Here is a 72089-nt window from a genome sequence, read left to right as displayed (position 1 = left end):
CTTTGGTGAAAGAATGGTAGGATCCATCTAATGGACGCCATAAAGGTTGCGGAATGGGTGGGGCGAATTTCAAAAATTTCCTACCTTCTCCCAACTGGGAACCATATTCCCTGAATTTAGAATACAATATTCAAGGATCTACTTGAACCCTAATCAAACCAGATCTGTACCAAAAGATAAATGGGAGGATTATACCTGATCCGGAGAAGCAGTATCTCCCAAAGTTGGTGTTCACGCCCAAAGAATGCTCCAAGATCTGTCCCTGCTGAAGATGACACAGCTGTGGATGGAACAGAACCAGCAGGGTGCGTCCTACACACTGGATCCTTCACAAGAATCCCCTGGATGTACTAAACACTGAATTCTTTCAGTCTTTCTTGCAAGACTGATGTCAAGAACTGGTTTCTTGACTTTCTTTTCTGCAAAGATCAAATCTTGCAACAATGCAGATGGCGGCGGTAGGAGGAGATTTCCAGAAACGAAAAGGCTGAACTGTTTTCTTTTCTGGAGAGAATGAGATCTAATCTCAATTCGCAGGAACCTTTCTTGCTTACCAGAACCTCTTGGAGCGAAATCTGATTTCCCTCTCTATGGTTCATTCGAAAATCTCCTCTCTTTTCTTCTTGATTAAGAAATCTCCTAATTAGGAGTTATCCCAATCCAAATCAGTATTTGGATAGGGGATAATCTTAATCCCTTTCCCAGATAGAGTTAGCTTACTCCTGATCTTATCAGGAGGTTACCAGATTCAAATCTGATTTGAATTTGGTCTCTAAGAGTGGATAAGGCTAAGAGCCCAATCCTTTTTGCTAACTTCAATCTCAAATTCGCCCCATTGATGGGTGATCATATCAGCCCACTTCGAAATGGGCTTTTTGGCCCATTAAGCATTCAGTGTTTAATTAGTTTCCAATCTGCTGCCCAGTTGGGCTTCTTTGTATGGCGTGGGACCCAAGCATTGATCTACACACCAGCCACATGGGTTCGGCCCAGCCTTTAATACAAGGCCCAGCCAAATTCACTGAAAATCTCAATAAACCCCTTGAGTCCATCGTATGAACCCTATGGGCCCAACACTTACATTAAGTGGTCCCTGGGCCAAGCCATCTTATAAAAACCCAGGGACTGTGGGCAGGTGCAAGATTAGCCCATCAGGTATTATCCTAAATGGTCTTACACTTAACCTCTCATCCCTTAATGATCAAGCACTGCCCGACAAGAGAGGACCTCTCCCTCGGCTGCAAGGAACAGTGCCGCACTCTCCTCTCACATGGATCCCGGGAATTAAAACCATTTGCAAACATTTTGAAACCGTACATATATATGTAAATATATTAATTTTGCAAAAACAAAATTCCAACGATTGAAATCAACTGCCGGCAGTTTGGTTTCCATCAGAGAGAGTGCATTCCCGATCATTACCCTTTGTCCGACAAAGTGGCTGATTCTGTCACTATGACCACCCACTCAGATGAATTCTCAAACTGCCCCAACATACCCAGGTTTTGATCCCCACTAAGGATCTCACTGATTGGCATATCAAAGGCAGCCTGATCCAGCACCTAGTGAAGTGTCATAATCGAGTCTAGGGGTCAGGTGTAACTTTCCAGTTTTGCCCATCTATCTCCAAGGTCCAGGGCAAGACTGGAAATCTGGTCCGGTTCAAGGATTCAAGTAATCCCATGCTGTATGTGCCTCGGGTCTTACCCTGATGGCTGAGACAGGCCATCCCAACACTTGGTGGCACACCAGTATCAGCCTTGGCAGGATAAATCTCCCCAGACTTATCCAACGGCTGTGAACATTTAAAACTAACATGAGTCTCTACAAATGTCCAGTTTTAGGGTTTTACACAGAATTAAACCAAACAACATGAATCAAACATGCACTTTATTTATTTCCACTAAATAACAAAAGTACATCAAAATGATTGAAGCTAAGGGCATACAAAACTGTCTAACAGCTCCCACTTGCACTTAGGTCCAATCTGGTACAAGCCGGAGTCCCATACTTTCCACGTGTTTCTCGAACACCTTCTGTGTCAGTGGCTTGGTCAATGGGTCTGCCACATTATCCGCTGATGCTACCTTTTGAATTAGGACGTCCCCTCTACCAACGATCTCCCGCAGTACATGGTACTTCCTCTCGATGTGCTTTGACTTCGAGTGGGCCCGAGGCTCTTTATCCTGGGCGATCGCTCCATTGTTGTCACACAACAACGGGATGGGTGATGTGCTGGATGGAATCGCTCCCAATTCGTGTATGAATTTCTTCATCCACACGGCTTCCTTGGCAGCTTCACTTGCGGCAATGTACTCGGCCTCGGTTCTAGAGTCTGCAATGGACCCCTGTTTGCTGCTTTTCCAGCAAACAGCACACGATCCTATCGTGAAAACATACCCAGATGTAGACTTTCTATCATCTGGATCCGACTGGAAATCGGCATCGGTATACCCTAGAACTTGCAGTGAACTACCATCGAATACCAGACAAAACTCTTTCGTCCTTCGAAGGTATTTGAGTATGTTCTTCACAGCAGTCCAATGCTCCTGTCCTGGGTTTGCCTGGAATCTGCTTACCACACTCACCGCCTGAGCTATGTCCGGGCGAGTGCACAACATGGCATACATGATGCTCCCCACAGCTGAGGCATAGGGAACGTCTCTCATGCTCTCAATCTCCTCAAAAGTCTTGGGAGACATCTTCTTGGAGAGAGTGACTCCGTGCCTGAAAGGAACGTTTCCTTTCTTGGAGTTTTCCATGCTGTATCTTTTGACAATTTTGTCAATGTAAGCAGCCTGGGATAATCCAATTATCCGCTTCGATCTATCTCTATAGAGTCGAAGACCCAGTATGTATGAAGCTTCTCCAAGATGGAGAACTGCTGTGATAGCCATACCTTGACCGAAGTCAACATTCCTACATCATTCCCAATGAGTAGGATATCGTCCACATACAAGACTAAAAAGGTGATCTTATCCCCACTGGATTTCCTGTAAACACAGGGCTCATCCGGATTCTGCTCAAAGTCAAACGTTTTGACTGCAGAATCAAAACGGATGTTCCAACTCCTAGAAGCCTGCTTAAGTCCATATATGGATCTATTAAGTTTACATACCATGTGTTCCTGACCAGCAGCAATGAAGCCTTGCGGCTGCTGCATGTAGATATCTTCACTAAGATCTCCATTCAGGAACGCTGTTTTGACATCCATTTGCCAAATCTCGTAATCATGGTACGCTGCTACAGCTAGCAGGATCCTAATGGATTTAAGCATGGCCACCGGTGAAAAGGTTTCCTCATAGTCGATGCCTTCTTTCTGAGTATACCCTTTCGCCACCAAACGAGCTTTAAAGGTCTCAATCCTGCCATCGGGGCCCTTCTTCCTCTTGTAGATCCATTTGCAACCAATTGCTTTTACCCCGGAGGGCGGATCCACTAGAGTCCAGACTCCATTGGTCTCCATTGAGTCCATCTCGGCTCTCATGGCCTCCACCCACTTCTGGGAGTCTATGTCTAACATAGCTTCCGCGTAAGACACGGGATCCTCTTCACTAGTCAAGGCTTCCACCAGGTAACTATCCTGGTCATAACCATATCGGACTGGTGGTCTGGATACCCGGGTGGACCTTCTAGGTTGGTCATTACCTGGAACTTGTGGGTCATCTCCCACTGCTCCTGAGCTCTCCTCATCAAGAACTATTTCCTGACGATGGGTGTCCAGGATGTAATCGGATTCTAAGAATCGGGCGTTTCGACTGCAGAACACTTTCTGCTCACTTGGGTCATAGAATAGATAACCCACCGAATCCTTTGGGTAGCCTATAAACAGGCAACGGCTGGTTTTAGATTCCAACTTGTCCGCACTTGTTCTTTTAACGTGTGCAGGACAACCCCAAATCTTTAAGTGTCTCACACTTGGCTTCCTTCTGGTCCAAAGCTCATATGGAGTTTTCGGAACTGATTTGGTTGGAACCCTATTCAGCATGTAGATAGCAGTCTCTAATGCATATCCCCAAAAGGATGTGGGTAATTCTGAGCGTACGAGAAGTGACCGGACCATGTCTAATAAGGTCCTATTTCTCCTCTCTGAAACACCGTTGAGTTGAGGTGTAGCAGGAGGAGCCAGTTGTGACACTATCCCATTGGCCTTTAAGTAGTCCCTGAATTCGTCAGAGAGATACTCGCCACCTCGATCTGATCGAAGGGCCTTAATTTCTCTCCCTAACTGTTTCTCGACTTCCTGTCTGAACTCTTTGAACTTTTCAAATGATTCAGACTTATGTCTCATTAGGTACACGTAACCATATCGTGAAAAATCATCTGTAAAGGTGATGAAGTACACGTGTTGATTCCGTGTCCTAACACTCAGGGGACCACATACATCAGTATGTATTAGGTCAAGTGTGCCTGCACATCTTTCAGGCTTACCGTCAAATGGCCGCTTAGTCATCTTACCTTGGAGGCAAGGTTCACAAGTGGGAAGATTTTCTACGGTTAGAAAATCCAAAGGACCATCCTTTACCAGTCTTGTGATTCGGTCGACACCGATGTGGCCAAGTCGGTAATGCCAGAGGCACGTGAGATTTACTGTATCACGAGTCCTTTTCTTGGGATTTTCGACCGACGTAGTTTCGGTTAAGTTATTTTCCAAAGAAGGATGCAGAACATAGAGACCGTTCTCTAGCTCCCCGCATGCGATGAATTTATTATTCCGTTTAACAGTAATCATATTACTAAAGTAAACAGTATATCCATCAGCACACAATTTTGAAACAGAAATTAAATTCCTTCTCAAGTTCTGTACATAAAGACAATCTTTAAGTACAAGGACTCCTTCTTTAAAAACTAATTCTACGGTTCCTATTGCCGCAGCTGCAACACTTGCAGTTGTTCCCAAGAACAGTGTCACTTCACCTTCACTCAGCCTTCTGCTAACTTTGAACCCCTGCAGTGAGTTACACGCATGAGTTGAAGCCCCGGAGTCAACACACCAGGACACAGAAGTAACTAACATATTAGTTTCTATGACACAAGTTTCGATATTACCTTTCTTAGATTCCAGGTAGGTAGGACAGTTCCTCTTCCAGTGGCCGGTCTGCTTGCAGAAGTGACAGACATCAGATGCCTTGTTCTTCTTCTGCTTCTTGGGTTTGGTAGTCTTCTTCTGGGGCTTCTTTGCCTTTCTCTTTCTCTTGCCCGATTTGTTAGCTTCAGCAAGCATAACCACAGGCTCATCCTTCTTGAGTAAATCCTCGGCCCTCTGCAACATATTGCTGAGTTCCTGGACGCTGACATTCAGCTTATTCATATTGTAGTTCATAGTGAACGCATTGAAGGAAGAGGGCAAAGAATTTAGGATGGCATCCACTTGCGTGCCAAGATCTAGCCCGGATCCAAGAGCTTCAAGTTCGTTGATGTATCCCATCATCCGAAGACAATGGTCATGAACTTTCTGCCCTTTGGTCATCTGCGCGGTCATGAACAATTTCAGGACCTTCTGTCGAGTAGAACGGTTCTGCTCCTCATACATTGTCCTTAGACTGTCCAATATGTCCTTGGCAAGTTCGATCTGATCGAACTGCCTCTGTATTGAGTTGTCTAATGAGGCAATGACAAAGCAGCGGGCTAGGGAGTTCTTATCCTCCCAATCTTGGTAGTCCCTCCTACGGGCCTCAGAAGCCCTATCACCCGGACGTTCCGGGGCAGGATTTTTCACTACCTTGTCTAACTTTTCAGAAGTTAGGACCAGCATAAGATTTCTGTACTAGTCGGCATAGTTTGGGCCCTTAAGCTTGTTATCGTCTAGAAGCTTTGCAAATTGACCGTTTGCCATTTTCTGATAAAACAGCAAAATCATTAGTCCACAACCTTAGTTTGATTCATGTTTACCTACATAGATATGGCTTTTAATCTATGTTCCATTCCCATTTGTTCATCTCTGAGATTTCCCTCCTATCTCAGTGACGGAGACGACGAAATGTCTCTGGAAATGTGGGAAATCACATGGGGTGCGTGAAGCCAACTGTTTCAGCTGCATAACCCCACCACCTTTCTGTGACGGATCATATCCACTCATCAAATGAGTTTCCCTTTGGCCTCTGTCAGACAAGGTTCAGAGCCGTTTTCAGGTAAACCCTTCTGTCAGTGAGTGCACACCCATTATATTCAGGTTACGCCAAGGTACCGTGAGAGAGTTCCCATTTTCTGGTGAAGCCCCTCCCACATCGGTCTATGACGCCCCTATCATCTTATGAAACACTCTAACAGATCCAACAGCAAATGGATAGCCCAATTTTATGGTGCGTTTCCTCATTACTGATGGACCCATCATTGTGCTAATGACGGAAGGCCTTTAGAGAGTCCATCATATGGATCTCCCTATCACTTGCATTCATATTTGCTGGAGGGAACAAAATTACGGCCTAGTTCTAATTTAGGTCAAACCAAAGTGGCTCCCACTGACTTTCATAAAGTCAGATTTCTGGTGGGCCTTCATCGGCTAGGGGTTCCGTACGCATCCCTTTTCAGGGTTGTGGGGCCCACCAGGCAAAGAGGGGGTCATCCAATGACCTTCAGGGACATCATGGCAATGATGTGCATTCAGCCATGGTGTGCGCAAGAGCCACTAACGAGTCATCACGGGCCAAGTACTTATGGCCCATGGTCGCAGCACATCAAACATCCAAACATCACATGTAAAGGAGGAATTGATCCAATCAATTAATTGCTGTAAAGCCCATTCAACGGCCCATTTAAAAACCAAGGTCGCAGCACATCAAACATCCAAACATCACATGTAAAGGAGGAATTGATCCAATCAATTAATTGCTGTAAAGCCCATTCAACGGCCCATTTAAAAACCAAGTCATTAACGATTAATGTCCACTAGGTGTATGGGCTGAATCGCAGATAGCAGTTCGGCCCATACAGCTAATCTCACAATAATGGGCTTTTGCAGTTTTAACCCTTTAAAACTGGACTTTACAGGTGGGCCGAATTAATCCCTGTAATTGAACATCAGATTTGGAACAAAAGTGTGAGACAATTGGACTGAGAACAGCCCCTTTCGAAACCCAGATTCGGTCCAAACAGTTTTGGTCCAATCTAGTCCGAAATGGTCCAAAACTGATTTTCAATTCAAGAATTAATTATTGAATGATCTGAAATTAATAGTTTTGATTTCTAGCAAACACAAAACAATTATGGACTGTTCGCACCACCTGCAAAACAGAGGTTAATCACAAGGGTTGCAGTTTCATAAACTGCAAATCGCAGAAAACGATTTCTCCATCTGCAAATCTCCAGCGCCGCCATCTTCTTCCATCTTCTTTAATCAAGAAAAATAACAGAAATCCTATTTCTATTAATTACATTCTTGATCAAATCCTATACATTCAGTCTAAAAAATAAAAAAAATTATTTACAGACCGAATTGAATGAAATAAATAAATAGAAAAGAAAAAGGGTGCGCAGACCATCTGCGCTAAAACTGCATTGCGATTTCCAGGTTTGAACAGTCCATTAAATCAAAATAAATAAAGAACAATTCCAAATAAATTTTGGATTTAATAGAAATTAATTTCAGATCAATCGCCCTTAACAAGAAACAGTTTCTTGAAAAAAAAAGAAGACAATCTGCGCAATCTTGAAAGAACACCTTCTATCCATCTGCGCAGGGTCAGATCTGATTTTCTTTTGGTTCAAGATTCGAACCTGTGGCTCTGATACCACTGAAAGAATGGTAGGATCCATCTAATGGACGCCATAAAGGTTGCGGAATGGGTGGGGCGAATTTCAAAAATTTCCTACCTTCTCCCAACTGGGAATCATATTCCCTGAATTTAGAATACAATATTCAAGGATCTACTTGAACCCTAATCAAACCAGATCTGTACCAAAAGATAAATGGGAGGATTATACCTGATCCGGAGAAGCAGTATCTCCCAAAGTTGGTGTTCACGCCCAAAGAATGCTCCAAGATCTGTCCCTGCTGAAGATGACACAGCTGTGGATGGAACAGAACCAGCAGGGTGCGTCCTACACACTGGATCCTTCACAAGAATCCCCTGGATGTACTAAACACTGAATTCTTTCAGTCTTTCTTGCAAGACTGATGTCAAGAACTGGTTTCTTGACTTTCTTTTCTGCAAAGATCAAATCTTGCAACAATGCAGATGGCGGCGGTAGGACGAGATTTCCAGAAACGAAAAGGCTGAACTGTTTTCTTTTCTGGAGAGAATGAGATCTAATCTCAATTCGCAGGAACCTTTCTTGCTTACCAGAACCTCTTGGATCGAAATCTGATTTCCCTCTCTATGGTTCATTCGAAAATCTCCTCTCTTTTCTTCTTGATTAAGAAATCTCCTAATTAGGAGTTATCCCAATCCAAATCAGTATTTGGATAGGGGATAATCTTAATCCCTTTCCCAGATAGAGTTAGCTTACTCCTGATCTTATCAGGAGGTTACCAGATTCAAATCTGATTTGAATTTGGTCTCTAAGAGTGGATAAGGCTAAGAGCCCAATCCTTTTTGCTAACTTCAATCTCAAATTCGCCCCATTGATGGGTGATCATATCAGCCCACTTCGAAATGGGCTTTTTGGCCCATTAAGCATTCAGTGTTTAATTAGTTTCCAATCTGCTGCCCAGTTGGGCTTCTTTGTATGGCGTGGGACCCAAGCATTGATCTACACACCAGCCACATGGGTTCGGCCCAGCCTTTAATACAAGGCCCAGCCAAATTCACTGAAAATCTCAATAAACCCCTTGAGTCCATCGTATGAACCCTATGGGCCCAACACTTACATTAAGTGGTCCCTGGGCCAAGCCATCTTATAAAAACCCAGGGACTGTGGGCAGGTGCAAGATTAGCCCATCAGGTATTATCCTAAATGGTCTTACACTTAACCTCTCATCCCTTAATGATCAAGCACTACCCGACAAGAGAGGACCTCTCCCTCGGCTGCAAGGAACAGTGCCGCACTCTCCTCTCACATGGATCCCGGGAATTAAAACCATTTGCAAACATTTTGAAACCGTACATATATATGTAAATATATTAATTTTGCAAAAACAAAATTCCAACGATTGAAATCAACTGCCGGCAGTTTGGTTTCCATCAGAGAGAGTGCATTCCCGATCATTACCCTTTGTCCGACAAAGTGGCTGATTCTGTCACTATGACCACCCACTCAGATGAATTCTCAAACTGCCCCAACATACCCAGGTTTTGATCCCCACTAAGGATCTCACTGATTGGCATATCAAAGGCAGCCTGATCCAGCACCTAGTGAAGTGTCATAATCGAGTCTAGGGGTCAGGTGTAACTTTCCAGTTTTGCCCATCTATCTCCAAGGTCCAGGGCAAGACTGGAAATCTGGTCTGGTTCAAGGATTCAAGTAATCCCATGCTGTATGTGCCTCGGGTCTTACCCTGATGGCTGAGACAGGCCATCCCAACACTTGGTGGCACACCAGTATCAGCCTTGGCAGGATAAATCTCCCCAGACTTATCCAACGGCTGTGAACATTTAAAACTAACATGAGTCTCTACAAATGTCCAGTTTTAGGGTTTTACATAGAATTAAACCAAACAACATGAATCAAACATGCACTTTATTTATTTCCACTAAATAACAAAAGTACATCAAAATGATTGAAGCTAAGGGCATACAAAACTGTCTAACATTTGGAAAAGGAACTGTCCTGCCTACCTGGAATCCAAGAAAGGTAATTTCGAATCTTGTGTTTTAGAAACCAATTTATTGGTAGCTTATGTGTCTTGGTGTATTGACTCTGGGGCTTCAACTCATGCGTGTAACTCACTGCAGGGGTTCAAGGTAAGCAGAAGGCTGAGTGAGGGAGAAGTTACACTCTACTTGGGGACTTTTGCAAGTGTTGTAGCCACGGCCATAGGAACCGTGGAGTTAATTTTTAGAGAATGAACAATTGTACTCAAAGATTGCCTTTATGTACAAAATTTAAGAAGAAATTTGATTTCTGTCTCAAAACTGTGTGTGGATGGTTATTTTGTCTTCTTTAGTAAGATGATTACTATTAAAAGAAACAACAGATTCATCGCATATGGGGAACTAGAGAACGGTCTCTATGTTCTACATCTTTCTCTAGAAACTAACATAACTGAAACTACATCGGCTGAAATCCCCAAGAAAAGAGTACGTGATACAGTTAATCCCACGTGCCTGTGGCATTACCGACTTGGCCATTGATGAGACCAAAAAGAACCCTATTTTTTGAAGAGATGAAAGATCCATCGTATCGACGCCCAAAGATTGCGGAATAAGGAGACGAATTTCAAAAATTTTTCTCTCCCTTCAACTGGGAATCACATTCCCTATTTAGAAAATCATATTTTCAAAGATCATTCTTGAACCATAAACTGAACCCGATCTGAACGAAAAGGAGTGGGAAGGATTATACCTGATCCGGAGAAATAATATCCCCCAATGAAGGCGTTCACACCCAAGGAACGATCCAAAGACTACTCCCACTGAAGATGGTGCAATGCAGGATAGAGCAGAATCAGCAGTGTTCTTCACCAAGAACTCTGTCCTTCGCAGGAATTAGCAGGATGGTACGTGAGCACAGCTTCTTATCAATTCTTTCTCAAAAAACTGATGTCAAGATCGAATATTGACTTCTCCCACAACTAGAGATCGAACTGGTCAAACAGGGCGGCAAGAGAGTATTCGCAGGGTGCAGAATTCTCTCTTTTTGTGATTTCAGCACTGAAGGAAATCTGATTAAGTGTCTTCTAAAGGCTGCCGCCCCCTCCTTCTTTTGTTAACCTAAAAGATCAGCTCCTAATCCAATTAGGAGCTGCTTATCCAAATCATATTTAGATAAGACCTCTCTTTAGGTGATAGGGATAAACCCTTATCTTATCTGCAGATTAGATTAGCTTTCTCCTATTCTCATTAGGAGGTTTCTAGATCTAAATCATATTCAGATCCAGACTCTCTGAGTGGATAGGGTCAAGTCCCTATCCTATCTGCTAATCTATCTCAGAATTCGCCCCATAATTAACTAATTAAATAGCCTAGTTCAAAATGGGCTTTAGGCCCATTAAGCTTATGTGCTCACTTAACCTTCCTAACTGCTGCCCAGTTGGGCTTCCTTGTATGGCGTGGGACCCAAGCATTGATCTACACATCAGCCACATGGGTTCGGCCCAGCCTTTGTTACAAGGCCTGGCCGAATACACTGTTATGGACAGTGCACCCCCTGAAACCCATCAAATGAGTTCTATGGGCCCAACGCATACCCTAAGTGGTCCCTGAGTCAAACCACCTTGTAACACCCAGGGACTGTGGGCAGATGCAAGATTAGCCCATCAGGTATTATCCTCAATGGTCTTACACTCAACCTCTCAGCCCATAATGATCATACACTGTCCGACAAGAGAGGACCTCTCCCTCGGCTGCAAGGAACAGTGTTGCACTCTCTACTTGTATGGATCCCGGGAATTAAAACCTTTTGCAAACCCTTTTAGAAACCAAAATATATATACTTTTATATCTCATTTAAAATATACTTTGCAAAAAAAATCTCACCGATTGAAATCGGCTGCCGACAGTCTTCGTTTCCATCAGTAAGAGTGCATCCCCGATCATTACCTTTGTCCGACAAAGGGGCTGATCCTGTCACTATGATCACCAACTCAGATGAATTCTCAAACTGTCCCAACATACCCAAGTTTTGACCCTATCTAAGGATCTCACTGATTGGTATATCAAAGACAGCCCAATCCGACACCTAGTGCAGTATCATAATCGAGTCTAGGGGTCGGGTGTAACTTCCCAGTTTCGCCCATCAATCTCCAAGGTCCAAGGCAATACTGGAAATCTAGTCCAGTTCAAAGATTCAATTAATCCCACACTGTATGCGCCTAGGATCTCACCCTGGCAGCTGAGACAGGCCACCACAACCGACTTGGTGGCACCATAGTGTCAGCCTTGTCAGAATAGGTCTCCCTAGACCGACCCACTGGCTGTGAACATTCTAAACTAACACAAGTCTCATTAAGTGTCTAGTTTACGGGTATTACATAGAAACATACCAAGGGAACATGAATCAAATATGCACTTTTATTCATTTACAATAAACTCATAAAGTACATCATTCTGATTGAAGTTAAGGGCATACAAAACTGTCTAACAGCTCCCACTTGCACTTAGGTCCAATCTAGTACAAGCCGGAGTCCCATGCTTTCCACGTGTTTCTTAAACACTTTCTGTGATAGTGGCTTCGTGAATGGGTCTGCTACATTTTCCACTAACGCTACCTTCTGAATCAGGATGTCCCCTCTACCAACAATCTCCCGCACTACGTGGTACTTCCTCTCGATGTGCTTCGACTTCGAGTGGGCTCGTGGCTCCTTAGCCTGAGCAATGGCTCCATTGTTGTCACACAACAATGGGATGGGTGATGTGCTGGATGGAACTACTCCCAACTCGTGAATGAACTTCTTCATCCACACGGCTTCTTTGGCAGCCTCACTTGCGGCAATGTACTCGGCCTCGGTCATGGAGTCTGCAGTGGACCCCTATTTGCTGCTTTTCCAGCAAACAACACATGATCCTATCGTGAAAACATATCCAGATATAGACTTTCTATCATCTGGGTCTGACTGGAAATCGACATTTGTATACCCTTGGATCTGTAGTGAGCTACCATCGAATACCAGACAAAACTCTTTTGTCCTTCGAAGGTACTTAAGTATGTTTTTTACAGCAGTCCAATGCTCCTGCCCTGGGTTGGCCTGAAATCTGCTTACTACACTCACTGCCTGAGCTATGTCAGGACGAGTGCACAGCATGGCATACGTGATGCTCCCTACGGCTGAGGCATAGGGAACGTCTTTCATGCCATCAATCTCCTCAGAAGTCTTGGGAGACATCTTCTTGGAGAGAGTGACTCTATGCCTAAAAGGAACATTTCCTTTCTTGGAGTTTTCCATGCTGTATCTTTTGACTATTTTGTCAATGTAAGCAGATTGGGATAATCCTATCATCCGCTTTGATCTATCTCTATAGAGTCGAAGACTCAGTATATAGGAGGCTTTTCCAAGGTCTTTCATGGAGAATTGCTGTGAAAGCCATATTTTCACCGTAGTTAACATTCCTACACCATTTCCAATGAGTAGAATGTCATCTACATACAAAACCAAGAATGTAACCTTATCTCCACTGTACTTCCTGTAAACACAGGGTTCATTCGGATTCTGCTTGAAGTCAAACGATTTGACAGCAGAGACAAAACGAATGTTCCAACTTCTAGAAGCTTGCTTAAGTCCATAAATGGATCTATTAAGTTTACATACCATGTTTTCCTGACCTGCAGCAATGAAGCCTTGTGGCTGCTGCATATAGATATCTTCAGTATGATCTCCATTCAGGAATGCAGTTTTGACATCCATCTACCAAATCTCATAATCATGGTATGCTGCTACAGCTAGCAGGATCCTAATTGATTTAAGCATGGCCACAGGCGAAAAGGTTTCCTCATAATTGATGCCCTCTTTCTGAGTGTACCCTTTCGCCACTAGACGAGCTTTAAAGCTCTCAACCCTACCATCGGGGCCCTTCTTCCTCTTGTAAATCCATTTGCAACCGATTGCTTTTACCCCGGAGGGTGGATCAACTAGAGTCCAGACTCCATTGGTCTCCATTGAGTCCATCTCTGCTCTCATGGCCTTCACCTACTTCTGGGAATCTATGTCCAACATAACTTCCGCGTAAGTCACGGGACCCTCCTCACTAGTCAAGGTTTCCACTAGGTAACTATCCTGGTCATAACCATAACGGACTGGTGGCCTGGATACCCGAGTGGATCTTCTAGGTTGGTCACTATTTGGAACTTGTGGGACATCTCCCACTGCTCCTGAGCTCTCCTCATCAAGAACAACTTCCTGATGATGTGTGTCCAGGATGTAATCGGTTTCCAAGAATTGCGCATTTCAACTACAGAACACTTTCTGCTCACTTGGGTCATAGAATAGGTAACCTACAAAGCCTTTTGGGTAGCCTACAAATAGGCAACGGCTGGTCTTGGATTCCAACTTGTCTGCACTCGTTCTTTTAACGTATGCTGGACAACCCCAAATCTTCAAGTGTCTGACACTTGGTTTCTTTCCGGTCCAAAGTTCATATAGAGTATTCGGAACCAATTTGGTTGGAACCCAATTTAGCACGTAAATCGCAGTCTCTAATGCGTAACCCCAAAAGGATGTGGGTAACTCCGAGTGTATGAGAAGCGATCGGACCATATCCAATAAGGTCCTATTCCTCCTCTCTGAAACACCGTTAAGTTGTGGTGTAGCAGGAGGAGATAACTGTGATACTATCCGATTGTCCTTTAAGTAGTCCCTGAATTCGTCCGAGAGATATTCGCCACCTCGACTTGATCGAAGGGCTTTAATTTCTCTCCCTAACTATTTCTCGACCTCTTGTCTAAACTCTTTGAACTTTTCAAAGGATTCAGACTTGTGTCTCATTAGGTACACGTAACCATATCGTGAAAAATCATCTGTGAAGGTGATGAAATACACGTGTTGATTCTGTGTCCTAACACTCAGGGGGCCACATACATCAGTATGTATTAGGTCAAGTGTGCCTGTACATCTTTCAGGCTTACTGTTAAATGGCCGTTTCGTCATCTTGCCTTGTAGGCAAGGCTCACAGGTGGGAAGATCTTCTACAATTAGAAAATCCAAAGGACCATCCTTTACCAACCTTGTGATTCGGTCAATACCGATGTGGCCAAGTCGATAATGCCACAGACACGTGGGATTAACTGTATCACGGGCTCTCTTCTTGGGAATTTCAGCCGACGTAGTTTCAGTTATGTTAGTTTCTAGAGAAGGATGTAGAACATAGAGACCGTTCTCCAGTTCCCCGTATGCGATGAATCTATTGTTTCTTTTAATAGTAATCGTATTACTAAAGAAGACAGAATAACCATCTGCACACACTTTTGAAACAGAAATCAAATTTCTCCCTAAATTTTGTACATAAAGACAATCTTTCAATACAATCATTCCTTCTCTAAAAAATAACTCCACGGTTCCTATGGCTATGGCTGCAACAGTTGCATTAGTCCCCTAGTAGAGTGTGACTTCTCCTTCACTCAGCCTTTTGCTTACCTTGAACCCCTGCAGTGAGTTACACGCATGAGTTGAAGCCCCGGGGTCAATACACCAGGACGCAGAAGCTACCAATAAATTGGTTTCTATAACACAAGTTTCAAAATTACCTTTCTTGGATTCTAGGTAGGTAGGACAGTTCCTTTTCCAGTGGCCGGTCTTCTTGCAAAAATGATAGGCATCTGATGCCTTGTCCTTCCTCTGTTTCTTGGGTTTGGCTACCTTCTTCTGGGGCTTTCTCTTTGCCTTCCTTTTCTTGCCCGATTTGCTAGTTTCAACAAGCATGGCAATGGGCTCATCCTTTTTAATCAATTCTTCGGCCCTCTACAACATATTGTTGAGTTCCTGCAAGCTGACGTTCAGCTTGTTCATGTTGTAGTTCATGATGAATGGATTAAAGGATGGAGGTAGAGAGTTGAGAATAGCACCGATCTATGTTACCAGATCCAGCCCAGATCCAAGAGCCTCCAGTTCATTGATATAACCCATCATCCGAAGACAATGGTCGTGAACCTATTGGCCCTTGGACATCTGCGCGGTCATGAACTATTTCAAGACCTTCTACCGAGTAGAACGATTCTGCTCTTCGTACATTGTCTTCAGACTGTCCAGTACGTCCTTAGCTAGTTCGATCTGATCGAACTGCCTCTGAATTGGATTGCCCAAAGAGGCAATGATATAGTAGCGGGCAAGGGAGTTTTTCTCCTCCCATTCTTGGTATTCTCTTCTTCGGGCCTCGGAAGCCCTATCTCCCGGACGATCCGGGGCAGGATTCCTGGCTACCTTATCCAACTTTTCAGAGGTTAAGACCAACATAAGGTTCCTGTACCAATCGGCATAGTTTGGGCCCTTCAACTTGTTGTCATCAAGCAATTTTGCAAATGATCTGTTTGCCATTTTCTGATAAAAGAGCAAACATCAGTCCACAACCTAATTTGACTCATGTTCATTTCATAGATATGGATTTTAATCTACGTTCCATTTTCATTCATCTTTGAGATTTCCCTCCTTTCTCAATGACAGAGACTACGGGTTGTCTCTAGAAATGTGGGAAATCACATAGGGTGCATGGAACCAACTGTTTCAGCTGCATAACCCCACCACCTTTCTGTGAAGGATCATATCCACTCATCATATGAGCTTTCCCTTTGGCCTCTGTCAAACAAGGTTCAGAGCCGTTTTCAGGTAAATCTTTCTATCCAGTGAGTGTGTACCCATCATATTCGTGAACGCCAAGTTACCGTGAGAGAGTTCCCATTTTCTGGTGAAGCCCCTCCCACATCGGTCTATGATGCCCCTATCATCTTATGAAACACTTAGACAAGCCCAATAGCAAATGGATAGCCCATTTTCTGGTGCGTTTCCTCATTACTGATGGACCCATCCTCATGCTAATGATGGAAGGCCTTTAGAGAGTTCATCATATGAATCTCCCTATCACATGCACTCATATTAACTGGAGGGAACAGTTAATTATGCCCTAGTTCTAATTTTAGGTCAAAGCAAAGTGGCTCCTACTGACTTTCATAAAGCCAGATTTCGGTGGGCCTAAATCGGCTAGGGTTCGACACGTAACCTCTTCAGGAGGTGTGCGGCCCACCATTGAGGGAGGTCATCCAATGACCAGGAGGGACACCATGGCAATGATGTGCATTCAGCCATGGTGTGCGCAAGAGCCACTATCGAATCTGCATGGGCCAAGCACTTATGGCCCATGTACGTAGCACATCAACATCCATACATCACATGTAGGGATAAATTGATCCAATCAATTAATTATCTGTAAGGCTTAATTGAAGCCCATTTTAAATCCATAATATTAACCATTAATATTATCTAGGTATATGGGTCGAATGGTTCAGCCCATATAGCTTTAAATGTTAAGTGCACTTTTGGCAGTTTTAACAATTTAAAACTGGGCCTTACAGGTTGGGCCGAATTAAATATCCAATTAATTATCAATCCTTAGACCCATTAAACAAAATTAGGGCTGATATTCAGCCTTAATCGAACCCTAGATTCGGTCCAAACAATTTGAACCAATCTTTGTTTAAATGGGTCTAGGGTTTGATCTTTAATTAAATCTATTCAAGAATATAATCTGAAATTAAAAAATGATAAAAGAAAATCAAGAATCAGTCAATCCAGGGTTGTTCATACAATCCATCCTGCAAAACAGAGGTTAGATCACATAATGCAGTTTCACAAACTGCAAATCGCAGATAGCGATTCTCCCATCTACGAAATCTCCTTTTATGTGACGCCATCTTCGATCCAGAATAAAATAGATAGAAATCCTATTTCTATTAACAATTACATCAGATCGAATACCTAATACATTGAGTCTAGAAAATAAAAAAAAAATTATTTACAAACCAAATGTAATGAATAAATCAAGAAACTGCAAATCTTGCAGGTTCCCTGCGCAAACCAAGAATTCGATCTCCTCTTGTACGAACAGCCCATAAATCAAGAAAATCATAAAGAACTATTCTAAACAATAATCAGATTTATATAAAATTAATTTCAGATTATTCGCCCATTAATTTTGGGAACAAATTTCCCAAAACCCATATCTGCGCAAATCGGGTAGAACACCTTCTGCCCATTTGCACAGGTTCAGATCTGAAGCAAACTAGTTCAAGATTTGAACTTGGCTCTGATACCACTGAAGAGATGAGAGATCCATCATATGGACGCCCAAAGATTGCGGAATAAGGGGGCAAATTTCAAAAATTTTTCTCTCCCTTCAGCTGGGAATCGCATTCCCTATTTAGAAAATCATATTTTCAATGATCATTCTTAAACCATAAACTGAACCAGATCTGAACCAAAAGGAGTGGGAAGAATTATACCTGATCCGGAGAAATAATATCCCCCAATCAAGGTGTTCACGCCCAAGGAAGGATCCAAAGACTACTCCCACTGAAGATGGTGCAGTGCAGGATGGAGCAGAATTATTAGTGTTCTTCTCCAAGAACTCTGTCCTTCGCAGGAATCAGAAGGATGGTACGTGAGCATAGCTTCCTATCAATTCTTTCTCAAAGAATTGATGTCAAGATCGAATCTTGACTTCTCCCACAACTAGAGATCGAATCTTGCCCCATAATTAACTAATTAAATAGCCTAGTTCGAAATGGGCTTTAGGCCCATTAAGCTTATGTGCTCACTTAACCTTCCTAACTACTGCCCAGTTGGGATTCCTTGTATGGCGTGGGACCCAAGCATTGATCTACACATCAGCCACATGGGTTCGGCCCAGCCTTTGTTACAAGGCCTGGCCGAATACACTGTTATGGACAGTGCACCCCCCGAAACCCATCAACGGGCTCTATGGGCCCAACGCTTGCCCTAAGTGGTCCCTGGGCCAAGCCACCTTGTAACACCCAGGGACTGTGGGTAGATGCAAGATTAGCCCATCAGGTATTATCCTCAATGGTCTTACACTCAACCTCTCAGCCCATAATGATCATACACTGCCCGGCAAGAGAGGACCTCTCCCTCGGCTGCAAGGAACAGTGTTGCACTCTCTACTTGTATGGATCCCGAGAATTAAAACCTTTTGCAAACCCTTTTAGAAACCATAATATATATACTTTTATATCTCATATAAAATATACTTTGCAAAACAAATCTCAATGATTGAAATCGGCTGCCGGTAGTCTTGGTTTCCATCAGTAAGAGTGCATCCCTGATCATTACCTTTGTCCAACAAAGGGTCTGATCCTGTCACTATGATCACCCACTAGGATGAATTCTCAAACTGTCCCAACTGAAGGGGTGAGAGATCCATCCTATGGACGCCCAAAGATTGCGGAATAAGGGGCGAATTTCAAAAAATTTATCTCTCCCTTCAACTGGGAATCGTATTCCCTATTTAGAAAATCATATTTTCAAGGATCAATCTTGAACCATAAACTGAACCAGATCTGAACCAAAAGGAGTGGGAGAGGATTATACCTGATACGAAGAAATACTATCTCCCAATGGAGGTGTTCACGCCCAAGGAAGGATCCAAAATCTGCTCCCACTGAAGATGGCGCAGTGAAGGATGGAGCAGAATCAACAATGTTCTTCAAAAGAACTTGACTCTTCGCAAGAATCAACTGGACGGCTTGTGAGTACAGCTCCAACCAATCTTTTTCCAAAAGATTGAGATCAAGATCAAATCTTGATTGCTCCCAAGAACTGGAGATCGAACTGAAGGAATGGCAATGGCAGGAAGGTGGCGGCAGGATAGAATTCGCAGTATGCAGGAAATCTCTCAATCTCTCTTTCTTCAAAGAGAAGAATGCTATATTGATCATGTAAAAGGCTGCCGCCCCCTTCCCCTTTCATAATCTCAAAGGGATCAGCTCCTAATTAGATTAGGAGTTGCTAATCCAAATCATATTTGGGTTAGAAGTCCCTTAGTGATAAGGGATAATCCTTATCTTATCTGCAGATCAGATCAGCTATCTCCTAATCTAATTAGGAGGTTTCCAGATCTAAATCTCATTTAGATCTTGGACTCTCTGAGTGGATTGGGCTTACCCACTTCAGCATTCGCCCCCTTTAAATGACTGATCAAATCAGCCTAGTTCGAAATGGGCTTAAGGCCCATTTAAGGTTATGTACTCAAAAAGCCTTCCAAACTGCTGCCCAGTTGGGCTTCCTTGTATGGCGTGAGACCCAAGAATTGATCTACACATCAGCCACATGGGTTCAGCCCAGCCTTTGTTACAAGGCCTGGCCGAATGCACTGCTGAAGATAGTGTACCCCCTGAAACCCATCAAATGGGCTCTATGGGCCCAACACTTACACTAAGTGGTCCCTGGGCCAAGCCACCTTGTAACACCCAGGGACTGTGGGCAGATGCAAGATTAGCCCATCAGGTGTTATCCTCAATGGTCTTACACTTAACCTCTCAGCCCATAATGATCATACACTGCCCGACAAGAGAGGACCTCTCCCTCGGCTGCAAGGAACAGTGTTGCACTCTCCACTTATATGGATCCCGGGAATTAAAACCTTCTTGCAAACATTTTAGAAACCATAATATATATACTTTTATATCTTATATAAAATATATTTTGCAAAACAAATCTCAACGGTTGAAATCGGCTGCCGGCAGTCTTGGCATCCCTGATCATTACCTTTGTCCGACAAAGGGGCTGATCCTGTCACTATGATCACCCACTCAGATGAATTCTCGAACTGTCCCAACATACCCAGGTTTTGACCCCCGCTAAGGATCTCACTGATTGGTACATCAAAGATAGCCCAATCCGACACCTAGTGCAGTATCATAATCGAGTCTAGGGGTCGGGTGTAACTTTCCAGTTTTGCCCATCAATCTCCAAGGTCCAGGGCAATACTGGAAATCTGGTCCAGTTCAAAGATTCAATTAATCCTACACTGTATGTGCCTAGGGTCTCACCCTGGCAGCTGAGACAGGCCACCCCAACCGACTTGGTGGCACCACAGTGTCAGCCTTGTCAGGATAGGTCTCCCCAAACCGACCCACTGGCTGTGAACATTCTAAACTAACACGAGTCTCATTAAGTGTCCAGTTTAAGGGTATTACACAGAAACATACCAAGGGAACATGAATCAAATATGTATCTTTATTCATTTACAATAAACTCATAAAGTACATCATTCTGATTGAAGCTAAGGGCATACAAAACTATCTAACACCAACATAGCCGGGTTTTGACCCCAGCTAAGGATCTCACTGATTGGTATATCAAAGACAGCCCAATCCGACACCTAGTGCAGTATCATAATCGAGTCTAGGGGTTGGGTGTAACTTTCTAGTTTTGCCCATCAATCTCCGAGGTCCAGGGCAATACTGGAAATCTGGTCTAGTTCAAAGATTCAATTAATCCCACACTGTATGCGCCTAGGGTCTCACCCTGGCAGCTGAGACAAGCCACTCCAACCGACTTGGTGGCACCACAGTGTCAGCCTTGTCCGGATAGGTCTCCCTAGACTGACCCACTAGCTGTGAACATTCTTAACTAACATGAATCTCATTAAGTGTCCAGTTTAAGGGTATTACACAGAAACATACCAAGGGAACATGAATCAAATATGCACTTTTATTCATTTACAATAAACTCATAAAGTACATCATTCTGATTGAAGCTAAGGGCATACAAAATTGTCTAACATTTTTATCCCCTAATATTCACTCTTTTACATTAATTTAGCACTTAAGTGGACTTATTACTCATGTATTTCGATTCAGGGCAAGCAAGAAGGCAATTGGAAGAAAACAGGGCAAATCGGATGATTTTGCACAGTTTCAGCGACACTCAGTAATCTTGGCATAACTCTCAATTCCAGACTCCGAATTGGACAATTCAAGAAACATTAGAAAGACGAAAGGAAGGCCCACAACTTTTATGTTTTGGGTTTTGACAGACTCGGCCCGCAAGTTCGCAGCCAGGCTCATTTCACCACTGAAGCCCAACTCGCAGAAGTACCTTGAAACAACCCAAGTTATCAAAGTAGCCCAACTCGAAATCAAGAGTCAAGAGTCCCAATTTCGAATGTAATCTCCAAGAAGAGAGTCTTATCAGATATAAAAATTTGAATGTAATCCTAGAGAGATAAGAAGATTGAGATTAGATCATTAGATAAGAGATAGGATAGATTAGTTCAAAGAAGATCATGACTCCCTGAACATAGGATGATCTCCTAGGAGTTGGAAAACAGCCCTCTCCTTTGGCTATATAAAGAGGGGGGCGGACCAGCTCTAGCAATCACTCACTCCAAGATCCAAGAGATCACCAAGCAACTCAATTAACTCAAAAGAGCAGTTCGGCCTTGGAGAAGTAGAGCATGAAGGTTTTGCAGATCATGAGCAGCTAAGCTTCTTTTTCCAGTTCAAGGGGGGAGGTTCGATTGTGCCATTGTGAGGTTCTATAGTTAATTTATTTTCTTGCTTTTTAATTCAAGTATTCATTGGTTCTTGTGCACATTTTTATTGGATGTTAATGTTAATTAGTCTGACAAACTGAATTAATGTTGATTTTCCTACTGCTATCCATGATTTCGGTGATCCGTAATTGTCACGAATAGTGGTACAAGTAGCAATTAGGTTAATATCTTTCTGGGTCAATTGTTCGTGACTGCCTTTGACCAATGTATTGACATGTTTTAACCTAAAGGGAATCGGAACAAGATTCAATAATTGCAGCTATCTCAATTATTCTTATTTTGGTTTAACTGTTTTCACAAAGCTTAATGCTATCATTAATTAATATGGAGCGCTATCGTACCCAGTTGATTAAAGATAAGTGTTGATCGAATGCTGGGTTTGGTCAACTGATTTAGAAAAACACAAGGTTTATTATGGCTATCCTAATAAATCTAAGGTTAAATGCTTGAATCGCAAGAATGCTGAAATTTACCTAGGATTGATGGCCAATCGATTCAACCCGAACCCTTGAACCAAAATTCGGTAAGATTGATTTTCTGTTGTTTGTTTAGTTGCTTTCTTATTCTTTTAATTTTAGTTATTAAATTTTCCCACAAAATTATAGTATCCATTAGGCTAAGAGATTATTGTTTAGCTCCCTGTGGGATTCGACCTATTACCACTTTTACTACAAATATTTTATTGTGGGACTAGTATTAATTTTGATGGCTTCAACAACCCGTCAAAATTTTGGCGCAGTTGCCGGGGAGCAACTTTAATTTCTTAGCTATTACCTTCTCTTTGTTAACCTCTTTTGTTTTATGACTCGTGTTTCTCAACGAGGTGAACTCGAGTACAACCCCGGAATTGAGAGGACCACCCATCGCTTAAGGAAGGAGGCGAAACAAAGGAAGGATCGTTCACCTAAAAGGGTGAACTCAGATTGCGATTTATTTGCTTGTGATCTACCCATCTTCAAGAAGAAGAAAGAATGGCTGACAGAGAGAGGACATTAAGGGAGTTGGCTGCACCGATTATGAACCAACAGCCCTTATGCATAACGTATCCCACTCTTGAGGTAGCCTTTGAACTCAAATCTGGTTTGATTCAACTATTGCCTATATTTCATGATTTTCCAGGTGAGGGCCCTCATAAGCATCTAAAGGAATTCCATGTCATCTGTTCGAGCATGAAGCCCCAAGGTATGACCGAGGACCAGGTACAACTCATAGCCTTTTCATTTACTTTAAGAGATAAAGCAAATGATTGGTTGTATATTCTTCCCCTCGGTTCAATACGCACATGGGATGAGATGAATAGGATATTTTTAGATAAATATTTTCCTGCATCCCGGGCTACAAATATAAGAAAAGAAATATGTGGAGTTCGGCAGTTTGGTGGTGAGACACTATATGAATATTGGGAAAGGTTTAAACAACTTGTTGCTAGTTGTCCACACCACCAAATACCCGAACAATTGTTAATCCAGTACTTCTATGAAGGGCTGCAGCCCATGGATAGAAGTATGGTCGATGCAGCTAGTGGCGGAGCCTTGGTGAACAAGACACCCGAAGCGGCCAGGGAGTTAATCTCCAACATGGCTGAAAATTCTCAACAGTTCAGTGCAAGGATAGATGGTACCATTAGAAGGGTTAATGAGGTAAGCCATGTAAATTTAGAAAATCAGATTTCTGACTTAACTACTTTGGTAAGACAACTCGCTGCATGACAATTACAAACTGCCAGGGTGTGTGGTATCTGTTCGATTCCTAGCCATCCTACGAACATGTGTCCATCATTATAGGATGGATCGATGCAGCAAGTGAATGCCGTAGGAGGATTCCCGAGGCAGCCCCAACGAAAGTATGATCCCTACTCCAATTATTACAATCCGGGGTGGAGAGATCATCCAAATCTAAGCTACAGGAACCAAGGAGGACAGCAGCAATATCAGCCCCATTTTTTCAGTCGACAGCCCCAGTTTTCAACACCCATCACAGCACAAGGCCAACCCCGAATTCAGGTACGTCATTAGAAGATATAGTTAAGGCTCTAGCTACTAATACTCGGCAATTTCAATAGGAAACTAGAGCCAGCATTCAGAATTTGGGGAACCAAATCAGCCAACTTGCCACTGCCGTTAGCAAGTTGGAGGCGCAGAGCTCCGGGAAACTACCATCACAAATGGTAGTCAACCCCAAGGAGAATGTAAGTGCAGTGGTGCTGAGAAGCGGGAAGGAACTGTAGCTAGAACCTCCCTCACCAAGGAAGGCGGATAAAGGACAGGAAGAAGAGGAGGTACAGGACTCAAACGAGAGCCCCATTAAGGTAAGAGTTGGAGAGAAAGTTTCAGCCGTGATCAAGAGGACCTTACAAGAAAAACATGTAGATCCAAGTATGTTCACCCTACCTTGTGTGATTGGTAATAAGTGAATCGAGCATGCCATGCTAGACTTAGGTGCATCTATCAATGTCATGCCATACTCGATTTACTATGCTTTGAGATTAGGTCCTTTAAAGAAAACTAGAGTTGTTATCCAATTAGCTGATCGTTCTAATGCCTACCCAGAAGGGATTGTTGAGAATGTATTGGTGTAGGTTAACGATTTAATTTTTCCAGCTAATTTTTACATTCTGAAGATGGAGGAGGACACGATCACAAGTTCTACGCCACTTCTATTAGGCAGGCCATTCATGAAAATGGCCAAGACCAAAATAAATGTAGATGAGGGTACCCTCTCCATCGAGTTTGACGGGGAGACTGTTAAATTTAATATTTTTGAAGCTATGAAGTACCCAAATGAAGACCATTTGACCTACACTATTGATCCAACTATGCAGGAAATTTCTGAAAAAGATATGAATGGGGAAATAGAATCGAGTGCACAATTGGATACGAAAGCCCCTATTTCAGATTTGAACCCGCCCATGATGGATGGAAGGGGAGAACACTGAAAGCTGCATCCACGAGATTTAGAGAATCCGATTCAGGATTATTAAAAATAGGGAAGTTTGTTTTTCCTTTTTCTTTTTTTTGTTTTTACATTTCTAGTTTAATTTTTCTGCCCTCCTTTGCATTTAACCTCACATTGGGGACAATGTAAGTTTTAAGTGTGGGAGAGGGGATTTAGGTTAGAATTTAGGTTGCATTTTAAATTTGATTTAGGTCATTTTTTTCTGCATTTTCTTTTTGAGCAAAAAAAAAAAATCAAACCCTCAACCCTTTTGAGATCAATTGAACCAATTCCCTTTTAAGCTAGTCCTAAATCCAGGTTTAAATAAATAGGGCAAATACTTCACCATTGCCACAATTGGTAGGATGGATCATAAAATGCACCTACTGGTCAATTAATCCGATGGTAGGATGGAGCATAAAATGCACCTACCAGCCAAGTCATCTGATAGTAGGAGGGAGCATAAAATGCACCTACTAGCTAGTAAATCAAACAGTATGATGGAGCATAAAATGCACTTACTAACCAAGTAATCCAAAAGTGAAATGGAGCATAAAATGCACTCACTTCTTCAGAGGAGAGAAAAATAAAATAAAAAGAGAGAGAAGAGAAAAAGAAAATAAAAAGAGAGAGAAGAGAAAAAAGTTTTCCCTGATTTACTACTTGATTTGTAGTAGCAAAAATTGGATTGACTGATGAATGAGTCGTGTATGACTTGGTTGTGTTGATTTAATGGTTCACAATATTTAACCTATAATATTTGTGGAGAAAGATGAAGGAGAGTTGAGTTTAAAAAAAAAATCAGTAGATAGTTTATTTATTTTTGTTTGAATTTTGTCTTGCCCGAGGACGGGCAAAGTTTAAGTGTGGGGGGATTTGATGAGACCAAAAAGACCCTATTTTTATCCCCTAATATTCACTTTTTTACATTAATTTAGCACTTAAGTTGACTCATTACTCATGTATTTCGATTCAGGGCAAGCAAGAAGGCAATTGGAAGAAAACAGGGCAAATCGGATGATTTTGCATAGTTTCGGCGACAGTCAGTAATTTTGGCATAACACTCAATACTGGACTCCGAATTGGACAATTCAAGAAGCATTAGAAAGAATAAATGAAGGCCCACAACTTTTATGTTTTGGGTTTTGACAGAATCGTCCAGCATTGAGTACGAAAATGAGCCCAAAATTGGAGCAAGTTCGTAGCTAGGCCCATTTCACCACTGAAGCCCAACTCGCAGAAGTACCTTGAAACAGCCCAACTTATCAAAGCAGACCAACTCAAAATCAAGAGTCAAGAGTCCCAATTTTGAATGTAATCTCCAAGAAGAGAGTCTTATCAGATCTAAAGTTTTGAATGTAATTCTAGAGAGATAAGAAGATTGAGATTAGATCATTAGATAAGAGATATGATAGATTAGTTGAAAGAAAATCAGGACTCCTTGAAGATAGGATGATCTCCTAGAAGGAGTTGGAAAACAGCCCTCTCTTTTGGCTATATAAAGAGGGGGGCGGACCAGCTCTAGTAATCACTCACTCCAAGATCCAAGAGATCACTGATGTGTGGCTCATTGTGACACTAGCAAGTGCACTAGCCGCTCAAGTAATAAAGTAGTGAGTGAAGTATCGTTCCCACGAGGATTTAGGAAACAAGTATCAATACTAAATTGAGTACTTCTTATCTGATTAACAAATAAATCAAAACTTTAATGAAAGCAAAAAAATCCTAAATTAAAATCTATCTAAATAATTGGTCCAATTGCCTTCAAATCAGGTTAGAAGAGTAAGTAGTAAATTTCAATCTCAGAATTCAGCAATCTATCAATTTGGATCATTTGAATAAATCATAATTGAGCCTTGGTTTGGTGAAACCCCAAGGTCATGAATAGCCTCTCTCAAGTGCATGTTCATCCTATGCATGAGTGACGATTCTTCTATCTCTAGCAAGAATCTAATCCCCATGCATGCATTTCTTCAAACACTTCTAAGGCATCAATTCAAATCTGAATTGATCACCAACTGAACTGTGCAAGTTATCTCTAACTTTGCACTCAATTCAGTTCTTGAATAGTAGATCTGAATTCCTAGAGTCTCTCTCAAACACTCTAGGAATTCCAAACTTTGGATCCATTCGGCCAATCTGAAATTTGCAGATCTGAATTCTCTTTCAAGCAATTCAGATCTTGCAAACTCAGATCAGAGAATTCAGATATGAGTTTTGAAGGTTAACTGGCCGAATTAATCTACAATTTAACCCCTATTCAAGAAACTTCAAGTACAATTCATAACCATTCGAATGAATCAAAAAGAATTTGATTGCTGAACTGAAATTTTACAAGTTGAAATACATCAAGAAAGAATGGAAGAAGGAGAAAGAAGAAAGAAAATATAACAAAGAAACTGAATTCAAATTAAAGGAGAATGAAACTACAATTGAATTATTACAAGATCTTTGAATCACAAACCCCCAATTTCGAACTCACCTTCTTCTTCTTGCTTGCTTGACTTGAACTTCTTTCAGCCCTTCTTGTTCTTCTTCCTTGCACCTAGCCTTCTTCTCTTCTCTTCTCTCAAGGTGGCTGAACCTCTAAGAGTGGGAGAGCCTTCCTCTCAAGCAATTGAACACCTCTCCCCCCTCCTAGAGGCCTTCTTATATAGTTTTTCAAGGGGGCTCTTGCCCCTTCTTGAAGCCTCTAGAATGGGGTGTATTACACCCCTTTCTTGAACTTTCTAGAGCTCTCTTGAAAGCCTCCTAAGGGCTGCTATTTGGGCTGCACTTAGGCTCTCTCTTAGCACATGATAGCTATACATTGAGCTGCTCTTTTGCACTGAGAATGGGCCTTCCTTGCTGGGCCGAATTCTACTCTTAGCTAGGCTTTCTTTTCTTGGGTTTTCTCAAGGAATCCACTTGCTCTTCTTAGGCCAAAGTGCTCTCTCTTGCTTCCATAACCGGGCTGGGCTGAATTTGGTCTTTTTGAACCTTCTTTTCTTGCCTTTTTCCTTCATTTTCTTGGATTAATTACCCCTGAAACTTATTCATAGCATTAAGCTAAATTAAGGCAAAAATTAATAAAACCGGCATAAAAATCCATGCTAAAGTCCTCAAAAATTATAGATAAATTGTAGGTTCATCAATCACCAAGCAACTCAAGAAATTCAAGAGAGCAATTCGGCCATGGAGAAGCAGAGCATGGAGGTTTCGCAAATCATGAGCAGCTAAGCTTCTTTTTCTGGTTTAAGGGGTGAGGTTCGATTATGCCATTGTGAGGTTCTGTAGTTAATTTATTTTCTTACTTTTTAATTCAAGTATTCATTGGTTCGTGTGCACATTTTTATTGGATGTTAATGTTAATTAGTCTGACAAACTGAATTAATGTTGATTTTTCTACTACTATCCATGATTTCGGTGTTCCGTAATTGTCACGAATAGTGGTACAAGTAGCAATTAGGTTAATATCTTTCTAGGTCAATTGTTCATGACAGCCTTTGACCAATATATTGACATGTTTTAACCTAAAGGGAATCGATGGAACAAGATTCAATAATTGCAGCTATCTCAATTATTGTTATTTTGGTTTAACTATTTTCACAAAGCTTAATGCTATCATTAATTAATATGGAGCGCTATCGTACCCAGTTGATTAAAGATAAGTGTTGATCGAATGCTGGGTTTGGTCAACTGATTTAGGAAAACACAAGGTTTATTATGGCTATCCTAATAAATCAAAGGTTAAATGCTTGAATCGCAAGAATGCTGAAATTTACCTAGGATTGATGGCGAATCGATTCAACCCGAACCCTTGAACCAGAGTTTGGTAAGACTGATTTTCTCTTGTTTGTTTAGTTGCTTTCTTATTCTTTTAATTTTAGTTATTAAATTTTTCCACTCAATTATAGTATCCATTCGGCTAAGAGATTACTGTTTAGCTCCCTGTTGGATTCGACCTAGTACCACTTTTACTACAAATATTTTATTGTGGGACTAGTATTAATTTTGAGGGCTTCGACGACCCGTCAGCCATATCGGTATTGACTGAATCACAAGACTGGTAAAGGATGGTCCTTTGGATTTTCTAACTATAGAAGATCTTCCCACTTGTGAGCCTTGCCTTCAGGGCAAGATGACAAAGAGGTCATTTAACGGTAAGCCTAAAAGATGTGCAGGCATGCTTGACCTTCTACATACTGATGTATGTGGTCCCATGAGTGTTAGGACTCATAACCAGCACGTGTATTTCATCACTTTCACTGATGACTATTCTCGGTTTTGGTTACGTGTATCTAATGAGACATAAGTCTGAATCCTTTGAAAAGTTCAAAGAGTTCAGACAAGAGGTCGAGAAAAAGTTAGGGAGAGAAATTAAAGCTCTTCGATCAGATCGAGGTGGCGAGTATCTCTCTGACGAATTCAGGGACTACTTGAAGGACAATGGGATAGTATCACATTTGGCTCCTCCTGTTACACCACAACTTAACGATGTTTCAGAGAGGAGGAATAGGACCTTATTAGATATGGTCTGGTCACTTCTCATACACTCAGAGTTACCCACATCCTTTTGGGGTTACGCATTAGAGACTACGATTTACGTGCTGAATCGGGTTCCAACCAAATCAATTCCGAACACTCCATATGAACGTTGGACCGAAAAGAAACCAAGTGTCAGACACTTTAAGATTAGGGGTTGTCCCGTACATGTTAAAAGAACGAGTACAGACAAGTTGGAATCCAAGACCAGTCGTTGCCTATTTGTAGGCTACCCGAAAGGCTCTGTGGGTTACCTATTCTATGACCCAAGTGAGCAGAAAGGCTCTGTGGGTTACATCCAGGACACCCATCGTCAGGAAGTAGTTCTTGATGAGGAGAGCTCAGGAGCAGTGGGAGATGTCCCACAAGTTCCAGGTAGTGACCAACCTAGAAAATCCACTCAGGCATCTAGGCCACCAGTCCTTTATAGTTATGACTAGGATAGTTACTTGGTGGAAACCTTGACTAGTGAAGAGGATCCCGTGACTTATGCAGAAGCTATGTTGGACATAGAGTCCCAGAAGTGGGTGGAGGCCATGAGAGTTGAGATGGACTCAATGGAGACCAATGAAGTCTGGACTCTAGTAGAATCGTCCTCCGGGGTAAAAGCAATTGGTTGCAAATGGATTTACAAGAGGAAGAAGGGCCCCGATGGTAGGGTTGAGACCTACAAAGCTCGTCTGGTGGCGAAAGGGTATACACAGAAAGAGGGCATCGATTATGAGGAAACCTTTTCACCTGTGGCCATGCTTAAATCCATTAGGATCCTATTACCTGTAGCAGCATACCATGACTATGAGATTTGGCAAATGTATGTCAAAACTGCATTCCTGAATGGAGATCTTACTAAAGATATCTATATGCAGCAGCCACAAGGCTTCATTGCTACTGGTCAAGAACACATGGTATGTAAACTTAACAGATCCATTTATGGACTTAAGCAAGCTTCTAGAAGTTGGAACATCCATTTTGACTCTGCTGTCAAATCGTTTGACATCAAGCAGAATCCAGATGAGCCTTGTGTTTACAGGAAATCCAGTGAGGATAAGGTTACTTTCTTGGTTCTGTATGTAGATGACATTCTACTCATTGTGAATGATGTTGGAATGTTAACTACGGTGAAAGTATGGCTTTCACAGCAATTCTCCATGAAAGATCTTGGAGAAGCCTCATATATACTGGGTCTTTGACTCTATAGAGATAGATTGAAGCGGATAATAGGATTATCCCAATCTGCTTACATTGACAAAATAGTCAAAAGATACAGCATGGAGAACTCCAAGAAAGGAAATGTTCCTTTCAGGCACGGAGTCACTCTCTTCAAGAAGATGTCTCCCAAGACTTCTGAGGTAATTGAGGGCATGAAGGACGTTCCCTATGCCTCTGCCGTAGGGAGCATCATGTATGTCATACTGTGCACTCGTCCTGACATTGCTCAGGCAGTGAGTGTGGTAAGCAGATTCCAAGCCAACCCAAGGCAGGAGCACTGGACCACTGTGAAAAATATACTCAAATACCTACGAAGGACGAAAGAGTTTTGTCTGGTATTCGATGGTAGTTCACTACAGATCCAAGGGTATATTGATGTCGATTTCAGTCGGATCCAGATGATAGAAAGTCTACATCTAGATATGTTTTCACGATAGGATCATGTGCTGTTTGCTAGAAAAGTAGCAAATAGGGGTCCACCGCAGACTCCAGAACCGAAGCCGAATACATTGCCGCAAGCGAGGCTACCAAAGAAGTCATGTGAATGAAGAAGTTCGTTCATGAGTTGAGAGTAGTTCCATCCAGCACATCTCCCATCCCATTGTTGTTACACAACAATGGAGCAATTGCTTAGGCTAAGGAAACACGATCCCACTCGAAGTCAAAACACATCGAGAGGAAGTACCACGTATTGTGGGAGATTGTTGGTAGAGGGGACGTCCTGATTCAGAAGATAGCGTCAGCGGAAAATGTAGCAGACCCATTGACAAAACCACTATCACAAAAAGTGTTTGAGAAATATGTGGAAAGCATGGGACTCCGACTTGTACCAGATTGGACCTAAGTGCAAGTGGGAGTTGTTAGACAGTCTTTGTATGCCTTTAGCTTCAATCAGAATGATGTACTTTTGACATTTATTGTAAATGAATAAAGTGCATGTTTGATTCATGTTCTTGTGGTTTGTTTCAGTGTTATACCCTTAAACTAGACACTTAATGAGACCCGTGTTAGTTTAAAATGTTCACAGCCGGTGGGTCGGTCTAGGGAGACCTATCCTGATAAGGCTGACACTGATGTGCTACCAAGTCGGTTGGGGTGGCCTGTCTCAGCCGCCAGGGTGAAACCCAAGGCACATGCAGTGTAGGATTAATTGAATCTTTGAACCAGACCAGATTTCTAGTATTGCCCTGGACCTTGGAGATTAATGGGCAAAACTGGAAAGTTACACCTAACCCCTATACTCGATTATGATACTGCACTAGGTGTCGGATTGGGTTTTCTTTGATATGCCAATCAGTGAGATCCTTGGGGGTCAAAACCTGGGTATGTTGGGACAGTCTGTGAATTCATCTGAGTGGGTGATCATAGTGACAGGATCAGCCCCTTTGTTGGACAAAGGTAATGATCGGGGATGCACTCTCTCTAATGGAAACCAAGACTGCCGGAAGCCGATTTCAATCGTTGAGATTTGTTTTGCAAAATATATTTTATATGAGGTATAAAAGTATATATATTACGGTTTTTAAAATATTTGCAAAAGGTTTTAATTCCCGGGATCCATATAAGCAGAGAGTGCAACACTGTTCCTTGCAGTCGAGGGAGAGGTCCTCTCTTGTCGGGCAGTGTTTGATTATTATGGGCTGAGAGGTTAAGTGTAAGGCCACTGAGGGTAATACCTGATGGGCTAATCTTGCATCTGCCCACAGTCCCTGGGTTTTTATAAGGTGGCTTAGCCCAAGGACCACTTAATGTAAGTGTTGGGCCCAATAGAAGCCCATGTGATGGGTTTCAGGGGGTGCACTGTCCACAACAGTGTATTCAGCCAGGCCTTGTAACAAATGCTGAGCCGAACCCATGTGGCTGATGTGTAGATCAATGCTTGGGTCCCACACCATACAAAGAAACCCAACCGGGCAGTAGTTTGGAAGTAGTTTGAGCACATAGACTTTTTGGGCTTAAAGCCCATTTCGTACTGGCCTGTTATAATTAGTTAAATAGAGGGAGCAGATCTGGGATTAAATCAGCAGATAGGATAGAGTCCTACCCTATCAACTCAGAGAGACCAGATCTGAATTCAGATCTGGAAACCTCCTGATAAGATTAGGAGAAGGCTGATCTAATCTGCAGATAAGATAAGGGTCTTATCCTTATCACTTAAAGAGAGTCCAAATTCAGATAATGATCTAAATTAGGAAACTCCTGATAGGATCATGAGCTGATCTCTTTAAGCCTATAAAAGCAGGAGGGGGCGAACCATCAGCACCATCCCAGAAATTTCAGAGATACTAGATCTCGAATCACAGAGAGAAGAATACACAGTGTGACTGCGCCTTCTCCCTGTGATCCCTTCCTGCCACCGCCATACTGCCAGTTCATTCTCCAACATTGTAGGAGTGGTCAGGATTGGATCTTGACATCAGTCTTTGCTAAAAGGCTGATAGGAAGTTGTGCTCACTACCTCCATTGGATTCTTGCTGAAGAATTTGGTTTGTGGGACGGACCCTGCTGATTCTGCTCCTCCATCCACAGTGTCATCTTCAGTGGGAGCCATCTTTGGTGATCTTCTTTGGGCGTAAACACCTCCATTGAGAGATATTATTTCTTTGTATCAGGTATATCCCTCTCCTAGTATTTCGTTTCAAATCTGGTTCGATTCATGGTTCAAGATTGATCCTTGAAAAATATGATTTTTCTAAAATAGGGAATACGATTCCCAGTTGAAGGGAGAGAAATTTTTGAAATTCTCCCACCCTATTCTGCAACTTGTGGGCGTCCATGTGATGGATCTCTGATCCCTTTACTGGAACTATCCGGGATAGAAGAAATGCTTACCAGATGAATATCAGACTTTAACAAACCAGGTACATCCATGTAAGTCATCCTTAGGGAGGAAATACCTACTTTTCAATGCTTTCAAATGTGCCATTGGACTCAACGTGAGGACCATGATAATATCTAAAGCTCGATAGTTAAAGGGAAAAAGGCTAGTAAGTAATAGGGGGTTGTGCCGCTGTGGTGCGATTGCAATCTCAAAGCTGCTGCTGGTACAAAAAACAATTAATGGTTCATTTGGTTTGTAGTCGGAATCGGAATGATTTATTCCTATAGTCTGTTTGGTTCAAATAGGAATGTGAGTGGGAATTGGAATCAGTAGGAACGAGATTTCATTCCCAAGGGGCAAGGAATGACCATTCCCTCAAATGGGGGAATGTGTCATTCCAACAAGAAAGGGAATGGGATTCCAATTCCACCTAACCAAATGGTAGGAATTGGAGTAACCCATTCCGAATCCGATTCTAGATCCCTATTCCTGCGAACCAAACGGGGCCTAAAATAAATCCTCGGTTCCTCGCTGCAAAAAATAAAAAATAAAAAATTAACTAAATTCCATAGGAATAAGTATTTTGTAAAACTAATCCATAATAACAAGGACGGAAAACACTAACCTAGTCAATCAACAGAATCGAATGACAGATTCAAACCAATGAGAAATTGTTGTTGTTGTCGCTTTCTTATTCTTCTTCATCTTTCAATGGGGAAAGAGATTTGGGTTCCTCTCTTCATTTGAAAAAACACGTATATATGAGTTGGGATCACCTACCAACAAAACAAGTTCCAACCCCTGTCCACTTGATCCGACACCGTACATCTTGTTAGGAAACTAGGGCCCACCATAAAAGTGGGACCTGCCATGTATGAGATGTGTAATGTTAGATGTAGTGATAGGGTGTTTGAACATATTTTGTTAGGAGGTGATCCTGATAAAGAGGAGGAAGATGCTTGTTTGTCAATTCGGATTTCCTGCTAACCTCTTCCTCCCCTCCTCTCTACTAACCCACTCAAATCAGGCCACCTGTCCCTATCTGTCTAACCTCCCAATAAATGTTCAACAAACATTAACCCTCTGTTAACTAAATTATTTTTTAGAGGGAAACCTCACTTTCTTGAAGATTTTGCAAATTTTGATTGCAGTTTTTTCTAAACTTCAATTGTACTGTTATAAAAGATGAAGATCTCTTTCTTGTCTTCAATATTTTTTTTCTAAGATATTATTAAATAGAAATCAATAATACATAAATAACACATCAAATAATTAAAAAAAAAATAGAAATTATTTCAAAAGTTGATCCTACGATTACTAAAGATGAAGAAAATACCTTTGCTTTTCTTCAGGGAGAATAATGGTTCAGCCTAGAGTCAGAATTTTTAAACCCAAAATATAATTGGAGTGGGTGTCAGCTTGGAATTGATGCGAATTCACAAGAAGCATAGATGGGAGTTTTTGACATTTTGAATATTTATGACTCTATAATAGAAATCAAGAATCTGCATTGGGCCTCTCCGTATTTTTCCATTTGTTTTAATCTTGTAAAACTTGTTTCTAATCCACTGAAAAGAAAAGTTGTCTTATTTGCAAGTGTCAGACTTGCAAAGTTGTCTTATTTGCAAAGTACTATTCAGATTAGGTTTCCAATGACCATCAATAGGGAGAAAAAGGGAAAATGTATGGTGCGGTAAAGTTCTATAGAAAAAAGGAAAATGTGTGGCGTGAGAAATTTCTATTTAGTTTAGATTTCCTATGACAATCAATAAAGAAAAAAAGGAAAAATGTGTGGCGTGGGGAATTGCAGTCTAATTAAAATGGACTGCCACAAGCCCTCAGCATAGTGGTAAGCAAACCTAAGCTCCAGATAAAGCAAGGCTGATTCTGGTGTCATGAAGCAACTTGAAATTTGTCAGCAGCCATCAGCACATCCAACAAGGTAGGGGCTGTGGTTGTTATCAGTGTATTGCTATACATGAAATTCAGGAAGCTCCAAGAGTGCAGCTTCCTCTGTCCGGGAAAGAGAAAAGGTATTCTGGTGAGGTTACTTTATCTACCTTTGTTTCTATATTTTCATACTGATACAGCAATTCTCACCAAAGACATTGATTCTCAGTGTTACATGTCGCTGCTATTATTCTCTCATCCCATTTGAAAAAAGCTACAAATATCAGTGGAATGATATGCAGTGGACTCAAACTCTTTTCGTTTTTATTAAGAGCAGCTATTGGGGGTATCAAATAGCTAGTGGTAACTCTGAATATGATAATATGATAGATAAATAGCGGTAACAATCATTCGTTGAATCTTCTTTTCCCCTTCAGCATCGTTTGTCTGTAAATTGAAAAGGAATAGGCTCTGACTTCAGTCACGGACCTGGATTAGGAATAGGCTTTGGATCCATAGGCCCTGGATATTCTATGGATGACTTCGGAGTAGCATTCGTCGTTACAGGTTGTAGACCGGTTTCAGACGGAAGTTGCAGCAGAGTGGAGCGGAAGTTGTAGCAGCACTCCTCTGTTTTCGTTTGAAGGGGGTCATCGCTGCCGCCGCTGCAACTCATTGCAGCGACGGATCTGAACACGGGCATATTGCCTTCTTGCTCTCACTTTCAATACCGACCTCTTTCTCCCTCTCTCTCTCTTTCTTCCCCTCTCTCCCTCATCTTCCCGATCTTTTTTCCCACCCCTTCCCTCATCTATTTTTTGCATTTTGGATTATTGTGCAGCATAGTCTTCAAACTCCTAAACTCGAGTTAGACGTCATAGCGGCAGCAAACGGTAGATTCTCCGACAGGCAGAAAAAGAGGAGAGAAACCAGAGAGTGAGGTGGAGGGGAAAGTCTGACAATGGAGAGAGTGGGGGTTCAAGCCTGAGGGGACAAGGGTAATATTGGGTTTTCAAAAAATTTTATGTGACATGGGGTCACATGTGCAAAAATTGTAAGAAGCATTAACGGATGTTAACAACAGGGGAAGAATTAGTCAATTGTTAGAAACAGTAGGGGTAGTATTAATCAATTTTCAAACAGTAAGGATACACTTAGTCAATTAATTAAATGATAAGGATAGTTTAAGAAATTTACGCTAAGTTATAATAAAAGAATTTCTCGAGTCCGGATCTAATAGGCGCAACATTGTAAGTGATCACACAATAAATCAAAAGTTGATTTGATTTTAATCTTTTTCAAGAATATATAAGATGTAGGTATTGTTAAAGGACAAGTGTTAAAAATACTTCCAATCAAGGTTCATAGTATCAATACGTAGGGGTGTCAATTGGACTAGATTTAGTCCTGATGGTGGACAATCATGCTGCTCCTAGCTGGAGGTGACTTGGCTTCCAGTAGATGATTTGGCTTCCAGTAGATGACGAACGTGGAGATCTACACAAAGAGAATCAGAGAACCCAGAGGTGCTTATCTGGCGAGGTCGCTCCAATGCTTAAGTCAGTAATGTGCGAGCTGAGAGCAATTAGAATGCAAGAAGGCTAGTAAGCAATAGTTGTGCGTACCTCTGCCCCCGAAAGGTTGGGGACTTTATATACTGGAGTCCTCGTGGGTTATTCGGAGTGGTTCTGTGATTCCTGCCATGATGAGGCCCGTTACCGAATTAATAGGAGATAATGGCGCCAGCCGATAAGGCATATCGCTGTCGTCCGAATCGGTCGGAGGAGATAAGACCAGCTGTTACAAGGCGTGGAATCCAGTGACGAGATCTTCGGGGTTATCACGTGGAGGTCGGTCAATAGTACTCGAACTAATGCCCCCTAGGTCTGATCTGGTATGAATGCCGAGGTGCCTAGTAACCGAATTGATCCTGACGCAATCATGCCCCGAAGTGAAACCTGTCCTGAGGTGGATTCGCTTCCAAGGTGGGCTTGTCCCGAGGTGGTTTGGTTATCCGAGCTTGGTCCATTTCAGACTTGGGTACATCGGGATGAGTTTTCGTTCTGTCAGTTAGGTTGTGTCCATGTGTCCCCCTATTACTAGGTCGGGCCAAATCACCCTACATCAATTGCCCCCCACTCCCCAGGCCAGGGGTGCTGACCTGGTGCGGGGAGTTCATGACGAGCCAAGTGGATTTGACCCAAGTACCGGGCAGCTAGTCATATGACTCACGGGTCGGACTTGTTCAGCTACCCGGCTCAACCAGGAGGATGCAGGTTGTGTCTGGTTTACGCGTGGACGTCACACGAATTATAAACTCCGTGGATGCCAAAAAACGCACTAAACCGAATTTACCCTCGGGGGTCGCGTAGCCGGTTTTCCTAGGAGCCGTAGGATTGCTTTAATCTCGATCGTTAGTTTTCGGGCATTGTGGCTATAAATAGGAGGGTCCGCGACTCACTCTTCGCCACAAATCCTGCGATTGAGCTCTCTTGAAATCGCGTCAGAGTCCTCCAGCTTAGTTTTCTTTCTGCTTCCCACTTCGTCTCTTGTTTTCGGTGAGTCTCCCTTCTTTAGCTTTTTCCTGTTTTCCAGTTATGTCGAGTTCTAGCACAAATAGGCTTATAGATAGTGTTAGCGAGGAGGGTGCCATTGTTCATGTCGAGGAAACCAGCCCACGCAGGGCGCCTTCCCTCATCGGTCTACAGAGGGAACCTCTGACCCCGAAGCTGGGCTACCTCGGCTCGGGGAGACCGAAGCCCAGGAAGAGGGTCCGTCCTCCAGGTCAGAGGCCCCAACTTCTTCTCAAGGTCGGGAGCCTGACGACTTCGGGCCTTCCAAACTGTCTTCGAATAGATTGCTGTACCTAGCGTCTCGATATCGCTTTCCCGACAACTTAACCTTCAGTCTTCCACTAGGCCAGTACCCCTAGGATCATGACCACAGCGAGCTCGCTGTTTTTGAGGAGTAGCTCGCGGCAGGGCTGCACTTCCCTCTTCACCCCTTTTTGATAGAAGCCATTAAGTTCTACAACATCACCAGTGACCAGCTTCATCCGAACTCTATTCGGAACATAGTTGGCACCATCTCTTTGTTCCATGCCTATAACCGACCCTTATCTCTTGATATCTTTAGCTCGATCTACGTGATCAAGCGAAATTTGGCATGTCTACGCGGGGACGTACGACAGAGCTATTACATCTCCCCCCAGGCCTGGATTTAAAATCCTGTCCGGCTGCCCGAACAAGGTTTTGGCCTGGAAAAGGCGGTACCTCATCGTCCGTAACCCGTAAGGGTGGTCTTTCCCAACCCACTGGAGGGTGGCTACTTAGGACCCCGGGGTGATCCTGGATGCAGAGACCAGGGCGGTAATCAACTCCTAGAGGAACCTCGGCCTCGAGATGAAGAGCTTCTTGGGCGAGGAGGCACTGGTGCGAGCTGGCCTGAGTCTTCTTGGTAGGTTTCCTCTCAGATACTTGCTCAAAGCCACTTTTAAGCTTTTGGACTAACTGACTGTTTTTTGTAGCTACGGTGCCAGAGGTTGATGCAAGAAGCCTTTTGATGATCTCCCGGAAGGGAAAAAAGCGAAAGGCGGCGAAGAGACCCCGTCAGGAGGAGACTTCGACGTCTGGGGCAACCGAGGCCCAGGCCGCTGATCCGATTTCCACCGAACTCCCAAGGGAAGAGGCCCAACCTGTGGACCCCGAGGGGGTCGCAATGGAGGGATGCGAGGAGGAGGCCCATCCTCAAGGGCTGGAAGATACACATGCGCCAGTAGGGCCTGCTGTCGAGCCAGAGCTCGTTCTTGCTACCGGGGAGGAGAGTATTATGAACCACGTGCTCGCGATGCAGAAGAGTCGGACGTGGTCTTTCAGAACGAGGTCGTGCGGTGGGCTGAGATGCTTCCAAAATGGCTCCTAGGAATAGCTGCCGGTCATTGTATGGTGGTAAGCATTCTGCCTTTGGCCTCGCTTTTTCTTTCTTCTCTCCCTCTTTTTTTACTTACCTCGATCTTCTTTTAATAGGTGAACTCCGCCCTTCACGCATTGGCTTGCCAGTCTGCGATCCAATCGAAGGTGGCTCGGGATGCTAAGGTAGAGACACAGAAGCTCCATCGCGAGCTGGACTTGGCCCGAGGTGAGGTACTTCAGGCGAAGAAGGGAACTGAGTTCCAGAAGTAGCTAATTATGGACCAGGAGGAGCGAATCTCCTCGCTGACCGAGGAGAATGCCAAACTCAAGGAGCAGATTTCCGCGTTGGCCACGAGGGAAGAGGAGTTGATGGCGAAGACGACCGCGAAGAAGGCACAAATTCAACGAAATATTGAGAACCTTGAAGCCCTAGTCCAAGAGTGAACTCAGATCCTTGAGACCGCCATCGAGGAGGCACGGTCAGAGGAGAGAGCTAAGGCCGTTGAAAGCTTCAAGGAGTCCTCGGAATTCCACGCTCTCCAAGTCGAGTACGGTTCAAGCTCCTACCGCTCTGGGTTCAAGCTCTGCAGATATTTAGTTTGGCAAAAGTTCCCTGGTCTTGACCTCGGTACCATCACAATGGCGGCCTTGGCTCCAGACGCGGCAAACGAGGATCCTAACTCGTCAGAGGAGGAAAGCGATGACGAGGTCAAAGTACTGGACCCCTCAGACGTGGCTGGCAGTCCTCCTGCTTAAGAATTTTCTCTTCTTCTCTATGTTTTTTCGAATCATGAATGTACATCCCGAAGCTATTGAGCTCGGGTCACTTAGAAAGTTATCTGTACTTACAATCATTTTGTCAATGAAATACATCTTTTTTGTCTAATCTTTGTATAAAATATTCTAAGTGTGAGTAACTTCCGATCTGGGCAGCAAATGTATAGGTTACCCGAATTTCCAAGCTATTGAGCTGGGCAATAAGTAAGGATAACCAACCGTAAGAATTTTCTAAGTGTAGACTACTCCGAATTCTCTGACTAGACTACTAGTAAGAGTAACTCGCGCACGTATTACTCATTTAAATGTCGGTTGTCCCTAACGGGTCTAACCTGTTGTTATTTGTCGAAGAGGGCTAGACACCATAGGGCTTGCACCTGAACTGTCTATGCCTTAGGCATTTAGAGGTATTTTGCCTATGTCGAAGAGGCGACTAGGACTTATATGCCCATGCCGAAGAGGTGACTAGGTCTTGGGCACCCATGAAGAGGAGGCGACTGGGACTTATATAATGATGAGTTCGTCAATTTGGTACCTCAGCCCTTAGGTCTTGGGGACGACTTGTTGTCCACCCTTCTTGATTTTGCCCATGCCAAAGAGGCGACTGGGACTTATACAATGTCGAGATCTTTTAGCAGCTCGACACTTTTAGTCTTTAGACTTCTGGGAGTGACTTACGGTCCGCTCTCCAGTTAGGCAATTTACAGATAGTACTGCCTTAGGTTGCTGACGTTCCACGCCCGGGGCACCTGTTTCCCTTCTAGGGTTTCGAGCTTGTACATACCTTCCCCGAGCACCCGCTTTACTCGATAGGGGCCTTCCCAATTCGGTCCGAGCTTACTGACACCAGGCTCAGGCACCATGGCTTTACGAAGCACCGAGCCACTCTCTGTTGGTAGGCCGTAGTCTGGATGTATGCAAGGTCACGTGCCTCTTCAACTAGGTCGAGGTTGGTGTGCAGCTCGTCATCATTTGCCTCTTCATCATACGCCTCCAGGCGTAGCGTAGGCACCTCGATCTCGGCTGGGATCACTGCCTCCGTGCCATAGGTGAGGTTGAAAGGCGTTTCACCCGTGGCGGTCTTCATAGTGGTTCGATAGGCCCATAGTACACTAGGCAGCTCGTCTACCCATAGACCTTTAGCTCGGGCTTGGCGTGCTTTCAGTCCGCGAAGGATGGCCCTGTTCGTGACTTCAACTTGTCCATTTGCATGGGGGTATGCCACCGAGGTGAAATTCTGTTGTATCCCCATCTGACCACACCAACTTTGAAACTTGATGTCTTCAAATTGTTTGCCGTTATCGGAGATAAGCACTCGAGGCAGTTTGAAGCGGCACACTATTCTTTTCTAGAAGAAGTTTTGGACGGTTCGGGTTGTGATCGTCGCAAGAGATTCGGCCTCCACCCACTTTGTGAAGTAGTTTACTGCTACCACTAAGAATCTCCTTTGTCCTGTCGCTGGCGGGAATGGTCCAAGGATGTCGATTCCCCACTGCGCAAAGGGCCATGGGCTAGTGAGATACTTCAGGGCAACAGCAGGCTGGTGATGGACATTGGCATGCCTCTAACACTTGTCGCATCTTTTGACGAGCTCGAGCGCATCCGCCTTAATCGTTGGCTAGTAGTAACCCTGTCGTAGCGCTTTCTAGGCGAGAGCCTTGCCCCCCAAGTGTCTGCCACACAAACCTTCATGAGTGTCGCGGAGAATGAGCTCGGCTTCTGAGGGTCGTAAGCAGCGCAGATAGGGGAGTGTGTAGGATTTTTGGTATAGCTGTTTGTCTATTATGACGTATTTGGCCGCCTGTCGCTCTACCCTTCTAGCTGCGTTATGATCTGCAGGGAGGGTCCCGTGAAGCAGGTAGCTCGCGAGCGGATCGATCTAGCTCGGCTTTGCTTGTGCAACAGGAGCGACCTCTTCTGCCACCCCGAGAATGCTAGGCTGAGGCAGGTTCTCTATGTACACTATCCTCATGTTAGACAGTTTTGTATGCCCTTAGCTTCAATCAGAATGATGTACTTTATGAGTTTATTGTAAATGAATAAAGATACATATTTGATTCATGTTCCCTTGGTATGTTTCTATGTAATACCCTTAAACTGGACACTTAATGAGACTCGTGTTAGTTTAGAATGTTCACAGCCAATGGGTCGGTTTGGGGAGACCTATCCTGACAAGGCTGACACTGTGGTGCCACCAAGTCGGTTGGGGTGGCCTGTCTTAGCTGCCAGGGTGAGACCCTAGGCACATACAGTGTAGGATTAATTGAATCTTTGAACTGGACCAGATTTCCAGTATTGCCCTGGACCTTGGAGATTGATGGGCAAAACTGGAAAGTTACACCCGACCCCAAGACTCGATTATGATACTACACTAGGTGTCGGATTGGGCTATCTTTGATGTACCAATCAGTGAGATCCTTAGCAGGGGTCAAAACCTGGGTATGTTGGGACAGTCCGAGAATTCATCTAAGTGGGTGATCATAGTGACAGGATCAGCCCCTTTGTCGGACAAAGGTAATGATCAGGGATGCACTCTCACTGATGGAAACCAAGACTGCCGGCAGCCGATTTCAATTGTTGAGATTTGTTTTTTGCAAAGTATATTTTATATGAGATATAAAAGTATATATATTATGGTTTCTAAAATGTTTGCAAAAGGTTTTAATTCCCGGGATCCATATGAGTGGAGAGTGCAACACTGTTCCTTGCAGCCGAGGGAGAGGTCCTCTCTTGTCGGGCAGTGTATGACCATTATGGGCTGAGAGGTTAAGTGTAAGACCATTGAGGATAACACCTGATGGGCTAATCTTGCATCTGCCCACAGTCCCTGGGTGTTACAAGGTGGCTTGGCCCAGGGACAACTTAGTGTAAGTGTTGGGCCCATAGAGCCCATTTGATGGGTTTCAGGGGGTACACTGTCTTCAGCAGTGCATTCGGCCAGGCCTTGTAGCAAAGGCTGGGCTGAACCCATGTGGCTGATGTGTAGATCAATGCTTGGGTCCCACGCCATACAAGGAAGCCCAACTGGGCAGTAGTTTGGAAGGCTTTTTGAGTACATAACCTTACATGGGCCTTACGCCCATTTCGAACTAGGCTGATTTGATCAGTCATTTAAAGGGGGCGAATTCTGAAGTGGGTCAACCTAAAGGATTGGGCTTAGACCCTATCCACTCAGAGAGTCCAAGATCTAAATGAGATTTAGATCTGGAAACCTCCTAATTAGATTAGGAGATAGCTGATCTGATCTGCAGATAAGATAAGGATTATCCCTTATCACTAAGGGACTTCTAACCCAAATATGATTTGGATTAGCAACTCCTAATCTGATTAGGAGCTGATCCCTTTGAGATTATAAAAGGGGAAGGGGGCGGCAGACTTTTACATGATCAATAGCATTCTTCTCTTTGAAGAAAGAGAGATTGAGAGATTTCTTGCATACTGCGAATGCTCTCCTGCCGCCACCTTCCTGCCATTGCCATTCCTTCAGTTCGATCTCCAGTTCTTGGGAACAATCAAGATTTGATCTTGATCTCAATCTTTTGGGAAAAGATTGGTTGGAGCTGTACTCACAAGCCGTCTAGTTGATTCTTGCGAAGGGTCAAGTTCTTTTGAAGAACATTGTTGATTCTGCTCCATCCTTCACTGCGCCATCTTCAGTGGGAGCAGATTTTGGATCCTTCCTTGGGCGTGAACACCTCCATTGGGAGATAGTATTTCTCCGTATCAGGTATAATTTTCTCCCACTCCTTTTGGTTCAGATCTGGTTCAGTTTATGGTCCAAGATTGATCCTTGAAAATATGCTTTTCTAAATAGGGAATACGATTCCCAGTTGAAGGGAGAGATAAATTTTTGAAATTCGCCCCTTATTCCGCAATCTTTGGGCGTCCATAGGATGGATCTCTCATCTCTTCAGTGGTATCAGAGCCATGGTTCAAATCTTGAACCAGTTTGTTTCAGATCTGAACCTGCGCAAATGGGCAGAAGGTGTTCTACCCGATTTGCGCAGATATGGGTTTTGGGAAATTTGTTCCCAAAATTAATGGGCGAATAATCTGAAATTAATTATATATAAATCTGATTATTATTTAGAATTGTTCTTTATGATTTTCTTGATTTATGGGCTGTTCGTACAAGAGGAGATCGAAATCTTAGTTTGCGCAGGGAACTTGCAAGATTTGCAGTTTCTTGATTTATTTATTACATTTGGTCTGTAAATAATTTTTTTTATTTTCTAGACTCAATGTATAGGTATTCGATCTGTTGTAATTATTAATAGAAGTAGGATTTCTATTTATTTTAATTAAGGATCGAAGATGGCAGCGCAAAAAGGGAGATTTCGCAGAGAAGAAGATTGCGCAGATGGGAGAATCGCTATCTGCGATTTGCAGTTTGTGAAACTGCATTCTGTGATCTAACCTCTGTTTTGCAGGATGGATTGTGCGAACAGCCCTGATTTACTGATTGTTGTTTTTCTTTTATCAGTAATTAATTTCAGATTATTTTCTTGAATTAAAGATTTAATTAAAAATCAAACCCTAGACCCATTCGAACCAAGATTGGTTCAAACTGTTTGGACCAAATCTAGGTTTTAATCAAGGCTGAAAGTCAGCCCTAATTTTCCCACTGATGGGACTAAGGATTGATATTTAATAAAATGGTTAATTCGGCCCAACCTGTAAAAGCCCAGTTTTAAATAGTTAAAACTGCTAAAAGCCCACTTAACACATAAAGCTATATGGGTTGAACCGTTCGGCCCATATACCTAGATAATATTAATGGTTAATATTATGGATTTAAAATGGGCTTCAAATGGGCTTTACAGATAATTAATTGATTGGATCAATTTATCCCTGCATGTGATGTATGGATGTGTGATGTGCTACGTACATGGGCCATAAGTACTTGGCCCATGCTCAATCGACAGTGGCTCTTTCGCACACCATGGCTGAATGCACATCATTGCCATAGTGTCCCTTTTGGTCATTGGATGACCTCCCTCAGTGGTGGGCCCCACACCTCATCATGAGGTCTCGTGCGGAACCCTAGCCGATTCAGGCCCACCAAAATCTGGCTTTACGAAAGTCAGTGGGAGCCACTTTGGTTTGACCTAAAGATAGAACTAGGGCGTAATTATCTGTTCCCTCCAGATAATATGAGTGCATGTGATAGGGAGATTCATATGATGAACTCTCTAAAGGCCTTCCATCATTAGCACGAAGATGGGTCCTTCAGTAATGAGGAAACGCACCAGAAAATGGGCTATCCATTTTCTGTTGGGCTTGTCTAAGTGTTTCATAAGATGATAGGGGCGTCATAGACCGATGTGGGAGGGGCTTCACCAGAAAATGGGAACTCTCTCACGGTACCTTGGCGTTCACGAATATGATGGGTAAGCACTCACTGGACAGAAAGGTTTACCTGAAAACGGCTCTAAACCTTGTCTGACAGAGGCCAAAGGGAAAACCCATATGTGAGTGGATATGATCCTTCACAGAAAGGTGGTGGGGTTATGCAGCTGAAACAGTTGGCTTCATGCACCCTATGTGATTTCCCACATTTCCAGAGACAACCCGTAGTCTCCGTCACTAAGAAATGAGGGAAATCTCAGAGATGAATAAATGGAAATGGATCGTAGATTAAAATCCATATCTATGAAATGAACATGAATCAAATTAGGTCGTGGACTGATGTTTGCTTTTTTATCAGAAAATGGCAAACGGATCATTTGCAAAGCTACTTGATGACAACAAATTGAAGGGCCCAAACTATGCTAACTGGTATAGGAACCTTATGTTGGTCTTAACCTCTGAGAAATTGGACAAGCTAGCAAAGAATCTTGCCCCGGATCGTCCGGGAGATAGGGCTTCTGAGGCCCGAAGAAGAGAATACCAAGAATGGGAGGAGACAAACTCCCTTGCCCACTGCTATATCATTGCCTCCTTGGACAATCCAATTCAGAGGCAGTTCGATCAGATCGAACTTGCTAAAGACGTATTGGACAGTCTTAGGACAATGTACGAAGAGCAGAATCGTTCTACTCGGCAGAAGGTCTTGAAACAGTTCATGACCGCGCAAATGTCCAAGGGCCAACAAGTTCACGACCATTCTCTTCGGATGATGGGTTATATCAACGAACTAGAGGCTCTTGGATCCGGGCTGGATCTGGTAACTCAGATCAATGCAATTCTCAACTCTCTGCCTCCATCCTTTAATCCATTCATCATGAACTACAACATGAACAAGCTGAACGACAGCTTGCAGGAACTCAGCAATATGTTGCAGAGGGCCGAAGAATTGATTAAAAAGGATGAGCCCATTGCCATGCTTGTTGAAACTGGCAAATCGGGCAAGAAAAAAGGAAGGCAAAGAGAAAGCCCCAGAAAAGGGCTGCCAAACCCAAGAAACAGAGGAAGGACAAGGCATCAGATGCCTGTCTTTTTTGCAAGAAGACCGGCCACTGGAAAAGGAATTGTCCTGCCTACCTGGAATCCAAGAAAGGTAACTTCGAAACTTGTGTTATAGAAAGCAATTTGTTGGTAGCTTCTGCGTCCTGGTGTATTGACTCCGGGGCTTCAACTCATGCGTGTAACTCACTGCAGGGGTTGAAGGTAAGCAGAAGGCTGAGTGAAGGAGAAGTCACACTCTACTTGGGGACAACTGCAACTGTTGCAGCCGCGGCCATAGGAACCGTGGAACTATATTTTAGAGAAGGAATAATTGTACTAAAAGATTGTCTTTATGTACAAAATTTAAGAAGAAATTTGATTTCTGTCTCAAAACTATGTGCAGATAGTTATTCTGTCTTCTTTAGTAATACGATTACTATTAAAAGAAATAACAGATTCATCGCATACGGGGAACTGGAGAACGGTCTCTATGTTCTACATCCTTCTCTAGAAACGAACATAACCGAAACTACGTCGGTTGAAAACCCCAAGAAGAGAGCCCGTGATACAGTTAATCCCACGTGTCTGTGGCATTACCGACTTGGCCACATCGGTGTTGACCAAATCACAATGTTCGTAAAGGATGGTCCTTTGGATTTTCTAGCTGTAGAAGATCTTCCCACCTGTGAGCCTTGCCTACAAGGCAAGATGACGAAACGGCCATTTAATGGTAAGCCTGAAAGATGTACAGGCACACTTGACCTAATACATACTGATGTATGTGGTCCCCTGAGTGTTAGGACACGAAATCAACACGTGTATTTCATCACCTTCACAGATGATTTTTCACGATATGGTTACGTGTACGTAATGAGACACAAATCTGAATCCTTTGAAAAGTTCAAAGAGTTTAGACAAGAGGTCGAGAAACAGTTGGGGAGAGAAATTAAAGCCCTTCGATCAGATCGAGGTGGCGAATATCTCTCTAACGAATTCAGGGACTACTTAATGGACAATGGGATAGTGTCACAATTAGCTCCTCCTGCTACACCACAACTTAACGGTGTTTCAGAGAGGAGGAATAGGACCTTATTAGATATGGTCCGGTCGCTTCTCATACACTCAGAGTTACCCACATCCTTTTGGGGTTACGCATTAGAGACTGCGATTTACGTGCTAAATCGGATTCCAACCAAATCGGTTCCGAATACTCCATATGAACTTTGGACCGGAAAGAAACCAAGTGTCAGACACTTGAAGATTTGGGGTTGTCCAGCACACGTTAAAAGAACGAGTGCAGACAAGTTGGAATCTAAGACCAGTCGTTGTCTATTTGTAGGCTACCCAAAAGGCTCTGTAGGTTACCTTTTCTATGACCCAAGTGAGCAGAAAGTGTTCCGCAGTCGAAATGCGCAATTCATGGAAACCGACTATATCCTGGACACCCATCTTCAAGAAGTTGTTCTTGATGAGGAGAGCTCAGGAGCAGTGGGAGATGTCACACAAGTTCCAGGTAATGATCAACTTAGAAGATCCACTCGGGCATCCAGGCCACCAGTCCGTTATGGTTATGACCAGGATAGTTACCTGGTGGAAACCTTGACTAGTGAGGAGGATCCCGTGACTTACGCGGAAGATATGTTGGACATAGATTCCCAGAAGTGGGTGGAGGCCATGAGAGCAGAGATGGACTCAATGGAGGCCAATGGAGTCTGGACTCTAGTAGATCCACCCTCCGGGGTAAAAGCAATCGGTTGCAAATGGATTTACAAGAGGAAGAAGGGCCCCGATGGCAGGATTGAGACCTTCAAGGCTCGTCTAGTGGCGAAAGGGTACACTCAGAAAGAAGGCATCGATTATGAGGAAACCTTTTCGCCTGTGGCCATGCTTAAATCCATTAGGATCCTGCTAGCTGTAGCAGGATACCATGATTATGAGATTTGGCAGATGGATGTCAAAACTGCATTCCTGAATGGAGATCTTACTGAAGATATCTATATGCAGCAGCCGCAAGGCTTCATTGCTGCAGGTCAGGAAAACATGGTATGTAAACTTAATAGATCCATTTATGGACTTAAGCAAGCTTCTAGAAGTTGGAACATCCGTTTTGACTCTGCTGTCAAATCGTTTGACATCAAGCAGAATCCAGATGAGCCCTGTGTTTACAGGAAATCCAGATGAACCCTGTGTCTACAGGAAGTTCAGTGGAGATAAGGTTACCTTCTTGGTTCTATATGTAGATGACATTCTACTCATTGGGAATGATGTAGGAATGTTAACTACGATGAAAGTATGGCTTTCACAGCAATTCTCCATGAAAGATCTTGGAGAAGCTATACTGGGTCTTCGACTCTATAGAGATAGATCGAAGCGGATAATAGGATTATCCCAATCTGCTTACATTGATAAAATAGTCAAAAGATACAACATGGAAAACTCCAAGAAAGAAAATGTTCCTTTCAGGCACGGAGTCACTCTCTCCAAGAAGATGTCTCCCAAGACTTCTGAGGAGATTGATGGCATGAAAGACGTTCCCTATGCCTCTGCCGTAGGGAGCATCATGTATGCCATGCTGTGCACTCGTCCTGACATTGCTCAGGCAGTGAGTGTAGTAAGCAGATTTCAGGCCAACCCAGGGCAGGAGCATTGGACTGCTGTGAAAAACATACTTAAGTACCTTTGAAGGACAAAAGAGTTTTGTCTGGTGTTCGACAGTAGCTCACTACAGATCCAAGGGTTTACAGATGCCGATTTCCAGTCAGACCCAGATGATAGAAAGTCTACATCTGGATATGTTTTCACGATAGGATCGTGTGCTGTTTGCTAGAAAAGTAGCAAACAGGGGTCCACTGCAGACTCCACGACCGAGGCCGAATACATTTCCGCAAGTGAGGCTGCCAAAGAAGCTGTGTGGATGAAGAAGTTCGTTCACGAGTTGGGAGTTGTTCCGTCCAGCACATCACCCATCCCATTGTTGTGTGACAACAATGGAGCCATTGCTCAGGCTAAAGAGCCACGAGCCCACTCGAAGTCGAAGCACATCGAGAGGAAGTACCACGTACTGCGGGAGATTGTTGGTAGAGGGGACGTCCTGATTTAGAATGTAGCATCAGCGGAAAATGTAGCAGACCCATTGACAAAGCCACTATCACAGAAAGTGTTTGAGAAACACGTGGAAAGCATGGGACTCCGGCTAGTACCTGATTGGACCTAAGTGCAAGTGGGAGCTGTTAGACAGTTTTGTATGCCCTTAGCTTCAATCAGAATGATGTACTTTATGAGTTTATTGTAAATGAATAAAGATACATATTTGATTCATGTTCCCTTGGTATGTTTCTGTGTAATACCCTTAAACTAGACACTTAATGAGACTCGTGTTAGTTTAGAATGTTCACAGCCAGTGGGTCGGTTTGGGGAGACCTATCCTGACAAGGCTGACACTGTGGTGCCACCAAGTCGGTTGGGGTGGCCTGTCTCAGCTGCCAGGGTGAGACCCTAGGCACATACAGTGTAGGATTAATTGAATCTTTGAATTGGACCAGATTTCCAGTATTGCCCTGGACCTTGGAGATTGATGGGCAAAACTGGAAAATTACACCCGACCCCTAGACTCGATTATGATACTACACTAGGTGTCGGATTGGGCTATCTTTGATGTACCAATCAGTGAGATCCTTAGCAGGGGTCAAAACCTGGGTATGTTGGGACAGTCCGAGAATTCATCTGAGTGGGTGATCATAGTGACAGGATCAGCCCCTTTATCGGACAAAGGTAATGATCAGGGATGCACTCTCACTGATGGAAACCAAGACTGCCGGCAGCCGATTTCAATTGTTGAGATTTGTTTTTTGCAAAGTATATTTTATATGAGATATAAAAGTATATATATTATGGTTTCTAAAAGGTTTGCAAAAGGTTTTAATTCCCAGGATCCATATGAGTGGAGAGTGCAACACTGTTCCTTGCAGCCGAGGGAGAGGTCCTCTCTTGTCGGGCAGTGTATGATCATTATGGGCTGAGAGGTTAAGTGTAAGACCATTGAGGATAACACCTGATGGGCTAATCTTGCATTTGCCCACAGTCCCTGGGTGTTACAAGGTGGCTTGGCCCAGGGACCACTTAGTGTAAGTGTTGGGCCCATAGAGCCCATTTGATGGGTTTCAGGGGGTACACTGTCTTCAGCAGTGCATTCGGCCAGGCCTTGTAACAAAAGCTGGGCTGAACCCATGTGGCTGATGTGTAGATCAATGCTTGGGTCCCACGCCATACAAGGAAGCCCAACTGGGCAGCAGTTTGGAAGGCTTTTTGAGTACATAACCTTAAATGGGCCTTAAGCCCATTTCGAACTAGGCTGATTTGATCAGTCATTTATAGGGGGTGAATTCTGAAGTGGGTCAACCTAAAGGATTGGGCTTAGACCCTATCCACTCAGAGAGTCCAAGATCTAAATGAGATTTAGATCTGGAAACCTCCTAATTAGATTAGGAGATAGCTGATCTGATCTGCAGATAAGATAAGGATTATCCCTTATCACTAAGGGACTTCTAACCCAAATATGATTTGGATTAGCAACTCCTAATCTGATTAGGAGCTGATCCCTTTGAGATTATAAAAGGGGAAGGGGGCGGTAGCCTTTTACATGATCAATAGCATTCTTCTCTTTGAAGAAAGAGAGATTGAGAGATTTATTGCTTACTGTGAATGCTCTCCTGTCGCCACCTTCCTGCCATTGCCATTCCTTCAGTTCGATCTCCAGTTCTTGGGAGTAATCAAGATTTGATCTTGATCTCAATCTTTTGGGAAAAGATTGGTTGGAGCTGTACTCACAAGCCGTCCAGTTGATTCTTGCGAAGGGTCAAGTTCTTTTGAAGAACATTGTTGATTCTGCTCCATCCTTCACTGCGCCATCTTCAGTGGGAGCAGATTTTGGATCCTTCCTTGGGCGTGAACACCTCCATTGGGAGATAGTATTTCTCTGTATCAGGTATAATTTTCTCCCACTCCTTTTGGTTCAGATTTGGTTCTGTTTATGGTTCAAGATTGATCCTTGAAAATTTGATTTTCTAAATAGGGAATACGATTCCCAGTTGAAGGGAGAGATAAATTTTTAAAATTCGCCCCTTATTCCGCAATCTTTGGGCGTCCATAGGATGGATCTCTCATCCCTTCACCTCATGGTGTTGTCACTTGTGCTGGCTAACCGGGACAAGGCATCAGCCTCAGCACTCTCGGATCTCGGGATCTGTCTAATGAACTACAACTGAAAATCACGCAAAGCCTCTCTGACTTTGGCTAGATAGGCGACCATGGTTGGATCGCGAGCTTCGTACTTGCCGGTGACCTGGTTGACCACGAGCTGAGAGTCGTTGTAGATGACGATATGTCTGGTTCTTACCTCGTTTGCTAGGGCAAGCCCGGCTATCAATGCCTCATACTCCGCCTCATTGTTAGACGCAACGAACCCGAAGTGAAGCGCATACTCCAGCTTCACCCCGCTTGGCCCGTACAGAATGATACTGGTTCTGCTACCTTGCTGATTTGACGAGCCATCCACATGGAGGATCCCGGGCTCCTCCACCCAGGTTGGCGTTGCTCTAACCGGGGGAGGTGCCGCACTGGTAGAAGTTTTTCCTCTATGCTCGGGATCAATCGGCTCAGGAACTGCAGTGCTGAAGGTACATTCCGCTACGAAGTCAGCTAAGGCTTGGGCCTTGATTGCTGTTTGGGGCTCATACTGGATGTTGTACTTGTTGAGTTCAATGGCCCACTTCGTTAACCTTCCGGAGACCCCAGGCTTGAGTAAAACTTGCCTTAGGGGCCTGTTGGTGAGGACGATGACGGTATGAGCCTGGAAGTACGGTCGAAGCTTCCGAGCTACGGTGACTAGCGTGTACGCCAGCTTTTCAATTTCTGGATATCTCGTCTCTGCGTCCTGCAAAACTTTACTAACATAGTAGATGGGTCATTGAACCCAATCTACTTCTTTTATCAGTACCGAACTGACCACCTCGTCACTCGCGGAGAGGTACAGATTCAAAATATCTCCCTCCTCGGGTCGGGCTAAAACCGGGATACTGGTCAAATACCTTTTCAACTCGTCGAAAGCGAGAGGACACTCTTTGGTCCACTCAAAGCCTTTGCTTCTTTTAATGGCCTTGAAGAAAGGTAGGCAGTGATCTTCCGATTTAGACATGAAGCGGCTTAGAGCGGTTATGCGGCCGTTCAACCTTTGAACCTCCTTCAACTTTCGGGGCGGTCTCATATCTAAGATGGCCTTGATTTTGTCGGGATTGGCCTCGATGCCATGTCGGTTAACGGTGTAACCTAGGAATTTGCCCGAGGTGACACCGAAGACACATTTGTTAGGGTTTAATTTCATATTAAACTTGCGCAAAATTTCAAAAACAGAATGCAAATATTTTATTAAATCATTTGAAAATTGGGTTTTGACGACCATGTCGTCTACATAGCATTCTACTTTTTTGCCGATTAACGGCTCAAACAGGCGGTTTACAAGTCTCTGAAATGTTGCCCCGGCATTTTTCAGTCCAAAGGGCATGACCTTGTAGCAGTACAGGCGTAACTCGGTTGTGAAGGCCATTTTTTCCTCATCGGTAGGGTCCATCCTGATCTGGTTGTATCCCGAATAAGCATCCAAGAAGCTCAGCAACTCATGCCCTGAGGTCGCGTCCACCAAACGGTCGATCTTGGAAAGTGGGAAGCAGTCCTTCGGGCAAGCTCCATTCAGGTCGGTATAGTCGACGTACATGCGCCACATACCAAAGGGCAATGCCCTTTGGACTAAAAAATGAAAAATTATTAAATCATTTTTCAGTCCAAACAGGCGGTTTACAAGTCTCTAAAATGTTGCCCCGGCATTTTTTAGTCCAAAGGGCATGACCTTGTAGCAGTACAGGCGTAGCGTGGTTGTGAATGCCGTTTTTTCCTCATCGGAAGGGTCCATTCTGATCTAGTTGTATCCCGAATAAGCATCCAAGAAGCTCAGCAACTTGTGCCCTGAGGTCGCGTCCACCAAACGGTTGATCTTAGGAAGTGGGAAGCAGTCCTTCAAGCAAGCTCGATTCATGTCGGTATAGTCGACGCACATGTGCCACATACCATTGGCCTTTTTTACCAGAACAGGGTTAGCCACCCATCTCGGGTAATGGACCTCCCTGATGAAATCGACTGCGAGGAGCTTCCCAACTTCCTCGTCGATTGCTCTCCAATGCTCCGGGGCTAGGTTGCGTTTCTTCTGTTTAACGGGCCTAACTACAGGATCAGTGTTCAGTTTGTGAGTGATTAATCTAGGGTCTATGCCGTGCATCTCTGCCACGGACCATGCAAAAATATTTAAATTTTGAAGTAAGAAGCTTACCAACTGAGAACGTAGAGGCTCCTCAATCGACGCGCCGATTTGGAGAGTCCTGGATGGATCCTCTGCGGAAACGGGTATAGGGACCGTCTCTTCTATTGGTGAAGCTCGCTCCTCATGATATTCCGTAGGTCGCTCCAACTCGAGGTCGTCTATTGCCTTGGCTTTCCCTTTGAGGGCAGCGACGTAGCACTTGCGAGACTCAAGCTGGTCGCCTTGCGCTACCCCTACTCCAAAGTCCATGGGGAACTTCATGGCCAGGTAATAGGTGGACACCATTGCGCGTAAAGCGTGGGTGATAGGCCAACCTATTATGGCATTGTATGGGGAGGGAGTTGTGACCACTAAGAAAGTGTAGTCGAATCTCGCTATGCTAGGCCAGGTACCGACCTCCACAGGTATTGTAACTCTTCCCAGGGTTCTGACTTCCTCTCCGTTGAATCCTACCAAGGGAGTGTTCCCGGGCTTGATATCGCTCTCCTGGAGCTGCAGCTTGTCGAATGAATCTTTGAAGAGTATGTCCGCCGAGCTGCCTGAGTCAACCAGGATGCACTTCACCTTGAAATCATAAATTCTTAACTTTATGACGAGCACGTCATCATGGGGGTACTGGACTCCGTGCGCGTCATCTTCAGTGAAGAAAATGAGCTCTTCTAACCTTGGCCGCTTCGGAGGATTCTGTTCTTCTCTTTCTATTTCATGAGTTGATGTCTTTGACGGGGCTGAAGTGCAACCCGCAACAATCAATCTGCCGGTGATCATGTGTATTACTCCTCGAACCGGCCTCTCTTTGGGCAGCTGTCTCTGCGGCTGCTCGTTATGCCTATTGCTAGACTCGTGAGCATCTCTACTTTGCTCCCCCTTGCCGACCTGTCTGATTTTTATTATCACTTAATACAAAATTTTTCAGGTATCCGCGACAGATGAGTTCTTCTATCTCATCGCGGAGGTTCTTACAATTTTTGGTGCTATGATCGTGATCTCTGTGGAAGTGGCAGTACACGTTTCTATTTCTAGTGTTCGGATCTCCTCTCATCCGAGGTGGCCACTTCACGTAAGAAGCGTCCTTGATCACCATGAGGATTTCTACTGGATCGGCAAGGGCACGTAATTTGTTATTTCTACTAGAGGGGCTCGGAGAGGCTAATCAGGTTTGCTTCCTCCTCGAGCTGGTTCATCCTTCTTCCTTTTGTTGTCCCCATTACTTGAGGTCTCACCTTCTCTTTTCCTCTTCTCTGGTGGGTTCTCACTCTTCTGGTTCATCTCTTCCTCTGTTTCGATGAACTGGTCGGCGAGCTTGAGGAACTCGATAACATCTTTGGGTTTGTTGGCAACCACGTGCCACTTAAATTCTTTATGCATGATACCTCTTTTGGCCGCTATGAGTCTCACGGCGAGGTTTAGATTAGGGATCTGCAAGCATGCATCATTGAATCTCTTGATGTAGCTTCGGATGGATTCTCCCTCCCTCTGGACTATGCCGAGAAAGCTTTCCTGGGACCTCGGGAACCTCTTGCTTGTGATAAAGTGCGAAGTAAAGATCTGCACGAATTGCACCCAACTTTTGATTGTCCCGGGCGCTAGGTTTCCATACCATGTGCGGGCTACCCCTTTGAAGGTGGTGGAGAAAGCCACGCACATACAGAGTTCACCTGCCCCAGCTAGGTGCATCTGTGACTGAAATGAATCCACATGGTCATTCAGATTGAACGACCCATCATACTTTTCTAGGGGAGGTACTTTGAAGTCCTTGGGCATTGGAACTGCTAGGAGCTCGGGAGATAGGGGAGATGGTACAAAGAGGAGTGGGGTAATCTTCACTGTTCCCGAACTCGCCTCTTCCTTTCCTTTGGGCTGGTTGGGCTGGCTTTGGACTGCAGCTCGGTGAGCCTCGCGACGCCGCCTCTGTTGCTTCTTCACCGGCTCCACGTTGGTGCTACTGGCCTCGGTGTTATCGGGCACGGTCCTTGTAGGGAGCTACTCAGACTGTTGGTGGCGGCTGTTGCGAACTGAGGGGCCTGGTCTGGAATCTGCGGCCAAAACCCCGAATCGGTTCTCCGCGAGTAGAACTTCAAACTGGGAGGGCCGAGGTAACAGGGCCCTGGCAGGCTGGGTATCTCTCGATCTGTTCACCTGTTGGGAGGCGGGAGGAGTAACCTGTCTTCCCTCCTGCCGTGGGACGAGACCTGTCTCCCAAGAGGGTTTTGGACTTGGGAGGTCTCTCCCTGACGAGGAGGGCGCTTGCCCCGGCGGCGAGGCTTAACTTACTGTGTGGCCGGATGCCGAGGTGGAACTGGTTGCTGAGTCTGCTAATTCTGCAGCTGTGGGGGAAACTGCTGCCGGTACTGCTGCTGATAAACGTGGTGTAGGACCTGTTGTTGATACAGTTGAAACTGTTGGACCTGTTGCATTTGGGCTTGAATAGCCCACATGCAGTCAGTGCATTAGGTCGTCCAACTGATTCTGTCTGACCACCGGGGGGATGACTGAAGGTTCGGCGATGGTTGCACCCACCGTCAAGGGGAGTGGGGCATTCATCGGTGCAAGAACCTGAGGTACAATGAAAGTGGGGATCCCATCTGCAGAGAGAGGCACGGTGAACTGTCCGATACAGATAGTTGGGACCTGGAGTTGCCCCCCGGAGGTGTTCATTTCGGCGTTGCTAGAGGATGCCATTGAAGATGAGTTTAGGATGCTTGGAGGAAAAAGGCTTTTCGAAGCGTTTCCCACAGACGACGCCAAATGATGGTGCGCAATCTTGCTACTCCTTGCTGGAGGTGACTTGGCTTCTAGTAGACGACGGACGTGGAGATCTACACAAAGAGAATCAGAGAACCCGGGGGTGCTTACCCGGCGAGGTCACTCCAATGCTTAAGTCAGTAATGTGCGAGCTAAGAGCAATTAGAATGCAAGAAGGCTAGTAAGCAATAGTTGCGCGTACCTCTGCCCCCGAAAGGTTGGGGACTTTATATACTGGAGTCCTCGCGGGTTATTCAGAGTGGTTCTGGGATTCCTGCCGTGATGAGGCCCGTTACCGAATTAATAGGAGATAACGACGCCAGTCGATAAGGCATATCGTTGCCGTCTGAATCGGTCGGAGGAGATAAGACCAGCTGTTACAAGGTGTGATCCCGTGAAACATGGAATCTGGTGACGAGATCTTCGGGGTTATCACGTGGAGGTCAGTCAATAGTAACCGAACTAATGCCCCCTGGGTCCGATCTGGTACGAACGCCGAGGTGCCTATTAACCGAATTGATCCTGACGCAATCGTGCCTCAAAGTGAACCTGTCCCGAGGTAGATTCGCTTCCGAGGTGGGCTTGTCCCGAGGTGGTTCGGTTATCCGAGCTTAGTCCATTTCAGATTTGGGTACATCGGAATGAGCTGTCGTTCTGTCAGTTAGGTTGTGTCCACGTGTCCCCCTATTACTAGGTCGGGCCAAATCACCCTACATCAAGTCCAATCCGATCCAGTCCAATGTGAGTCCATTATAAATAGATCAGGTCCAATCCAGTCCAATGAATATTTTGGACCATTTCAATTCAATGTCTGGACCATCCAATCTATTCAAATTCGTTTTGATTTCGATTGGTTTTAATCCATACCTGGTCCATTGACACCTATATTCTTATCTTATATCAATGGACCAGATATTGGCTTAATCCAATACAATCTAATATAAATTTAATATAGACCGACCAGGTCCAATCTAATCTAATAAATATTTTGGACCGGATTGGTCCAATCCAATATGTATTGTTGGTCCGTCCAATCTGTCCAAATTGATTTTGGACTTGACAGGGTCCAATCCAAAACCTGTCCATTAACACCCTTATTGATACGTATTAGCCTGTATCGGCCGATACATATCATGCTGGGAGCTTCCCGATACTACAGGGGTTGTATCGGATCAGGCCATATCATGCTGGGAGCACCGACAGTCGATATTTAAAACGTTGCTTCGAATAGCTTACTCAGCCGGCTCATAGTGTGTGTGCTACATGATCGATCCGGATTGGTTCATCTGTGTGGTAAGGATTGGAAGCGTATATATATATATATATATACTCGTACAAAACACAGCATAGTAAATAAAAGATCATAAGCAATGGCAATGACGATGTTGAAGATGATGACTCCACCGCCGGCATCCTCCATGCCCTCGCTAACTCCAACGCCTCCGATGCCGCAGATCAGAACGATTCCCGGCACCCATGGCTTGCCGTTGATCGGCCCTCTGTCGGACCGTTTGGACTACTTTTGGTTCCAAGGTCCCGAGACGTTTTTCCGCAAGCGAATGGAGAAATACAAGAGCACTGTCTTTCGTACTAACATTCCTCCGGCCTTCCCTTTCTTTCCATCCGTGAACCCGAATGTCATCGCCGTCCTCGACTGCAAATCTTTCTCCCACCTCTTTGACATGGACCTCGTCGACAAGAAAAATGTCCTTGTTGGTGATTTCATGCCTAGTGTTAGCTTCACCGGCAACATTCGCGTCAGTGTGTATCTCGATCCGTCGGAGTCCAAACACGCTCTGGTTTGTTAATTAGTTAATTTTCAGAATTACCGCCCTTAATTTGAAATACATTTTTGCAATTGGATCATTTGGCAGCTGCCAAACACCAAACAATATAATTATCGTCTTCACTCAGGTCAAGAACTTTGCCACTGACATCCTCAAAAGGAGCTCCGGCATCTGGGCCTCCGAGTTCGTCTCTAACCTCGACGTCATGTGGAATACCATCGAGAAGGATATCACGTCGAAGGGGAGTGCAAGTTTCCCTGTACCATTGCAGCGGTGCATTTTTCGGTTTCTCATCAAGTGCCTGGTTGGAGCCGACACGTCAAACTCACCTGAAATCGCCGATAATGGGTTTGCCATGCTGGATGCATGGTTGGCGCTTCAGCTCCTCCCGACTGTGAAGATTGGAATTTTGCAGCCTCTGGAGGAGATTTTTCTCCACTCTTTTGCTTACCCATTCTTCTTGGTGAAAGGATCTTACCAGAAACTCTACGACTTCGTAAAGAAAGAAGGGAGGGAGGTGATAGAAAGAGGTGAGACACAGTTCCAACTGGGTGAAGAAGAAACCATTCACAACTTACTCTTCGTCCTAGGTTTCAACGCCTTCGGTGGCTTCTCGGTTTTCTTGCCTTCTCTGATAACCACCCTTGGGAGTGGTAAAACAGGGTTACAAGATAAGCTAAGACAGGAGGTGAGGGAAAAGGTTGGGTCGTCGTCACTCGGTTTTGACTCGGTGAGGGAAATGGAACTCGTCCAATCATTTGTTTACGAGACACTCCGATACAACCCACCGGTTCCTCTGCAATTTGCCCGAGCTAGGAAGGATTTCATACTGAGTTCGTATGACTCGTCCTACGAAATCAAGAAGGGTGAGCTCCTGTGTGGATACCAACTACTGGCCATGAGAGATCCAAAAGTGTTCGATGAGCCGGAGACATTTCAACCAGAACGGTTTACAAAAGAGAAAGGGCAACAGCTTCTGAACTATCTCTACTGGTCCAATGGACCGCAGACGGGCTCACCCAGCACGTCCAATAAGCAATGTGCAGCCAAGGACCATGTGGTTGTGACGGCATGCCTGTTCTTAGCGGACTTGTTTCTGAGGTACGACTCATTCACCACCGATGGCTCCTCCATCACAGCCGTTGAGAAGGCAAAATAAGGGTGAGGACAGAGGAGGCATTCTCAATTACGTATACAAATTTGTACCGGTCCATGGCATATGCCTTTTCTTTATTTCAAAACATCGACACAATATGCTCAATGGTCAATATATGGGGTTTATCTTATCTTATCTTTTATAGGATATATGGGGTTCTCCCACGTGCGAACACCCATTTCTAATAATTAGAATAACAATAATTACTAATTAATTATATTATAATAATAATTATTGATTATTACAATAATTTAATAAAAAAAAATTGTCTAAAACCCACCATCAGTTTTTCCGAAATCTATCCATCACAATTTTTCAAAACGTCAACAACTCACCGTCTCAGTAACTTCACTAACGAATATCATTAATTTATCACTTTACCCTTTATTATTTTCGGCCCATTTTGCAATACCAAAATTACCCCCGTCGTTATTCAACCCAAAATCCAAGCATTAGCCGCTGCTTCCTTCAGTCGCTGCTTCCCCTTTATTTGAAATTGAATAACAGGATGCGTCTCTGAGAAGAACAATCCGCAACTCCCCCGTCATTATTCAACCCAAAACAGTCGCTGCTTTCTTCCTTCATCAGCCTCTGCTTCCCCTTTGTTTGAGATTGAAGAACAGGATGCGTCTCTGAGAAGAACAGTCCACAACTTCTGAGAAGAACTCTCGTACCTTCGTCTGATAAGAAGAGCAGTCCGAATACAGTCCGCAACTTCTCACCGGCCGCTGCTTCTCTCATCGTCTAAGAAGAAGAACCGTCGGATTACTGCCTCTCTCATCGACATTCGGAATATTGCTTCTCCCATCTGAGAAAACCAAAAACCCTAACTGTTTGAGACAACTTCTCACCCAAGAGCACACCCGTGAGAACACATTCGACACAGGTATTAAAAACATTCGACAGGTGTGTCCGTGTGAGCATAGGTCACCAGTGAGCAATCCCTTCCCCAGCCATCAACAATCAAGATAAGGCATAGGGTTATGAACTCTTGTGCTTAATTAGTAGTTAAGGCTTTAAAAGATCATTAAAACATTAGAACGTATTCTTCATTCAGCTATTATGAATTGAAGGATTAGCATCTCTGTTTAATTAACTAAAACGATCGATACAAAACAAGAGGCAAAAGGATGAACAATAGAGGTAAAACTCATCTCAGACTCAGAGTGTTTTTCACAGCAAGCCTCCACTCCTGTGGCAGGTAACCAATAGTCACCTACTACAAAATTAGAGACAGTGAAATCGGCTGCGTCTGTTGTTAGACAGTTTTGTATGCCCTTAGCTTCAATCAGAATGATGTACTTTATGAGTTTATTGTAAATGAATAAAGATACATATTTGATTCATGTTCCCTTGGTATGTTTCTGTGTAATACCCTTAAACTGGACACTTAATGAGACTCGTGTTAGTTTAGAATGTTCACAGCCAGTGGGTCGGTCTGGGGAGACCTATCCTGACAAGGCTGACACTGTGCTGCCACCAAGTCGGTTGGGGTGGCCTGTCTCAGCTGCCAGGGTGAGACCCTAGGCACATACAGTGTAGGATTAATTGAATCTTTGAACTGGACCAGATTTCTAGTATTGCCCTGGACCTTGGAGATTGATGGGCAAAACTGGAAAGTTACACCCGACCCCTAGACTCGATTATGATACTACACTAGGTGTCGGATTGGGTTGTCTTTGATGTACCAATCAGTGAGATCCTTAGCGGGGGTCAAAACCTGGGTATGTTGGGACAGTCCGAGAATTCATCTGAGTGGGTGATCATAGTGATAGGATCAGCCCCTTTGTCGGACAAAGGTAATGATCGGGGATGCACTCTCATTGATGGAAACCAAGACTGCCGGCAGCCGATTTCAACCGTTGAGATTTGTTTTGCAAAATATATTTTATATAAGATATAAAAGTATATATATGGTTTCTAAAATGTTTGCAAGAAGGTTTTAATTCCCGGGATCCATATAAGTGGAGAGTGCAACACTGTTCCTTGCAGCCGAGGGAGAGGTCCTCTCTTGTCGGGCAGTGTATGATCATTATGAGCTGAGAGGTTAAGTGTAAGACCATTGAGGATAATACCTGATGGGCTAATCTTGCATCTGCCCACAGTCCCTGGGTGTTACAAGGTGGCTTGGCCCAGGGACCACTTAGTGTAAGTGTTGGGCCCATAGAGCCCATTTGATGGGTTTCAGGGGGTGCACTGTCATTAACCGTGTATTCGGCCAGGCCTTGTAACAAAGGCTGGGCCGAACCCATGTGGCTGATGTGTAGATCAATGCTTGGGTCCCACGCCATACAAGGAAGCCCAACTGGGCAGCAATTTGGAAGCCTTTTGAGTACATAACCTTAAATGGGCCTTAAGCCCATTTCGAACTGGGCTGATTTGATCAGTTATTTAAAGGGGGCGAATTCTAAAGAGGGTCAGCTGAAAGGATTGGGCTTAGACCCTATCCACTCAGAGAGTCCAAGATCTAAATGGGATTTAGATCTGGAAACCTCCTAATTAGATTAGGAGACAGCTGATCTTATCTGTAGATAAGATAAGGGTTATCCCTTATCACTAAGGGACTTCTAACCCAAATATGATTTGGATTAGCAGCTCCTAATCTGATTAGGAGCTGATCCCTTTTGAGATTATAAAAGGGGAAGGGGGCGGCAGCCTACTACACAACAACATCCATAGCATTCTTCTCTTTGAAGAAAGAGAGATTGAGAGATTTCCTGCATACTACGAATTCTCTCCTGCCGCCACCTTCCTGCTTTTGCCATTCCTTCAGTTCGATCTCCAGTTCTTGGGAGCAATCAAGATTGGATCTTGATTTCAATCTTTTAGGGAAAAGATTGGTTGGAGCTGTACTCAAGTCGTCCGGATGATTCTTGTGAAGGGTCAAGTTCTTTTGAAGAACATTGCTGATTCTGCTCCATCCTTCACTGCGCCATCTTCAGTGGGAGCAGATTTTGGATCCTTCCTTGGGCGTGAACACCTCCATTGGGAGAAAGTATTTCTCCGTATCAGGTATAATCCTCTCCCACTCCTTTTGGTTCAGATCTGGTTCAGTTTATGGTTCAAGATTGATCCTTGAAAATATGATTTTCTAAATAGGGAATACGATTCCCAGTTGGAGGGAGAGAAAAATTTTTGAAATTTGCCCCTTATTCCGCAATCTTTGGTTATCCATAGGATGGATCTCTCATCCCTTCAGTGGTATCAGAGCCATGGTTCAAATCTTGAACCAGTTTGTTTCAGATCTGAACCTGCGCAAATGGGCAGAAGGTGTTCTACCCGATTTGCGCAGATATGGGTTTTGGGAAATTTGTTCCCAAAATTAATGGGCGAATAATCTGAAATTAATTTTATAAATCTGATTATTATTTAGAATTGTTCTTTATGATTTTCTTGATTTATGGGCTATTCGTATAAGAGGAGATCGAAATCTTGGTTTGCGCAGGGAACCTGCAAGATTTGCAGTTTCTTGATTTATTTATTACATTTGGTCTGTAAATATTTTTTTATTTTCTAGACTCAATGTATAGGTATTCGATCTGTGGTAATTATTAATAGAAATAAGATTTCTATTTATTTTAATTATGGATCGAAGATGGCGGCGCAGAAAGGGAGAAATCGCAGAGAAGAAGATTTCGCAGATGGGAGAATCGCTATCTGCGATTTGTAGTTTATGAAACTGCATTCTGTGATCTAACCTCTGTTTTGCAGGATGGATTGTGCGAACAGCCCTGATTTACTGATTGTTGCTTTTCTTTTATCAGTAATTAATTTCAGATTATTTTTTTGAATTAAAGATTTAATTAAAAATCAAACCCTAGACCCATTCGAACCAAGATTGGTTCAAACTGTTTGGACCGAATCTAGGGTTTAATCAAGGCTGAAAGTCAACCCTAATTTTCCCACTAATGGGCCTAAGGATTGATATTTAATTGAATGGTTAATTCGGCCCAACCTGTAAAGGCCCAGTTTTAAACAGTTAAAACTGCTAAAAGCTCACTTAACCCTTAAAGCTATATGGGTTGAACCGTTCGGCCCATATACCTAGATTGTTAATGGTTAATATTATGGATTTAAAATGGGCTTCAAATGGGCTTTACAGATAATTAATTGATTGGATCAATTTATCCCTACATGTAATGTATGGATGTGTGATGTGCTACGTACATGGGCCATAAGTACTTGGCCCATGCTCAATCGACAGTGGCTCTTTCGCACACCATGGCTGAATGCACATCATTGCCATGGTGTCCCTTTTGGTCATTGGATGACCTCCCTCAGTGGTGGGCCCCACACCTCATCATGAGGTCTCGTGCGGAACCCTAGCTGATTTAGGCTCACAAAAATCTGGCTTTATGAAAGTCAGTGGGAGCCACTTTGGTTTGACCTAAAGATAAAACTAGGGCGTAATTATCTGTTCCCTCCAGATAATATGAGTGCATGTGATAGGGAGATTCATATGATGAACTCTCTAAAGGCCTTCCATCATCAGCACGAGGATGGGTCCTTCAGTAATGAGGAAACGCACCAGAAAATGGGCTATCCATTTGCTGTTGGGCTTGTCTAAGTGTTTCATAAGATGATAGGGGCGTCATAGACCGATGTGGGAGGGGCTTCACCAGAAAATGGGAACTCTCTCACGGTAACTTGGCGTTCACGAATATGATGGGTACAAATTAGGTCGTGGATCGTAGATATGGCGTTCACGGTAACTTGGCGTTCACGGTAACTTGGCGTTCACGAATATGATGGGTACAAATTAGGTCGTGGATCGTAGATATGGCGTTCACGGTAACTTGGCGTTCACGGTAACTTGGCGTTCACGAATGGAAATGGATCGTAGATTAAAATCCATATCTATGAAATGAACATGAATCAAATTAGGTCGTGGACTGATGTTTGCTCTTTTATCAGAAAATGGCAAACGGATCATTTGCAAAGCTACTTGATGACAACAAGTTGAAAGGCCCAAACTATGCTGACTGGTACAGGAACCTTATGTTGGTCTTAACCTCTGAGAAATTGGACAATGTAGCCAAGAATCCTGCCCCGGATCGTCCGGGGGATAGGGCTTCTGAGGCCCGAAGAAGAGAATACCAAGAATGGGAGGAGAAAAACTCCCTTGCCCGCTGCTATATCATTGCCTCCTTAGACAATCCAATTCAGAGGCAGTTCGATCAGATCGAACTTGCTAAGGACGTATTGGACAGTCTTAGGACAATGTACGAAGAGCAGAATCGTTCTACTCGGCAGAAGGTCTTGAAACAGTTCATGACCGCGCAGATGACCAAGGGCCAACAAGTTCACGACCATTGTCTCCGGATGATGGGCTATATCAACGAACTGGAGGCTCTTGGATCCGGGCTGGATCTGGTAACTCAGATCGATGCAATTCTCAACTCTCTGCCTCCATCCTTTAATCCATTCATCATGAACTACAACATGAACAAGCTGAACGTCAGCTTGCAGGAACTCAGCAATATGTTGCAGAGGGCCGAAGAATTGATTAAAAAGGATGAGCCCATTGCCATGCTTGTTGAAACTGACAAATCGGGCAAGAAAAGGAAGGCGAAGAGAAAGCCCCAGAAAAAGGCTGCCAAACCCAAGAAACAGAGGAAGGACAAGGCATCAGATGCCTGTCACTTCTGCAAGAAGACTGGCCACTGGAAAAGGAATTGTCCTGCCTACCTGGAATCCAAGAAAGGTAACTTCGAAACTTGTGTTATAGAAACCAATTTATTGGTAGCTTCTGCGTCCTGGTGTATTGACTCCGGGGCTTCAACTCATGCGTGTAACTCACTGCAGGGGTTCAAGGTAAGCAGAAGGCTGAGTGAAGGAGAAGTCACACTCTACTTGGGAACTACTGCAACTGTTGCAGCCGCGGCCATAGGAACCGTGGAACTATATTTTAGAGAATGAATAATTGTACTTAAAGATTGTCTTTATGTACAAAATTTAAGAAGAAATTTGATTTCTGTCTCAAAACTGTGTGCAGATGGTTATTCTGTCTTCTTTAGTAATACGATTACTATTAAAAGAAATAACAGATTCATCGCATACGGGGAACTGGAGAACGGCCTCTATGTTCTACATCCTTCTTTAGAAACTAACATAACCGAAACTACGTCGGTTGAAAACCCCAAGAAGAGAGCCCGTGATACAGTTAATCCCACGTGTCTGTGGCATTACCGACTTGGCCACATCGGTGTTGACCGAATCACAAGGTTGGTAAAGGATGGTCCTTTGGATTTTCTAGCTGTAGAAGATCTTCCCACCTGTGAGCCTTGCCTACAAGGAAAAATGACGAAACGACCATTTGACGGTAAGCCTGAAAGATGTACAGGCACACTTGACCTAATACATACTGATGTATGTGGTCCCCTGAGTGTTAGGACACGAAATCAACACGTGTATTTCATCACCTTCACAGATGATTTTTCACAATATGGTTACGTGTACCTAATGAGACACAAGTCTGAATCCTTTGAAAAGTTCAAAGAGTTTAGACAAGAGGTCGAGAAACAGTTAGGGAGAGAAATTAAAGCCCTTCGATCCGATCGAGGTGGCGAATATCTCTCTGACGAATTCAGGGACTACTTAAAGGACAATGGGATAGTATCACAATTAGCTCCTCCTGCTACACCACAACTTAACGGTGTTTCAGAGAGGAGGAATAGGACCTTATTAGATATGGTCCGGTCGCTTCTCGTACACTCAGAGTTACCCACATCCTTTTGGGGTTACGCATTAGAGACTGCGATTTACGTGCTGAATCGGGTTCCAACCAAATCGGTTCCGAATACTCCATATGAACTTTGGACCGGAAAGAAACCAAGTGTCAGACACTTGAAGATTTGGGGTTGTCCAGCACACGTCAAAAGAACAAGTGCAGACAAGTTGGAATCTAAGACCAGCCGTTGCCTATTTGTAGGCTACCCAAAAGGCTCTGTAGGTTACCTTTTCTATGACCCAAGTGAGCAAAAAGTGTTCTGCAGTCGAAATGCGCAATTCTTGGAAACCGACTATATCCTGGACACCCATCGTCAGGAAGTTGTTCTTGATGAGGAGAGCTCAGGAGCAGTGGGAGATGTCCCACAAGTTCCAGCTAGTGACCAACTTAGAAGATCCACTTGGGCATCCAGGCCACCAGTCCGTTATGGTTATGACCAGGATAGTTACCTGGTGGAAACCTTGACTAGTGAGGAGGATCCCGTGACTTACGCGGAAGCTATGTTGGACATAGATTCCCAGAAGTGGGTGGAGGCCATGAGGGTAGAGATGGACTCAATGGAAACCAATGGAGTCTGGACTCTAGTAGATCCGCCCTCCGGGGTAAAGGCAATCGGTTGCAAATGGATTTACAAGAGGAAGAAGGGTCCCGATGGTAAAGTTGAGACCTTCAAGGCTCGTCTGGTGGCGAAAGGGTACACTCAAAAAGAAGGCATCGATTATGAGGAAACCTTTTCGCCTGTGGCCATGCTTCAATCCATTAGGATCCTGCTAGCTGTAGCAGCATACCATGATTATGAGATTTGGCAGATGGATGTCAAAACTGCAATCCTGAATGGAGATCTTACTGAAGATATCTCTATGCAGCAGCCGCAAGGCTTCATTGCTGCAGGTCAGGAAAACATGGAATGTAAACTTAACAGATCCATTTATGGGCTTAAGCAAGCTTCTAGAAGTTGGAACATCCGTTTTAACTCTGTTGTCAAATAATTTGACTTCGAGCAGAATCCGGATGAACCCTGTGTCTACAGGAAGTACAGTGGGGATAAGGCTACCTTCTTGGTTCTGTATGTAGATGACATTCTACTCATTCGGAATGATGTAGGAATGTTAACTACGGTGAAAGTATGGCTTTCGCAAGCAATTCTCCATGAAAGATCTTGGAGAAGCCTCCTATATACTGGGTCTTCGACTCTATAGAGATAGATCGAAGCGGATAATTGGATTATCCCAATCTGCTTATATTGACAAAATAGTCAAAAGATACAGCATGGAAAACTCCAAGAAAGGAAATGTTCCTTTCAGGCACGGAGTCACTCTCTCCAAGAAGATGTCTCCCAAGACTTCTGAGGAGATTGATGGCATGAAAGACGTTCCCTATGCCTCTGCCGTAGGGAGCATCATGTATGCCATGCTGTGCACTCGTCCTGACATTGCTCAGGCAGTGAGTGTAGTAAGCAGATTTTAGGCCAACCCAGGGCAGGAGCATTGGACTGCTGTGAAAAACATACTTAAGTACCTTCGAAGGACAAAAGAGTTTTGTTTGGTGTTCGACGGTAGCTCACTGCAGATCCAAGGGTATACAGATGCCGATTTCCAGTCAGACCCAGATGATAGAAAGTCTACATCTGGATATGGTTTCACGATAGGATCGTGTGTTGTTTCCTGAATGTCAGCAAACAGGGGTCCTAAGTAGCAAATTAATAGTTCACAACCCAAGCCGAAAGCATTGCCGTAAGTGAGGCTGCCTTCTGAATGAAGGTGTTCATTCCTGAATTTGGAATTCAGCACATCACCCATTCCACCGTTGTATGACAACGCTGGACCTATGGGAGGATAGTGTAAAGAGGTAGCATCAGCGGAGAATGTGGTGGACCCATTGACTAAGCCACTGTCACAGAAAGTGTTTGAGAAACACGTGGAAAGCATGGGACTCTGGCTAGTACCTGATTGGACCTAAGTGCAAGTGGGAGCTGTTAGACAGTTTTGTATGCCCTTAGCTTCAATCAGAATGATGTACTTTATGAGTTTATTGTAAATGAATAAAGATACATATTTGATTCATGTTCCCTTGGTATGTTTCTGTGTAATACCCTTAAACTGGACACTTAATGAGACTCGTGTTAGTTTAGAATGTTCACAGCCAGTGGGTCGGTCTAGGGAGACCTATCCTGACAAGGCTGACACTGTGGTGCCACCAAGTCAGTTGGGGTGGCCTGTCTCAGCTGCCAGGGTGAGACCCTAGGCACATACAGTGAAGTATTAATTGAATCTTTGAACTGGACCAGATTTCTAGTATTGCCCTGGACCTTGGAGATTGATGGGCAAAACTGGAAAGTTACACCCGACCCCTAGACTCGATTATGATACTACACTAGGTGTCGGATTGGGCTGTCTTTGATGTACCAATTAGTGAGATCCTTAGCGGGGCTCAAAACCTGGGTATGTTGGGACAGTCCGAGAATTCATCTGAGTGGGTGATCATAGTGACAGGATCAGCCCCTTTGTCGGACAAAGGTAATGATCGGGGATGCACTCTCACTGATGGAAACCAAGACTGCCGGCAGCCGATTTCAACCGTTGAGATTTGTTTTGCAAAATATATTTTATATAAGATATAAAAGTATATATATGGTTTCTAAAATGTTTGCAAGAAGGTTTTAATTCCCGGGATCCATATAAGTGGAGAGTGCAACACTGTTCCTTGCAGCCGAGGGAGAGGTCCTCTCTTGTCGGGCAGTGTATGATCATTATGAGCTGAGAGGTTAAGTGTAAGACCATTGAGGATAATACCTGATGGGCTAATCTTGCATCTACCCACAGTCCCTGGGTGTTACAAGGTGGCTTGGCCCAGGGACCACTTAGTGTAAGTTTTCGGCCCATAGAGCCCATTTGATGGGTTTCAGGGGGTGCACTGTCATTAACCGTGTATTCGGCCAGGCCTTGTAACAAAGGCTGGGCCGAACCCATGTGGCTGATGTGTAGATCAATGCTTGGGTCCCACGCCATACAAGGAAGCCCAACTGGGCAGCAATTTGGAAGCCTTTTGAGTACATAACCTTAAATGGGCCTTAAGCCCATTTCGAACTGGGCTGATTTGATCAGTCATTTAAAGGGGGCGAATTCTAAAGAGGGTCAGCTGAAAGGATTGGGCTTAGACCCTATCCACTCAGAGAGTCCAAGATCTAAGTGGGATTTAGATCTGGAAACCTCCTAATTAGATTAGGAGACAGCTGATCTTATCTGCAGATAAGATTAGGGTTATCCCTTATCACTGAGGGACTTCTAACCCAAATATGATTTGGATTAGCAGCTCCTAATCTGATTAGGAGCTGATCCCTTTTGAGATTATAAAAGGGGAAGGGGGCGGCAGCCTACTACGCAACAACATCCATAGCATTCTTCTCTTTGAAGAAAGAGAGATTGAGAGATTTCCTGCATACTGCGAATTCTCTCCTGCCGCCACCTTCCTGCTTTTGCCATTCCTTCAGTTCGATCTCCAGTTCTTGGGAGCAATCAAGATTGGATCTTGATTTCAATCTTTTAGGGAAAAGATTGGTTGGAGCTGTACTCAAGTCGTCCAGTTGATTCTTGTGAAGGGTCAAGTTCTTTTGAAGAACATTGCTGATTCTACTCCATCCTTCACTGTGCCATCTTCAGTGGGAGCAAATTTTGGATCCTTCCTTGGGCGTGAACACCTCCATTGGGAGAAAGTATTTCTCCGTATCAGGTATAATCCTCTCCCACTCCTTTTGGTTCAGATCTGGTTCAGTTTATGGTTCAAGATTGATCCTTGAAAATATGATTTTCTAAATAGGGAATACGATTCCCAGTTGGAGGGAGAGAAAAATTTTTGAAATTCGCCCCTTATTCCGCAATCTTTGGGCGTCCATAGGATGGATCTCTCATCCCTTCATCTGTGTCATCTATCTCATGGTAACCGGGCCAAGTAACTCTGTCTGTTGTTACTGCTCCGGGTCCTGTATTGTTGTATTCTGCGTAGTAGAGTGTGCTCAGTGCAAAGTCACCAGACCATTCTCTCCAACCAGTGGGATCTATAAAACTATCAATGAAAGATTGCATATACACAATCCTGGAGTATTCTTTCCATGGCCGCCCCAGATAATATCTTGTGGTGCCATTGCTAGAAGCCAAGTCTGGAGCTGCCATAATTTTACAGTTGTGAATGGAAATTCCGGTGTTTTGATTTGGGTCTGTTCCTCCTTGGTTCGTGAGAGCATTGAACTGGCTTTGCATCGGCAGCCGAGCATATATGTTGCAGTCTTGGAAAACAGCGGCAGTGTTTCCGAATATGAAGTCCACAGTTCCACATATATCACATTCCCTGTAGAACTGCCTAAGGGAATGGGTGTATAATGTATCCTGGTAGCCTTCGAAGCTGCAACTGAACTGTAGAAGGTCGACATGTCTCCTCCATTCCGAACCACCACTGCCTGGTGCTTGATTGCCCCTGCAGTGTTGCGAACCGTTATATTTATAGGGACGAACCCCTGTCCAACTACAGCTGCTTTCGCTCTGGCCTTTGCTTCAATAACCAGAGATGGACTTGCTTTCGCTGCTACGAATTTGGGTCCAAGAGTGAGTTGTTGTGAAGGAAGGAAAGATGATTTCTCCTCTCTCTCTCTCTCTCGCTCAGAGTACACTCTCCGGTCTCGACACTCTCGCTCATTCGGCTTGCTGTGCCATTTTGGGTGCCTAAGGGCATTTCAGTCAAAAAGAATTGTTTAACAGGTTGAGTCACCATTTAGGGGCAGTTTAGTCATAAAATATTCATTTGGGCTGACGTGGACAACTTGGGTCATTCAGCTTTAACCGTTGGTGAGTTTTGGAAAATAAAATCTCACTAACATGTAGGGCTGTTCACGGGTCGGGTTGGGTCGGTTTACTATGGTTTTTCTAATTGACCCAACCTGGTCGGGTTACCTGACATAGAAATCAAAACCGACCCAGTGTTAAGCAAAACCGACCTGGTCGGTTTGAGTAAGGTTGGGTCGGTTTGGGTTGGTTTCGGTTCTAAGTTCATCCCTATGATAAAATCTTGCTAATTTTAAAAACAATCATAAATTGAACATCATTTCAGCCATCTACTATGATAAAATTTAAATGAAAAGTTAATCACAAAAGTTGTTCATTAATCACTATTCACTAATCCAAAGTTTTTTGCAACCACTCAAAAACTAGGTGGCCTAATGGGCTTTGGAACTTCATGTTTGAACTAGGAACTAAGTTGGTTCAGTTCGGGTCGGTTTTGATATTCTTGTGTGAAAACCGAAACTAACCCGAATCATCGGTTTAGGAATTTGCACAACCCGAAACCGACCCGTGCTGATGAAAACCCGGCCAACTCGGGTTGGGTCGGTCTGGGTTGGTCGGTTTGGTCGGGTTGGGCCTTCTTATGAACAGCCCTACTAACATGGTGAGTTTTTGACGTTTCAAAAAGTTGTGGGTTTAAGAGAATTCGGAAAAACTGATGGTGGGTTTTGGACATTTTCCCTTTATTAAATATATAATTAGTGATTATAATTAATAATTACTGTTATTATAAATATTGTTAATAACTAGATATTTACTTTAATTTTACTTTAAATTAAAACTATAAATATTGTTATTAAAAAATATTGTTAATAAATTTAGTAACCCAATTTTAATAATTACTGATTATTATAGTAATTTAATTAATATATAATTAGTGATTATAATTAATAATTACTGTTATTATAAATATTGTTAATAAA

The 72089-nt window shown here is 43.8% G+C and overlaps 2 protein-coding genes and 1 long non-coding RNA gene across 3 annotated transcripts; 2 read left to right on the top strand and 1 right to left on the bottom strand.

Annotated features, from left to right (window-relative positions):
- Nucleotides 1–4764: 4764 nt before the first annotated feature.
- On the bottom strand, nt 4765–5832 carry LOC148803961 (uncharacterized). The gene is made up of 2 exons (XM_088887590.1): nt 5050–5832; nt 4765–4948 (listed from the first exon to the last, which is right to left on the bottom strand). Exons 1-2 carry the CDS (start codon nt 5753–5755, stop codon nt 4935–4937), a joined length of 720 nt encoding a protein of 239 aa, XP_088743716.1. The 5' UTR covers nt 5756–5832; the 3' UTR covers nt 4765–4934.
- A 29538-nt stretch (nt 5833–35370) lies between these two features.
- On the top strand, nt 35371–40265 carry LOC148803960 (uncharacterized). The gene is made up of 3 exons (XR_016080346.1): nt 35371–38928; nt 38999–39419; nt 39498–40265. It is a non-coding gene; the product is annotated as an uncharacterized LOC148803960 (long non-coding RNA).
- A 17694-nt stretch (nt 40266–57959) lies between these two features.
- Nucleotides 57960–59736, top strand: HPL1 (hydroperoxide lyase 1). Its single transcript, XM_010249744.2, has 2 exons — nt 57960–58460; nt 58576–59736. The coding sequence occupies exons 1-2, from the start codon at nt 58032–58034 to the stop codon at nt 59605–59607; spliced, it is 1461 nt and encodes a 486-aa protein (XP_010248046.1). The 5' UTR covers nt 57960–58031; the 3' UTR covers nt 59608–59736.
- The last annotated feature ends 12353 nt before the right edge of the window (nt 59737–72089 follow it).

The sequence above is a fragment of the Nelumbo nucifera genome, chromosome 1 (genome assembly GCF_055504915.1).
Source record: "Nelumbo nucifera cultivar China Antique chromosome 1, China Antique-T2T, whole genome shotgun sequence".
NCBI lineage: Eukaryota > Viridiplantae > Streptophyta > Magnoliopsida > Proteales > Nelumbonaceae > Nelumbo > Nelumbo nucifera.
Note: the sequence above shows the minus strand (reverse complement) of the source record. Positions and strands in the feature narration are given on the sequence as shown.

What these genes read in the sequence shown, in the direction of transcription:
- LOC148803961 (XM_088887590.1), bottom strand. Translation starts at nt 5,755, where the DNA reads ATGCTGGTCCTAACTTCTGAAAAGTTAGACAAGGTAGTGAAAAATCCT.
- HPL1 (XM_010249744.2), top strand. Translation starts at nt 58,032, where the DNA reads ATGGCAATGACGATGTTGAAGATGATGACTCCACCGCCGGCATCCTCC. An exon ending in CGGAGTCCAAACACGCTCTG is followed by an intron (nt 58,461 to 58,575) that starts GTTTGTTAATTA and finishes GTCTTCACTCAG; the next exon opens with GTCAAGAACTTTGCCACTGA.